The sequence below is a fragment of the Cryptomeria japonica genome, chromosome 3 (genome assembly GCF_030272615.1).
Source record: "Cryptomeria japonica chromosome 3, Sugi_1.0, whole genome shotgun sequence".
In the NCBI taxonomy this organism is placed as follows: Eukaryota; Viridiplantae; Streptophyta; class Pinopsida; order Cupressales; family Cupressaceae; genus Cryptomeria; species Cryptomeria japonica.
The window spans coordinates 407914019-407986107 of record NC_081407.1 but is presented as its reverse complement, the minus strand read 5'-3'; the positions used below and the strand labels follow the sequence as shown (position 1 = coordinate 407986107).

General features: G+C 36.4%; 1 protein-coding gene across 1 annotated transcript; it reads right to left on the bottom strand.

Moving 5' to 3' along the window:
* Positions 1–48854: 48854 nt before the first annotated feature.
* LOC131035068 (SNW/SKI-interacting protein A) lies at positions 48855–51165 on the bottom strand. The gene has a single exon (XM_057966690.2). The coding sequence runs from the start codon at positions 50914–50916 to the stop codon at positions 49093–49095; it is 1824 nt and encodes a 607-aa protein (XP_057822673.2). The 5' UTR covers positions 50917–51165; the 3' UTR covers positions 48855–49092.
* Positions 51166–72089: the final 20924 nt, after the last annotated feature.

The window sequence follows — 72089 nt, the reverse complement described above, 5'->3', positions numbered from 1 at the left end:
TAGGAGGTGTTATCATCGGTGCATTGCATGCATTAGGTACATTCATCGCATCAAATAGAGACGGTGTATGTTCAACATTGTGTGCATTAGGTTCATATGGTAAATCAAATGTTGTTGGTGCATCTTCATCGTTTTTTTGATTATTCATTGTGATCTCTTCTTCAATTGCATTATGTTTGTTTGGTAAATCAAATTGAGATGTTGAGGATGACGTACCTCCTTGTCCCATTGCTCTTATGTCACGTAATTTCTTCATACGCTGCCTTTGTCTTTCCTTATCAGTCTCTCGTTGTTCCACTGTTCCTCGCTTGTTCTTTCCCATCGTTAATACCAATTGTCCTAAATAGAATCATTTTACATATATATGTAAACAAAAGTTCTTAAACAATCAAATAACCATAAAATTAAACAATCACAACTATTAAATAACACATATATGTAAACAAAAGTTCTTAAATCAAAACTACTAAAAATTCACAATAACATTGACCAAACTAATAAGAACAACAATTCAATCATTTGAAATCATGCAAAACAAAAATTTCACTTACTTCTACATATAAAATTGTCATAGAAGCACGGTAACGGTTGAAGTGGGGCCTTCAACGACCTCAAAAACTTCTTTTGAGGCCATTGAGGTTGTTGGGAAACTAAAACTATGTCCAAGAACCTCGTACGCACTATGTTTAGTAACCTTGTGTGTTCTTTTAGTCCCTAAAAATGCTCAGCAGGGCAATGTCCATATTCCCAATACCCTATACGTGCTTTTAACTTATCAAAACCCCATATGCGTTACTTCCAGTAAAGAATATGTGAAGAAAAAGGGAGGGAGATAGAGGGAGAGGGAGAGAGAGGGGGGGGCGAGAGAGAGGAGGGAGAGGGAGAGAGAGAGAGAGAGAGGGGGGGGGGGGGGCGGGGGGGGAGATAGAGGGAGAGGGAGATAAGATTATTATGTTCTAAGTGGTATATAATGAGATGGGTAAACAGAATATAGTGATGAAAGAGGTGGGAGGAGAAAGTATTGTGTTACAGGTTGTGGGTTTCATGGAGAACGAAAGATTAGAAGTGATAGTGGAGGAGGTAGGAGGAGAAAGCTTGAAAGTGTTTATGAATTTTCTCTACACAAGAAAAGTGGGTGATAATGAAATTTTTGCCAATTATAAACAACTTGTGAGGCTTGCAGCCAATTTTCAGATAAAGAAGTTATTTACCAAGTTGAATTTGTGTATGGATGTGGTATGGAGAAAGGGAGAGAGGGGGAACATGTTGATTTGTTATTTTTGTAAGCAATATTGGTACTACTTTTTATATTGTAATAATGGTTCATCCGACCACCTTAGGACACCATATGACCCCTTAGGACATCATATTCTCCTAAAGGGTCATGTGGTGTGCTAAGGGGTCACATGATGTCATTAGGTGTTATGTGGAGTCCTAAGAGAGAGAGAGAGAGTCGGGGAGGATGGAAAAGGGAGAGAGTGAGAGAGAGAGAGAGAAGAGCTCAGATTAAGGACATTCCATTATCTTTTGTTTTATAATATATTGGCAGGTGAACAGGTCAGATGTTTTCCAGGCCATGTTTGAAGGGGATCTGATGGTTCAAAAGAAAGGAGTGATTGTGATAAAGGAGGTGGGAGATAAGATTATTATGTTCCAAGTGGTATATAATGAGATGGGTAAACAGAATATAGTGATGAAAGAGGTGGGAGGATAAAGTATTGTGTTTCAGGTTGCAGGTTTCATGGAGAACAGAAGAGTAGAAGTGATAGTGGAAGAGGTAGGAGGAGAAAGATTGCAAGTGTTTCTAAATTTACTCTACACAAGAAAAGTGGGTGATAAGAGAGAGAGAGAGAGAGAGAGAGATGGGGTATGGAGGAAGGGAGAGAGGGGGAGAGGGGGAGCATGCTGGTTTGTTGTTCTTGTAAGCAGTATTGGTACTGCTTTTTATATTGTAATAATGGTTTATCTTTCCACCTTACGACACCGTAATGCCATCTTGCCATCTTGACCCCTTAGGACATCATATGCTCCTAAAGGGTCATGTGGTGTTATGTGGGGTCCTAAGGGAGAGAGAGAGAGAGAGAGAGAGAGAGAGAGAGAGAGAGAGAGAGAGAGAGGAATAAAAAAGGGAGGGAGGGAGATGGGGGGAGAGGAAGAGATGTCACATGATGTTGTTAAGGGTCACATGGGGTCCTAATTGAGCCACGCATGTGTTACAACACCGTATGACCCCTTAAGACACCATATGAACCCTTAAGATGTCATACATGGTCTGAAGGGGTCATATGGCATCATTGAGGGTCATGTAGGGTCATAATGGGGCCGCACATGTGTTAGAACATCATATAGTCTTAAGGGGTCATGTGTGTGCTAAGGTACCTTACATGATGTCATTAGGTGTTATGTGGGGGAGAGGGAGAGAGAGAGAGGGGTAGGAATACAATGTACAATAAGATATCAAAAGATAATATATATGATTAATACACATGTACATGTACATATAATACACATAAATATCAAAAGATAATACACACGCACACACACACACACACACACATATATAAACATACATATGTGTGTATATATATACACATATTATATAGACATACATTCTACATATATACATATTATACATATACATATATGTATACACACACATTTTAAACATACACATTAATTTCTTTATGGTATAGTATCACAGGACGAACCGCGTACACGACATTTTCTCCTTAGAACTGTGTACGCATTGCTTATTCAAAAAAAAACCCGTACGCGGTTCTTATTCAAAAGAAACCCCGTACGCGCTCTTGTCTGCTTAGGCTTGTGAATAGGCTTGGATGACAAAGTTGTGGTTTGGGAGTTTGATTTCCCTCCATTTCCCTACTTTTTGACGTGTTTTGTTTTATGAAATTGGTTTCTCGACTTTGTCATCATCAGGTTTACACTTCATCAAGTGGGTATTACTAAAATTGATAGCATATTTTCACCCATCTTTTGAGATTTCTAACCATATAATTTTTTTAAAATTTGAACAACAATAACATATTATTATTGAATTTCTTTTACTAGTGTCTCTATAGTTTTCAAAGACATACGTGTACCATTTTTTTAATAACTTTTGATCTACTTATCCAAATTTAAAAAACTATATATTATTGTAGTGCACTTGATTCTTTACAATTTAAAAAAAAAAAATTGCATTTTCAATTGTTTTGGTGCAAGCTATGCTTCGTGCACGAACATGTACCTGATTTTTCAGGATGTGATCGATTGGAAAAATCATAAAAAAAAAATACTCAACAAAAAATTTAAAAAAAATACACAACTTATAGTGCTCACTCTTACCTATCTTTCTGCCAAAGGATTTGTCAAAATACTAAATCTAACTAAGACTATTTTGATGCACACGTCAGACACTATGTTATGTTTTTAAGAAAAAATCAAGGTCTTTTTTTCGTGCACGAAGGATTTGACCCCCTTAATCTTATCCAATTTTGAAAAAAATTAGTAGTTTGGAAACTAAATTCAAAGTACTACAATCTTTGTTCTTTGAGTATCTTCATATCTTGAGTGGATGGCTCTCAACTTTCTCCTGCAAGTTTTGGTTTGCTTGATTTCAAAAAGAAAAGAAAAAAAGTGTCCACTTATACCCCCCTTTTTGCACACCATCTTGGTGCACTTACCCATGGGTATACTCTTGGATTATTAAGTAGAGTCATTTGATATTATACAAATATTTGTCATCTTTCTATATGTATGTGTGGAACCTAGCTTGTTTATGCATTTTGAAAGATATGGTCTTTTGTGATATCTCCATTAAGGTATCACCATTATTTTTAGTAATTACATATTTTATTGAAACTTAGTAACTCTATTGGATAGTTAAATAAAGTAATTAATTTGATACTAGTCCTATCTCTCCACCATTTCAACACACCCAAAAAAAAAAATTAATTAAAATATTTTAATTTATGGTGTAAATAATTTTATTAACTACTATTTCTAGTTGTGTATTAAAACACAAGGGATTTAAATAAAACATATTCATAGACATTCATATTGTAAATTATTTGTTTTAATGATATTCTCAACCCTAAGTATTACAATTCAACATACAGGCATGAAGTGACAACTAGAATAGAAGTGCACTATTGATCAAGTATGGTCTATAGAAAAGTATTTATTTAGTTCCTATGATGATATCTATTATAACACTTTAGGGAAAACCCCTTAGTTTGGAAGAGCCACAATTGAAGGAGGTAATACCCCCCTCAATAATTGTTTTTTAGTTTCCCAATACAAGCATACGTTTTGTGGTCTTCTTCTTCAGTTTGACACTCCTAATACTTGGGAGGTCATTCCCTCTTATGGATTTGGGACCTACATCTTAGATCACCAACACAAGGGAGGTAGTTCATTAATGAGCTACTCCTTTTAACTTTGATTGAAAAATACAAAACCATTCAAACTATCAAAGGGTGTAGATTTCCAAAGAGGGGGTATGAATGATATTTAATGTTGAAGCTCTCAAACTTTGCTAGAAGGAAAAGGGAACAAGGATAGGCTTATACGAGGTTATGTCACATCGATGTAATCATCATAGAGAAAGATATTGGGAAACAACCTGAAAACAATGGCTCCAAACACGTGAGACAAAATAAAACAAACTAAAATTTTAGGTGGAATAAGGATACAAATTAGTTGGATGATAATAAGGAGGGCTTATATAGTGGTATTAATACATACAAAAAAGGAAAACATAAATACATAAGGTCAAACACAGATTTACAAAACTAGACAAAGTGTGAACAAGTGATAAATATGAGATAAAAATAAATGCTAAGAGGGCTGCCTAAAAATTATGCAAAACATAGTAAATTTTATTACTAAAATTTACCCCTTCAATGAGTTGATGACACTAAAGAGAAATAAGTGTACTTAATTAAAAGAGTGTAATAAACACATATAACCATGCAAATGTAGTTAATATACAACAACAAAAAGAAATGCCAATATTTTAATTTTTTCTTCACAATTCTTTTTTCAAGCACACATGTACCTATTACTTCAATGCATCTAAGGAAAGTAATCATTGTATGCATACACATGCAATGTTAAATAATACATATAGACAATTAAAGCATTACAATATACTAAGAATGGAAACAAACATACATGAAAGACATGTGCACAAGAACATAAACATATGGAAACATACATCATGAAAGAGTGCACAATAGATATAAACAAACAAAAACACATTGAACCTAATCTAAGAATGCACATAATGTTAGTTTAATGACACAAGGGTTAAAATAAGGCATTTGATTTTACATGAAGGGATCCGAGGGAATCTAGATTAAAAAAAAAATTTAAAAGAGATTGATTTTATGAATGAAGAGGAACCTTGGGTTTGAGGTTAAATAAAAACTAGATACTAGAAACTAGATAATTCTCATGACAATAAAGGCTATAAGGTTACCACCTAAGATAAGGCTAAGTAAGACCGACAATAAAATGCTAATGATAGTGTCAATATGGTAAAAAATAAATGTTTGTATGTTGACCATGCATGATAGCAACTATGTAGTTACCGCCCTTGAATATGTACTATTGATAATGACTATTTGGTTACCACCCTTAGCTATATGGTGAAAATTGCATAGATTAAACTTTTTTCATACCCTAATTTATTTGTTATCACTAGCTTGTTCATAACCCTAAACCCTAATTTAGTTTGTTTTCATTAGCTTGAAATGTGTAAAATACATTTGACCGTAAACCCTAATTTATAAAAGAAAACCTTATATAATAGAAAAAATAAAATACAGAAGACAACAAAACTATAAAATGTTGAGAAAGGTGAAAAATGGCGTACCTGGGATGGTGGTGGGAGCTGGAAAATTGCTATCAAACACGAGGCCTCGTTTTTGTCTCCTATTCACACTGCAACACTTGACAGAAAAAATGAAAATGGGGAGAAAGAAAACACGAAAAATTCATTTAAGAAACAGGGGAATGGGGCTCGTTATGGTATGGGGCCTCGTTTTGAATTAAACGGGGCCCCATTCCTAGCGGCGTGTTTTCCAACGTGCGGAATTCTCCTTAAGTGAGACTCACCTTTATCCATTTACCCCATTAAATGATCTTACAACTTCTTACACACTTCCCAATGTACCTAACACATGACAAATAATGTCAGAAAGTGGGACATCCCATTTTTCATATGAGATAAAAATCAATAAAGAATGAATACAAAAAATTAATAAATTTGAATATTAAGATGAAAGATTGAAACACATTTCCCAAAATTCTCTCACTTGTTGAGTACATTGCAAAAGAGCAAATGGAAACTTCAACAATCGAATCTAACTTCAAGGTATCATGGGCTTAATCAATGGATTTGTAACATTGACAATAATACCACCTTTTGAAGCATCACCCTCCATCTCTACCTTTTTAAGTTTAGAAATTACAATTCATTTAGTTTTCCAAGTGACGATCGCATGCATAAAACAGCGCCACCTTGACCAAGATTTCAATTTCAAACACGAGAAATGCGTGAGTATGACTTGTTCAAACATGAATTCAACTGACTCCCTGCTACATAACATCTTGGTACTCACAACTCCATGATGTCTATTAAGATACAACGGTCAATAACGACCTACATGGGAAAGTGACATTCAGCACATAATAACTGTTGTCAACTACCCATCCAAGTGAAATGTCTATAGTTTTCCCAACTTTTCAGCTTAACTCAGATATACTTCTAAGGCTTGACTGTAAATACGGTTCTTAGTTTTCTCATTTAACATTTATCACATGCATGCCAAAAGACAGATAAATACTATATACGGTTAATTCTTCTTTCCGCTCCTTTCATCTCCAAGGTTAAAATGATAAAAGGGATCCATGACTCGGATCTTTATTTATAAATGCAATGCACAGACAGAATGCAAGCACTCAGATTTATTTTTCTTGATTGAGACAATAATGATCAATCTCCTATCTTGCTCTGAGATTCCTTCTCGCAGTCAATACTCCAGAGAAAATATACACAAGTATGATGACCCGCAATATGATTCTTATGCACGAATTTAATTAATTGATTAGGATCTAATTCTATTTAAACTATTCCGATGAAAAGATACTTTCTAATAATATTAAAACTCCTTTATCTTTTAATAGCGAGCATTACAATGCATGAGTACTATATGCAATATGCCATGACAGTATTATCTCTGCTATAAACTTTAACCTGTAAGTCGGCAATTTCCAATGATAAAATGCTTCAGCCTATGGTGCAATCCACAGCAACACTCCTTGCCAACCCCCACAAGTATTATGGTGCAGAGTATACTTAATGACTGAGACCAAATGCAATGATCACCTGTGAACTCAAACAAAATGCAATAATATGCTTAGCAGAGTATTGAAAAATGATGATTGCGAATGAGAGCCATGGGGAAGAAGAAGTAGAATCCCCTTCAAGAAAAGGCGACAACCATCTTGAACGATGGTTACATGCAAGAAAGACTCACGAGGTGGTGGGAAGAGAGTAACGCCTCTCACCTCTAACACAATTAATATGCAAGGCTTCGCCCATAAGTTCTTTACTTATTTCTCTTAAATGCATAAAAACGTTTATATTATAATATATAAATATATGTTATCATATATGAGGTATACCTGATACATATAAATATATATGTATTTGTGTGTGCATATATATATATATATGTCATATATCTCTTATATGATTATATATATTTATATATAATTTTAATGAGATTAACTAATTAATGATTATCATGATCTAATTTATATTTTTTTATTAAAATTATTATGTCAAGGTACAACAATACGCAAATAACTTCAAAAGACGATAACAGGAAAAGACCAACAACCTACTAAGTGACAATATGAGACAACCACCCAATATACCAAGGTGGTGATCAACTTCTAAAACAACCTATCACCAAGTTCAAGACTCGATGGCAAGTTTGATTAATTTTGTAATCCACATACCTCTCGTTAATGATGCTCTCCCTCACTTCGAAGGCGTTGCTAATCCTACATCCACTTGGTTACATGAAAATGGTTAAGACTATTTTATCTTCTCATTATTCAAAATTAATATTGTCAGTATTAATCACTTGTGTCCATAATACAATTCATTAAAGATTATACATCCACATATGCAAGCAATAAAATATAGATGATTTAATGATCACAATTGCATGAACCATTAGAAAACATTTATTGAAAAGAGGGGTGTAACACTAATAGCACCACTAAATAAATAAAAAACATAGCCACAAGAAGATATTTTGTTGTCAACATCTCCAACCAAATTTAAATCTACAAATTCATGAATATCAACATGGTGGTCCTTTGTAACATTCTCATAATACCAAATAGATTACTCAAAGGTACCCCACGGATATCTAAAGACCCTCTTAATTGTATCTCAATGATCTTGTTCAAGATTAGCCATGAACTAGCTAAGGACTCCTACTGTGTCTAGTCTTATACAAACCATAGATGCATCAAACTCCCAATATCACTAGCATAAGTTACTTGAGCCATGACCTCCATTTCACAACGTATAAAGAGAAAATAATATTGGATTCACATAATCGGTCTACCCTAACTAAAGCTTTTTATTTGCTTTATCTCTTATGATCTCTATGTTGAGAATATACTTGGCTACTCCCACAACCTTTATGTCAAATTGTGTTGAAAATTAAGACTTCAAATCACAAATCACTTACTATTTACTAAAGAATAACATGTCATCAACATTCAATGTGATAATAAGGAAACAATCACCATCCATCTTGTAAAAAAACACAACAAACTAATTTAAATCTCAAAAAATCCATAACCTAACACAAAAGAGAGTTTCGATATCACTCTTAGGAGATTGCTTGAGACCATACAAAAAAAAATATTTTACACAACATTTTTTGTACTTTTCTCAACATAATACTCTGGTTGTGTCATGTACATCTCTTCCTCCAAGTTCCAATGCAAGAATACTTTCACATCCAGTTGTGTGTCTCTAATGAAAATTTGTTGCTACAAATAGAAAGAACCTAATAAATATCAACTTTGCAACCAGGAGACAAAAATCCATTAAGTTTATCCCCTCAACTTGGTAATAATCTTTCACAACCGATCTTGCTTTTACTTTTCAATATTACTTTCAAAATTTATCTTCCTTTTGAATACTCACATTATATTGGTTTTCTTCCTTTTGGAGAGCATACTAAGAGACGTGTATTTCTTCCTTATATCTATACCTTCTCTTTAGGACTCAAAATAACTCGTATCCATCACCTTATTCATATTTCTAAGTTCATTTGTATTAATAATGAAAACATAAATACATCTCCAATCAAGTGGAGTATGCATATATAGTTGTCTATATCAAGTGAAGCTTCTCAAGGGTTGAAGCGCAATTTCTCCCTCTTGTTCAAAATTTTACGAACTATTTGAACTCTCCTCTTTAAGTCCTTCATGAGCTTGATTGAACTTTCTTGATTTCTAAGAGTAGTTGAAACTGCATCCTAGGAAATTTCTCAATACCCAATGAAGCGAAGCAATGTAATGCAATACACATCCTACATTAAACTTCTAGAGAAGATATGTACAAAAATAATTAATCCTACAATTACAAATAAAAAATAAAGGAAATTATCCCATAGCATAGGTTTACATGGTGAATACCCTTTTAGGAAGAAAAAAAACACACTTCAAAGCACAAACCAATTATATTATCAACAAAAGTTATCATATAATATCCAAAGACATATCCTTACAAGAGTATAACCAACATGTATAATTGAACAAATTCTATTTGTGTAACATTACTTGCAAATCAACCATGCTTAGCTTCAACCCCAAGCACCAATGAATACTCGAATATCTAACTACAACTAAAGAGTGGTTTTCAAAAACCATCAGTCAAAAGAATGACCCAAAATTTTACCATATTTTCCCAAATTTGAATCCAAGTTGGGCATGGCCTGCTAGGCTATTTTTAGAATGTCATCATAGCCTATCATAGATTCTATAATATATATATATATATATATACACACAAATACATACAGATGCATACATATACATACATATGCACACACACGCGCGCGCGCGCGCACTCACTCATCATTCATTGATAATTTCAAGTGTACGTATACATGTATAGGTAGATATATATGTATATATATACATCTTATATGAGTATATATATTCATATATAATTTTAATAAGATTAACTGATTAATGATTATCATGATCTAATTTATATTTTTTTATTAAAATTATTATGCCAAGGTACAACAATACACAAATTAACTCCAAAAGATGATAACAGGAAAAGACCAACAACCTACTAAATGACAAGATGAGACAACCACCCAATATGCCAAGGTCACGACCAACTTCTAAAACAACCTATCACCAAGTTCAAGGCTCGATGGCAAGTGTGGTCAATTTTGCAATCCACGTACCTCTCATTGATGATACTCTCCCTCACTTCAAAGGCATTGCTAATCCTGCATCCACTTGGTTACATGAAAATGGTTAAACTATTCTATCTTCTAATTATTCAAAATTAACATTGTCAATATATTAATCATTCATGTCCATAATACAGTTCATTAAAGATTATGCATCCACATATGCAAGTAATAAAATATAGATGATTTAACGATCACAATTTCATTAACCATTAGAAAACCTTTATTGAAAAGAGGGGTGTAAGCACCACTAAATAAATCAAAAACATAGCCACAAGAAGATATTTTGTTATCAACATCACTAACCAAATTTAAATCCACAAATTCATGAATATCAACAACATGTTGATCCTTGGTAACATTCTCATAATACCAAATAGATTACTCAAAGGTACCTCACAAATATCTAAAGACCCTCTTAATTGTATCTCAATGATCTTGTTCAAGGTTAGCCATGAACTATCTAAGGACTCCTACTATGTTTAGGCTTATAAAATCATAGAATACATCAAACTCCCAATATCACTAGCATAAGTTACTTGAGCCATGACCTCCATTTCACTAGGTATAAAGAGACACTAGTCTACAAATAACTTAGTCCCCATCAAAATGGGAGCACACAAACTCTTGTAAATCAATATGTTGAATCTAACTAACGTTGGATTCACATACCCGGACTACCCTAACTAAAGCTTTTTATTTGCTTTATCTCTTATGATCTCTATGTTGAGAATATACTTGGCTACTCCCACAGCCTTTATGTCAAACTGTGTTGATAATTAAAGACTTCAAATCACAAATCACTTCCTTACTATTTACTAAATAATAGCATTTCATCAACATTCAATGTGATAATAAGGAAACAATCACCATCCATCTTGTAAAAAAACACAACAAACTAATTTGAATCTCAAAAAATCCATATCCTGACACAAAAGAGAAAGTTTTGATATCACATCTTAGGAGATTGCTTGAGACCATACCAAAAAAAAAGTTACAAAGCATTTTTTTTACTTTTCTCAACATAATGCTCTAGTTGTGCCATGTACATCTCTTCCTCCAAGTTCCAATACAAGAATGCTTTCACATCCATCTATCTGTCTCTAACGAAAAGTTGTTGCTACAAATAGAAAGAACCTAATAAATATCAACTTTGCAACTAGGAGAAAAAAATCCACCAAGTTTATCCGTTCAACTTGGTAATAACCTTTCACAACCGACCTTGCTTGTAATTTTGAATATTACTTTCAAAATTGATCTTCCTTTTAAATACTCACATTATATTGGTTTTCTTCCTTTTGGAGAGCGTACTAAGAGACGTGTCTTCTTCCTTATCCATAGCTTCTCTTTAGGACTCAAAATAACTCATATCAATCACCTTATTCATATTTCTAAGTTCATTTGTATTAATAATGAAACCATATATACATCTCCAATCAAGTGGAGTATGCATATATAGTTGTCTTTATCAAGTGAAGCTTCTCAAGAGTTGAAGCGGAGGTTTACCTCTTCTTCAAAATTTTACGAACTATTTGAACTCTCTTCTTCAAGTCCTTCATGACTTCGATTGAACTTTCTTGATTTCTAAGAGTAGTTGAAACTACATCCTCAAAAATTGCTCAATACCCAATGAAGCGAAGCAATGTAATGCAATACGCATCCTACATTAAACTTCTAGAGAAGATATGCACAAAAACAATTAATCATAGAATTACAAGAAAAAATAAAGAAAATTATGCCATAGCATAGGTTTACATAGTGAATACATTTTCAGGAAGAAATAAAAAATGCGCTTCAAAGCACAAACCAATTATATTATCAACAAAATTTATCATATAATATCCAAAGACATGACCTAAAAAGAGTATAACCAATGTGTATAATTGAACAAATTTTACTTGCATAACATTACTTGCAAATCAACCATGCATAGCTTCAACCCCAAGCACCAATGAATACTCAAATATCAAACTACAAATGAAGAATGGTTTTCAAAAACCATCAGTCAAAACAATGACCCAAATTTGAATGCTCGAGTTGGTCATGTCCTACTAGGCTATTTTTAGAATGTCATTACTATTGTCATAGCCTATCATAAATTATATCATGTAACCCTTCAACATGCATGACCCATTTTGGTGGTATTAAACTGCATTCAAATATGTCTTTTGACTTGTCATAATGTTGGTAAGTATTCCAATGTAACTACCCTATAATCATGGCCTTGTGCATCATAAGGATATGTCATAAGTAACTTCCATCTTACAATGTATGTTATATGCTCTTACAACCTCTTACGCACTTCCCAAATTATTTGACATATGACAAGCAATGAATGCAATTTGGAACAATTCATTTATTAGATGAGGCCAAAATAATAAACGTATGCAAATAATTAATAAATGTGAACATTATGATGTAATGTTGGGACATTTTTTCCTCCAGCCTATATCACATAAGGTATACTCAACAGACTTTTTAATCTTGTGTCGTCAAAATCCTTTTTTCAAGATTAAAGTGTTATTTTCATGTACTTTTATCATATAGTTATTTTCAAGTTGTTCTTTGATTGCTTAGGCGCCCTTTCATGTTCTACTTCCAAAACACCTAGCAAACTTCGATCAAGGTCTATGATTAAGTAACTTTCAAGCAAGCGCAAACCTCAAAGAGGTATTCATGAAACTTGGTTCTAATGTACAACAAATGTGATTAGCCAACACAAAAAAGCAAAACAAAACAACAACCTAAAGATGAGTTCCATAGGGATATAAAATCTTCCTTTTTAAACCACCTCAATACATCAAACCAGTCCACTTTCGAAAGAAAGTCTTACCTCCACACCTCCCTTCCCTATAAGACTAGAGAAAAAGAGAGGAATTAAAATTTAAATTTGAATTTGTGGTGGCCCCTTGAAAAATTGGGCAAAAAATTTGTAATTTGTGGCCAATTTTTGATAATATGTTTGCAAGTCCAAAAATGTGTTCTACTAAGAAAACGAGGTCCATAGGGTCAACAAGAATGAATTAAATAATGTTGGTGTTAAAATACCATTATTTCAAGTTGTTAAAGATGTCTTAATTTACATAGACAATTCATGAGTTGTGCTTTGGAAAACCAAGTAGAAAGAAAAGGGATTTAAAAACAATAAAGTGGATGAACACATTGGAAATATTTCTTTTTGCATATTTCATGATTGCTTGAATTCAGATAGTTTAATATTCATCCATCTTTCATCCATCTTGCATCCATTTAGCTTAATATCATGCTCACATAGATTAAATCCTTCGTCTTGGTGTTGTCTAGTCACTGGTATTGCTTATACAAATCTGAGAGCAATCTTATACTCGCATCTTTTAAAAGGCAATTAGTCGATTTGTTATGGTTTTATTATTCATGCTTATATCTGTCTAACCATACATGTAATGACTTAATTGAAGTGTTGTGTCTTACATCTTATAGACTTATTCCACTTTTTCACACACATTTCTGGTGCCCACCGTGGGGCTTGAGAATTTCATTTTCGGCCTCGCAAGATCTTTATTTTATTTTTCGAATTTTTTTCCGTACAGTCTCTGCAAAAGGTCGTATGAGTCTCTGCAACATACAGGACGAGTTTTTGTAACATACTGGATGAGTTCTGGAGTTTTTCGTTCGGCTCTATGGGAGTCATCGTACGAGTAACTGATTTTATTGTTTTCTTCTGGGTTTACTCATTTGGTTCAGTGAGAACTCTCGTATGGTCAGGTGAGAATACTCGTACGAGATACTATTCTGTCATATGAAAAACAGAGAGTTTTTGTTTTGGATTTTGCTTGAAATTAGGCTTGTGGAAGGTCAATATATATGGAATATAACATTTAAGTATAAGTGATATTTTCTTATACTTTAAGTTATATTCCATATATATTGTTAGGATGTTTGAGAGGGGTTTCGGACCTCCAAGAGTTATAATGCAAAATCTAGTTTTTGGAGGATCTTCCAAATTTCAGACTTAGTCAAATTTCAGGGCATTTCAGCATTAGGAGTGAAAACATTGTAACCAAGATTTGAAATTAGGCTTGTGTAAGTCCACCAAGAGATTTGATATTTCACTAACTTTTTCTTCTTGTAGATTTCTAAAAGTTTCTTGCAGGTTGGAGGAGTTAGATTAGGAATTTTTGGAAAACAAATTACTTTTCAAGGTTTTTCTTGAATTTGATTTTGATGATACTAACGCTAACCCTGGCTTGTTGTTCGTCTGTCTGAAAAAATTTCACAGCCTAATCAGTTTTTTGCAAAATGCTTGTCGAAGAATATGCTTGTCAAACAAAGACAATATGACTACTGGTTCATTGTCTTTGCAGGTTGCCTGAGGAGATTCAAGTAAACATTATGTAATCATTAAATTCATTTTTTAGGCACCTAACTTGCTATGTGGTTAATGAACAAATCTGTCTTTCATGTTTTAAGAAAATTCTGAGAGGTAGGAGAGTATGCTCTTGTCTGCATAGATAATCAGAAATCCAGACCCTTGAGGCTTTTTCTAGGTTTGAGATTTGTATAATTTTAGCGGGCCTTCCCTCCCGAGGAGCCTATAAGGCCAAAGCCAATAGGGTCAGTGAGAAGGGAATGACCCAAGTGGGAACGGCTAAACCCCAAACCCACTATAAAATAAACGTGATTTGATGAAAATCAAGTCAACGGCAGTGCTTGGGAATAGCTCTCCTCTATACCTTCGGGTATATTAAACCTTGATTTTCAAGGCTGGGAGACCTCTTAATTGAGTTTATACCCCGACACGTCGAATGGATCCCTTACTAGTTCCAATTAAAATTAGAAGTTACCCAATTCGCCTCCGAAAGGGGGGATAATCTTTGTACAAGAGAGATAGTAACTCTCCCAAGACACTTGGCATATCGTGCCCCCATTAGCGTTTGGAGTCGGCTAATACGGTGTTGAGAATCCATTGCGGGAGACTCAACGGTCGTATTCTGATTAGCTATTGGGTGTGTACCTGAGTCTGCAAGCAAAGGTTTTCTTCTCTCACCAATTTCCATAGGGTTAGCGTGTTGTGATTGGAGTCATTATACATATTGCGTGTTTACTGTGTTTTTATCCCTGAAACTGAAATTGAAATACCAAAACTGGAGAAAAAAATAAACAACTCGGTAGTCAAAACTTTGTCTGTGTCGAAACTAATCTATCCTAGTCAAAACTCTGTTTGTGTCAAAAACTAGTCTATCCTAGTCAAAACTCTGTCTGTGTCGAAACTAGTCTATCCAAGTCAAAACTCTATCCATGTCAAAAACTAGTCTATCTCAGTTGTCCAAAAAAAAAATATCAGTCCATCTCAAAACTGGTCGTCATTAGTCATTAAAAACTCGGTTTGTCAGAAATTTTGTCTTTGTCCAGTAAACTATCGTACGAGTCTTCTAATTTATCGTCCTACTACATATCTTCTGTCGTACAAAATTTCATCAGGTCTAACAGTTTGTCGTCTGAGCCTCAGTTCTGTGTCGTACGAAACCTGATAAATTGTCGTCTTGTTTAGGGAATTATCGTCTGGTCTCTATTTCTGTGTCGTACGAAAAACAATTACATTTATCAGTTTGTCATCTGAGGTATACCCATCTGTCGTACGAACCTAGGCAGCAACTCGTACGAAATATTGTTTTCATCGTCCTGAAGTTATTAAACTGTCGTCTAGTCCTCTAAAACCTGTCGTACGAATCTCTGATTTTGTCAGTCCAGAATAGTCAAACTTGCCTAAAATAGTCTACAGCAAGCATAAAACTGGTTATCATCATTCTGATCAAAACAGTGCACTTCTACCGTAGTGTTGCACGATTTTGTCGATCATCTTTCAACTAGTTCAATCGCCCATTTATCAAACTTCAGTTACTTAGATCACGTCTTACACATGATATATCATTCCTAAAACCAGACTGAGTCTTAGTCACTTCTCTAAAATAAAACTAGGTAACTTAGATAAACGTCTTACACAGGATAGATATTTCCTGAAACCAGACTAAATCTTAGTTGCTTCTCTCAATCAATACGTTAAATGAACAACTAGCTCCAAATTTGATCTTGACTTCTGCATCACAAACAGCTCTAGGTCACATCAGTTAATAAAAATGCCTACTCAAACCAGAAGCTCTTATAAAAATTCTGACAAAAGTAAGAAGCCCATGGCTACCTTGGCACAACAAATTCAAGATCTCAAGAGAGAAATATATGACATTCAAGCTCAACGAAAAGATTCAATGACCCCTCTTGAGATAAAATTTCATGATATCAAGAACACTAGACTTCAAGAAATGCTAAAACAATTACATAAGTTGGAACAGAAAGTAATTGGAAATCAAAATCCAAATCTCATACAAGATCACAAGGCATCTTCACCAAGACAAAAAGACATCTATCCCCTAGATAGACAATTTACACCTTTGGGGCAATCTATTGAGTTAGCTTTGGAAGAGCAGCATAATCTTATCATATTGCCTAAAAAGACCACATGGGGGTGTGAAGTTTTGAGTAATTAATGTGCATATCATAGACATAACAAACATAAGACTTCAATGTGTGTGGAATTAAAACATAAAATTCAAGACCTCCTTGATGATGGTGTTATTCAAATTGAAATTTCTAAAAATTCACCTCAGGAGAAACCAGATGTCATTACCAAGCATGATCAAAATGATGAACTTGTGTCTAGCAATGGATCACATGTCGCCTTCATCTCTTCCGTAATGCCTCCATCTCCTAAGGCTTCTCAACAACAATCCATACCATGTCTCTCAAATAATGAACCTAATGATGAAACTTTTCACGTTGATCCTCAAGGATATCTCAAGGGCCATCCTATCCAATGGTTGAAAAAGATCCTATCTCACTGGAATCCCATGATGATTCCCTTATACCTTTCCATTTATTCCAAGATGATCCATTTCCATCTCAAGAGAAAAGAATACATCTTAAGCAAGATCATGATGCCTCTTCCACCTTTTCAAATGATCCTATTCGAAATGAAGAGTCAAACACCATTCCTACTCTATCCAATGGCTCTCTTCCATGTCAAGATCAAAGTATGCCTTCATCTCCTTGTCATAATCCTCCACGTTCACCTCAAGGATCCATCATGCCTACAAAGACCTTTCATGATCCTACAAGTCAAAATATTTATAAACGTAAAGGGGTAGACCTTCACAAACAAGAACCCGTCCATGTTAAAGAAACTATTAAGGGTCATGTCCTCAGTGACATTCCTCAAGATGGTGGTATCCCTACTAAACCAAAATCCAGGTACATGCCTTCCCCTTCATCTCTTCCATCCATTTTAGGACCCTATATTCCTCCATCCCTTGTGCATGATCAACACAGGCATACATCTTCGTGTACCTTCCATCCATCTAGAAAGACACAAAGGCTCACTAAGCAAAAGAAAGCAAAATCAAAAGCTATATGGGTTCCTAAGGCACTGGTAGAAGCAATGAGTTCCAAGAAACTACAAAAGAATGGAAAATCAAAAACCATGTGGATCCCTAAGTGTCTCCTTAAAGCACAACAGTCTAAAGAAAAATCCAAATCAACAGCCAAGATTGTTGTTCCTCCATCCAAATCTCAAAATCTGAGATCCACTTTTCATCCATTAATCGACCATCCCTCAAGATGTGTGTCAATGATGATGTCGCAAATGTTTCCATTCGCTCATGCACCAAACTTTAAATATCTGATCCATTATCCAACACCTCCTTTTCATCCTTCCATACCCCTTATCCAATCCTTTGCATAAGACTTTACCCTAGTTTCATCGCAAAATCCAAAAAAATAAGGAAATCAACATTGGAGATGTTGGACATGTACACTTAGCTGAGTCCTTCTTGGAAAGACATCTTTATGTTGGACCAATGCACTACCTACACAAAACTCCCTGACCCTATGAACAACATGCACACTAAGGCCTGGATTAGCTCAGGTTTTGCTTTTGTATTGCATATCATTTTATTCAAAGCATTGCATCATATATAGTTTCTTTTTTTAAATGCATCGCATTCACAAAATTCCTACATTTGCATATAGCAGCATCAATAAAACAAGGCAACTATCCAAGTTTATCATTTGTTTTCATTCAAGACAAACAAGGGTCGTCTTCTTTCTTAGATATTCAGACATGAAGTCCTTGAGGTCATAAGGTCATTCATTTTTAACATTACCCTGTGATGACGCTTTACTTATGGTTGGGTAGTGATTTCACTATTTGAGACTTGTTAACCCAAAATCTATCAATTGCTATATCTCAAGCACATTAATAAAATCTCTAATTCATTCTAGACACCTAGTTGATCATATGACTGGTGAAAAATCTAAAATTCTACTTCAGCGCCATTGTAATTGTCACACCCAAGTAGGTTTCATTACTTACAAGTCCAGGCCAAAAAGAGAGAGAGAGAGAGAGAGAGAGAGAGAGAGAGAGAGAGAGAGAGAGAGAGAGAGAGAGAGAGAGAGAGAGAAAACTGCTATGCCAAATAGTCATCTCAAGGAAAAGAGAAATGATATATAACTGAAATATCATGCATACAATTGTGACAAAAAGCTTGACTATGGGACCATGCGAGTAACTCCATTAGGGCTATGAACGCCTACTGGCAATGGAGTAATATTTGAGAAATTACAGTCTATAACCTCATCGGCGCTCTAAAAGGTTGCTGGCAGCGAGGCTCTATTCGAGATACTTTTGAAGTTAGAATAAACCATGTAGCTAGTCATATAGGATGCTAAGGATCTTTAATGAACACAAGAGTGGAAATTAACTCATTTGCACTCACATGGGCAAAAGAAGATCAAAGTTTCAAGAACCAATGGGGAAGTTTTTTGCATCTTCATTTGTAAATCCTAGTCACTAAGTGTGTTAATTTGGATGTTCCAAGGAACCTTATGGATCGATTGATCGCTTATCTATGAAATGTTTTGTACCTCCAATTCAATTGGTGTATTACAAAATGCTAAACAAACATAGTCATCCTTGTCCAAATAGGAAATGCATCTTCATCATGCATATTGCATTAATATAGATCATATTGAAAATCATTGTCCCCATATGCATTCCGCAAATCATCATGTCATATAGGTTTGCATACTGGGGGCATAGCTGAGAAAATCCTTAAAAAAGTCATAAAATGTCCTAAACAAACTCCTAAAAATCATAAAATGTCTTGAACAAAATCCTAAAAATAAAAAAAAACTCACTAAATCAAAAACTAAAAAATCAAAGCAAGAAAGCATAGACTATGCTTCAAACCAAATCAACCATAGACAAACTCTCAAAGTCCGCAATCAAACTTATCTCACGTCTTGTTAATCTATCTATCAAACTCTATCAAACATCAACATGTCTTATACAAGGAAAGGTACACTCGAAACCAAACAGATCGGTCTTATACGGGGTACTTACTCTTTGAAACCAGACATTCCTATCAATGATCACACAAATCAAAACAATGACATAGATCAGTATGTTGTTGGATTTTGTCCAGGTTGGTCTTATCTCTTGTACTGAAATGTTGCATCTTTGTTTTATCTTTTAGTCACTTTTGTGACATCTGGTTCTTTTGGAACCCTCATGGCTTGAAACTGATCAATGTCCTAGTCTTAGGGTAATCGACTGAGCAATTTACATGTCCTAAGCAATATCAACCAAGTCATCATTATGTCAGTGATACCTGGTCATCCAGTCTGAGTCAATCACCTGTCTCCTAACTACTGAAGAGTTTTATCACTGAGTACACAAGCAAAACAACATTACTGAAAAACAATCACTAAACAGTTTGAGATATGCATGAGAAAAAATTTGTGTGTTGTCTTTTATATTGGTTTTCGATTGTTATTCCTTCTGAGTAACTCGAGGAAGTCTATCTTGACTAAGAGGAGAAAGGATTGGGGGCATAATATTTTCTTTGTTTTCTGCTTGTAGGAATGATTCTGATGATCTAGAAACATCTAATCAGCTAGGTGTCTGTGATAAGAGCCTTCACATCAAGCTAAAGTCGCCACACATACCTCGACTCCACTTATTTGTATGTTACAAGGAGGTTCTCATCATTTCTTTGTCTGTTTTAAGGGAAAAAAATTAATGTGCAATCCAAGTCCATGCGTAATCTGTCCAAGGATATGAACAAAAAAAGGGTCATTGCGGACAAGATAATTAATATATCTGTTTGTTGTGCTTTATCCGCTAACTCAGGTATTGCACATGAAAAGGAAGGAACTCTATCATGCCTGCTATGTTTGTAAACGCTCAGTGATGAACATTAAGCATTTCAAATCTAGTGACTAGTTTTTAGTTTGCATTCATTTTGCATTTTGTGCATTTTGAGTGATTTATGCATGATGACAATAATCTCTTTATCTTCTGAATGAGAGTTTGAAGTATCATCATTTCTCAGCTAAGTGGTCTCTATTTTCATCATTTCTCCGATTAAGTACTTGTGTATTGAGATGTTAGCTACATACATGCGCATCTTATATAGATTCATACATTCATTGCATCCACATTATTGCATAGAAAAAATAAACAATTTGCATTACTAGTTACTCATTTTCATCATTTATTTGCATATGAAAAGAAATAAAAACAAACATTCATATTCATTTGCATTACATACATCCATACTAAACAAATATGCATACATATAGAACAAAGCATCTCATAAATCAATCGACACAAGTACAATGAAATCAAATCAAGATCTTGTATATATAATCATCAATATTTTGGAGTACAATTGATATAACTGTCATATACAATCTCCTATCGGAGCAAGAATCGTATGGACTACAAAAAATGGGGTATCTAACAAAATCTAAGAGCTATAAGAAATCTATCTCTATGCCTCTCCCTCATCGCCAGGTGGTGGAGGAGGTGGAGCCTGTTGACCGGCATCCTGTCTCGGTGCCCGAGCTCCCTCAAATCGTGCCATGTACTGAGAGTAGGGGACAATCTGCTATGCTACAGGGACAGCTACGCTATAAGCCGCAACATAATAAGTTGTCTGACTGGTCTGGTGCAAAACCTCCTACTGAAGAGCGTCTCACTTTGCCCTCATCTCTGCAACCTGACAATCGCGCTCTGCCCTGAGCTCCACCAGCTGACGATCATGCTCAGCTCTGACCTCAGCTAACCGATGATCTCTCTCTTCTCTAATGTCCGCCAGCTGTCGATCTCGCTCTACAAGCTGTGTTTGAGCCATTGTCAACTGTGACTACAGACCTGCTAATCGTGCTCTCATCAACCATGCTACATCAGCTGCCCCTTGCTCCCTCATAGGCTCTCTGCCTCTAGCTCCACCTTGCTCATCCCTCCTCTGTCGCACCTATCTAGGAGTTGCTCGCTCCTCCTCTCCTACACCCTCCGCTGTCCTAACACCACTCATCCTCACACCAACAACTCCTAGGGATCCTCTCTCTCCTCTATGCTGTTGTCTCATCCCAGCTGGTGCCCTGTTGCTGCTCGCACTAGGATCACCACCTGCCCACCTCGGAGCCTCTGCTCTACGTCCCTATCCCTGCCTCTCTCCCTGTGCCTATCCTTGTGCCTATGCAGGGGCATCATCCTCAATCTCCTCTATAAGAGGTGCCTGCTCTGCTGGATCTGTAAATCTAGGGAACGGATGTTGTTGGAACCAATCCTTGTACTGAGGCAATACCCCCGCATCTGCAATATCCTCCAGATAATCCCACTGAAGTCATTGTAACCCTGTCAGCGCCTGCATGCTTAAAGCGTAGGACAACCTAGGGACCCATCCTCATCTCTCCTTGTCTGCATAGAAAGCATACGCAGTAAACTCCTATGAAATCCCCTTAGGCCTACCATATTGCCTCATAACTCGAGATACAACAAATCGCTCAATGATTGTCACAGATCTACTAATAAGAGGACGAGTCATGAACAGATCTCTCCGCATAGCTCTCCAGTCATCCCAAAGCTCAAGACCCTTATACGGTCTCCATACGACAACTATCAAGTCATCTAGTCGTCATCTCCAGTACTATGTCTTGCCCAGATGGGGCTGAGTAATGTATCCAGAAAATTTATAAACAATCAGTTGTTGTGGATCTCTGGCGTCATCCACTATAGGTCTGCAAACTGCGATATGCTCCCAGGCCCATATCTGTAAAATCAATACCCCTACAGCCATGCTCTTCCCCTCTCTGTATACAATCTCATGCATCTCACAATACATGTGGGCTAAAACACACGAACCCCATCCTAATCTCTCAGGGTGATCCACAAGCCCCTGCAACATCCTGGCCCAGCCGCATAAGAAACCTTGTTGTCCCCTGTCCAACATAATGAAACAACCAATAAATCTTGCCAAGATGAAAGCCAGTGGAAACTACTCACTGTACCTAGTCATCATATCATCCCAGCTAACAGCCCGCATAAGGATGTCCTCATTGTGAAATACCTGTCTCAAAGCTAGCTAGTAAGTCAGGACGTTGTGTAGAATCATAATCAACCTTATCCCCAGCGAATGGAATCCTAAGAATCATGTAAACATCCTTGGGAGTGATCGTCATCTCCCCAATTGGAAAATGGAATGTGTTATGCTCAGAGTGAAATCTCTCCACAAGTGTTGTGAGCATCCCGTGATTCACACAGATATCTGGCATCTGTAAAAGGTGGGTAAACCCGCACAAGTCAATATGTGCTATGTCTATATCGGATAACTCACGCACTGGCCTCATAGTAGAAGGATAGACGCATCGAAAAAGAATATGTGGTAATCGAACCTGCAAGAATCAAACAATAGAGCATCAGAGAATCATCTGAATCATGTTATAAGACAGCTTAAACATCACACACATCCAAATACATCAATTGCCAAAACAAATTTTCATGTTTGTGCCCTTAAAAATGTTCACTGTTTTCTATACAACATTTCATACTGAAGGCAGAAACTCGTACGAGTCAAGACTAGCTACAGGACGACAAAAGACTCTAATACGACATAAAACATGCATTCGCATGACAACATGGTTTATCAAGTAAACTTTCGTACGACACAAGGGGGGTGTCCCGAACGACAAAACTAATGGCCTGAAACGACGAAACACTAGAGGATAGTTTGTCGTACGAGACAGAATGTCGTCTCGCACGACAAATCGAAAACGGCAGACTTTTAAACGCCATTAAAAAAAAATTCAACAAAAAAATTCAAAATTGATGAAATGAAAGGGCTAAAAATTAGACTCTTGCTGCTAGCTCGTAGTTTCGAAGTCGATTATGACGTCTCTGGCGCTCAAATCGGTGCTTCTGGATCGGAATGACCATTTTTCTTCGCAAAAGGTTTTTTGAATTTTCAAACTTGGAAGGTTAAAATGAATTGAAAATGACACTGGACCCCTTATATAGCCAAAACCCTAATTTTTCAACTTGCTCCGATGGACATGAAAATTGTACCCTTAGCTAATTTGTCTATCATGATTCCATTTTCAGGATCAAAATCGAAATCTGAGATCATTCTCCAAGTCAATTTCAATACAATTTGGACCACTTAGCGCTTTCATCACATTCTCATTATTTTCTTCAATTTGCGCTCAATTTCACATCTATCAACACTAAATCTTCACAAATATTCCTCCGACTCAATTTTTGTGCTCAAGTCATTATCATCGCCAACAATTGCCTATAATAATCATGTACCCTCACTATCTTTCGATTTCACTCTCGAGGGGGCATACTCGTGACCTCATGACCTAACATCTTCAAAGTCGAGAAAATTTTCAAATCTTCATCAAAAGACGAGCAAAAATCTTTTCAACTAAAAAAAATCAAACAAATTCTTATTGCTAAGGGGCATCTCAGCTTCATTGCTTCATATCAAGTTGAGATTTCTCGATCATCTGAATCAAATCAATCGTTAGAGACATATCAGTTTCATCGCTTCAAATCAAGCTAATATTTATCTTCATCTAAATCAGTCTCTTAACGTTAATCAGTTTCATCGCTTTTTATCAAGCCGATTATTCATTTAAACTCAATCAAAAGTTTAAAGAGTATCTTTGATCACACGATCAATCTAAGCAGGTGTTTAGTTTCATCGCATCAAATCAAGCTGGACAGTTTATCTTCACTCATCGTTTCTTGATCCATCAAGTTCAAGATCGATTTTATCTTCGCTCACTGTGTCTAGTTCAATCAAGTTCTAGATCAGTAAGATCCGCTTCTTGATCAATCAAGTTCAAGTTCGAGATCGGTTTCGCTTTAATCAACTCTGTTCAGCTTTATCGCTTCAAATCAAGCTAAACACTTTGTTCTTCATCTGGTTCATGATCAATCAAGTTCAAAACTGGTATCTCCTAGACATCAACTATTCTTTGAACCAACACGTTGCTTGCACATTAATTCAAAGAGGAGCAAATGTAATACCCTAAAATTGGTCACCTAAACCATGCACCCCTAATTTCAACATCAAGGTCCTAACCAAAGGCAATTAAATCAACTTTGAACACAATTAATTAATTCTTCAATCATTAAATGTCACATGGCAAGTGAATTATTCTATATTAATTAAATATTTATTTATTTAATTAAATCATTCCAAGAAAATCATTTTGATCAATTATCATATTTAATTTATTAAATATCTTATAGCATATTTGATTAATTAATAAATTTGTCATTTAATCATAAAAAAAGAATTAATTTATTACAAAAGAGGAATCAATATGCAAAGCAAGAGTTAAATTGATAATAAAATAAAAGAATTGAATTGACAAAGAAATCAAACTTGAGATATTATTTATTTCTTCTAAGTTGAGAACTTGGAATCAGCAAAGCAATTTATTGGATTATTAATCATTCTCTAAAATTGAAACTCACAGCTTTTGAGAAAATAAGTTCAGTTGCATTGAAAAGACTCTTTTCTTGAATAAATCAAAGAATTAACTATTTTCATCTCAAGTGCATAGAATTAACTGAATTATATTTATAATGCAAATTTGTACTTATAATCTGAATGCATTTCAATTAAACTATAATTGGAATCTATCTCAAGGTTAACTGAATCTGATTTCTCAATTATTTCAATTATCCTAAATTGTGTTTTTTCTTGATCTCTCTTGTGATTCTCTATAAATTCAGTCTTCATCTCTCATTCAAAACACCCTGGAGATTTATTGTTATTATACAGTTTTTTGCTCTGGAGTCACTGAAGATTTTGTGCTTGCTTTTTGAGATTATTGCATCTTAGTTTAATTTTTTTTTGCATATTTCATGATTGCTTGAATTCATATAGTTTAATATGCATCCATCTATTCATCCATCTTGCTTAATATCATGCTCATATAGATTAAATCCTTAGTCTTGATGTAGTCTAATCACCGGTATTGCTTATACAAATCTGAGAGCAATCTTATACTTGCATCTTTTAGAAGGCAATTAGTCGATTTGTTATGGTTTTATTATTCATGCTTATATCTGTCTAACCATACATGTAATGACTTAATTGAAGTGTTGTGTCTTACAGCTTACAGACTTATTCCACTTTTTCACACACACAGTCCCCATAATTTATAATGTTGGAATTCATATTTCTTTTACATTGATAAAAACAAGATGGAAACCTTGAACCCTTGTACAATAGAAATGTCAACCGAGAAACAAAACAAGTAACATGAGATACAGGGCAAACCAAACTACCTATCAAGATGAATCATAGTGAGACTCAAATGCAACCACGTTGTCACATCCAATATCAACCAAAAAAGAATGTAACCCCAAGACCCCAATTAGACAATATCAAACCCAGCCCTATTCAATCTCACCCAATATAAATTTCTCACATTAATAAATCATTTAGTTCCAACATCTTTGACCCACTTTTGCAACTCTCTAGATCCACTACTAATCAATTAGACTATTGGCAAATGTGGTTATCTTGTCTTGTAAGTAGATTTGTGGGAGTATCTAATTAACACTGGTCATTTGAGGGTTTAGAGCCCATTAAATTTTATGTGTTCTTTATCTGCAAAACCTTTGAAACTTGCCCTCTCCTTCCCAAATAAGTCTACCTTCATAAGAAAACTTAACCCTAATGGATATGGTGCAATTTTAACCCTAATGGATTTAAACTCCACCTTGACCCCCTCTTTGTTGATGGTTTTGGCCCTTCATAAATGTGTCCAAGGTCCTCCCCTAAGGAGGTGGAGGAATAGTGGTTTGTGGCTGTAAGGAGGCAGAAAAGAAGTAACTTTCAAAAGTGTTGAAGGTAACTTAGAGACTTGTGTCCCATTAGAGATGGGTGATATTAAACCGTGATCGATTTGAACCCTTGTCTATGGGTCCCTGATGATATCTGGTTTGACTCAGATTAGAAAGTAAGAGACCATGTAATGATAGAAGTTTGTGGATGCAATCCTAGATGTAGTTAAAATGTTTTCAGAAATGAAAGTGGATTCAGCTTCATTAAGGTTGTTGATCCCTTCTGGTGCCCTCCTGTTGGCTAAGATTAAATTAAGTTTTGACATGGTTACTTAATGTATTTTTCAGAATATTTAAAGGCAACCACTCCTTTATATGGCTATGGACTTTGGTTTTGAAATCAATTATTTGGCTGAGGCTTTAGCCCTTGATATGGCTATGGACTTTGGTTTTGAAATCAATTATTTGGCTGAGGCTTTAGCCCTTGTGTCTAGTTCGACATAGGTAGAGGAGCGAGGATAAAGAAAACTTGCAGTTGAAGGAGATTCCAAATTAGTCATTAAATTTATGAATGATGAGCATTATAATTCATGAATTCTGGAAAATGTCCTTTTTAAAGCTCAAGATTTATGGAGTGAAATTATTTGTTTCGGAGAAAGGTTAACTCTGTAGCAGATTGAGCAACCAATGGAGGAGTGGATCTTGTTCATAAGAAGAATATACAAGGGCAAGTTTTGAGAAAAAAATTTCCCTAATGTGGTTCAAGATTTATTGGTGAAAGATGTTCAGGGCACTGGTAAAGTCTGATGAGGGGGGTCTGATGGGGGCCTTATGTGGCCAGCAGCATACATAGGTAGATTGGCTTGCTGAGTCAGAATGATAGTTGAATTTCCCTTACATCATCTGTATTATTCAATGTTTATATGTCTAAATGATGTAAGATATATGTTCTTTGTTTGGATTTGGTTAACTACTAGTTACCAGAATCCGGTACCTTGACGCCCCTTTTCTTGATGCCTAACCCAAATTACTGTCAGCTAAACAAAAATTGAAATAAATTGGAAAGTTATAACTAGAGAGATTTTGATTTCACTAAACTGTGTCACCCAGTTCTCTCTTTCTTACGTGGTTATGCCAAAATTGAGCAATTATTCAAATGTCAATATTCTACCAGATTTTAACTGATTTAAGAGAAGCCTTTATTACTGTGAGAAAAAGAGCCCTTTATTAAGGAATGAGATTCTATGTGCTAGGCTTGTTCCATTGGAAAAATTACACCCTTGATACAGTCTTTCTTGTCACTAGTATATCCTTTCCAGTTCCCATTCGATAGAAAAGATAATAATAAATTATGATCAACCATCAAAAGAATAATATTCTAAACATGAGGATATTCACCGAACACGTAACACAAAACATATCGGCAGAATATAATTATAAATTAGACGTAAGATTTTTGAAAATGATATTTTTTTAGAACTTCTGTAATGTACGATATATCTGGAAAACATAGCATTACAATACAGGGAGAATGCCAGAGAGAGCTCTCAACTATACATAGAATCAAGCTTCCCACATATTCTGAACAGTTAAAATAAATTTATTTATTTAAACATAGTGTGTCAACTAGTTACGAATTGGAAACATAATGTCATGTCTTACTCATATCTATTTAGTATGCAATAACCAAATGTGAAATTTTATGCCTTGACATTTATGCCTGCCTTTGTAAACTTTAAGGCAAGGACGACGTTTCAGAATTTTTTATTCCCTTTCAGCACGCTGAAGTTTGGAAAAATTTCAAGCCAAGGCCTCCTCTAGCTATTCCAAATGAACATAATAGTTTGTCATGTTTGGTCTATGCATTTTCATTTTGTAATGAAGAAATGGAAATGCTAGTTGTAGTTAAACCAATTATTTGTTATGTTTTACTCTCCTATTGGAGTCGCCAATAATTTTGTCTAAAGTGTACTTAATCATGTCATAGTTTGCGTGGCTCAGTACAAAGATGGTTCTGACCTAACTGATTTGACCCTCTTGGTTGACCAACCTACATGTAGGAAGATCTCGGTCAGGAAATGAAGCTCCCATACATTGTCATACTCTCCCTACAGTACAGTTGTTGATGTACATATATATAAATAAAGTTGCGGTTATATTGAGTTGTGTATTGTGTGAAATACCTGATAGTTTTGGATTGCACAGTTCCACGGAAGCTTGTCCCCAGGGTTCCAGACAAAGTCCTTACATCCCAAAAACTCGGGGCGTTGAGGGGATGTCCACGTTTTTCAGAGCTGAATATAGGTTCTTTTTCTGGATTTCTAAAAATCCCTGAAATTTTCTGTGATTGTCATTGCAAATTCAACAGATTGCATTTACCTTCAATGTCTTCGCCCATTGTAGTTCGTCCAAGTTATACAAATAGTTGTCATTTCAGTTTGTTTGAGTTATACAAAAAGCCGTTCCCTTGCCTTACCTGAAATTTGGCAAAAATGTTGCCATCCCTGAAACTGCATCCGTGCATCCCAGAATTTGGTGGAAACACTCAAATAACACCATTTTCTGCTCAGATAGTTTGGGTTTATAGAAGCTATAAACATAGGAAGGCTAATTTTGAAAGATACAATATGATAATTTAGAATTCCACACTCTAGGCATTAATAGAACTCTGGTGAGCAGACAATGGTTAAACATAATAAGTGCCGGAAGAGAAGCACCGGAAAAATACATACTGAAACAATGAACTTGGTTGCTAGTAACTATAGGCTGAAAATCGTTACTCTGACTTGCTTAGGCTACCGTAGAATTCTGGTTCACTAATTTTTTAAGAAGGCTCTGCAAGTAAATCAGATAAAGACAGCTCTGGTTTTCAGTAGCAAATTTAATTTAGCGTAGACCTCAAAATTGAACATCCTACGATTGACCATGCAAGTCCCATAGAAGGTACAACTGGAGGCACATCAAAACTAAAACAAAAACATGTAGTGTTTTGAACAGAAGAAACACAAAAAGGACTTCAAAGAAAAGAATTAAGGTCAGTGAAATCCTAGAGCTGAAAGAAACAATCTCTATAAAAAGAAGCAAAAGTGAAGAGCAGAGACACACATAAAAATGAAAGTAATAAATAAATTCTACCAGCAGTTGCACCACTAAGTTCAACGTTTTCACCAACTGATATTGTATATAGTATTGTTGATGAGATTTAATATTTAAATTTTTGCTGTATCATTTAGTTATATTTTCGTATGTATCCTCAAATGCTAATTTGATTATCCTGCATTCCACTGATATAATATTTCAAAACAACACAAAAGTTCAATATAATGCAACATAAGAAATTATTTGTCAACGCTAAAAGGGCTTGAGAATGTAGAATCTATTTAATATTTATAATGAACACAAAAAAATGGAGCCATTTTCACTATCCAAAACAATAGTCCAGACAACAAAAATAATTACAAAAAACCAAGAAACTATTACTTTCTTCTGAACAACAAAGCTATCTAATAGCTCCATAAACTTAATTTTATAAATGAGAAATGTAACATTCTGAAAAGATAGCTCATGCATTAGGAAAAAATATATGATTTCCAGGCTGCTGCTCTTTTTTAACTTCACATTATTACAAAATTTGTTATTGCATAATACTCAACATAGTTGCATGAGCCTCGGAACATGTGGATGAGGGGGTTGGGAGATGGACTTTTGGGGTAAGAGGGCAATGATGCAAATATATATAATACTTAGAAATTTAGTTATAAAAAAAATGTATAAGGAATAATAAATGAACATTTGATTTACTAAAACACATTGCAATGAACAATGAAAAAGTTGAATATGAAATATCAATATATTACGATTCCTAGTCTCAAAACAATGGGATGAGGGAACCATAAACCTAGATTTGGTGACAAAGGGAATGGGGGACCAAAGACCTAGATTTGGGAGGGCAAGGGAACAATTGTTGGCAGGGGCCTATTAGACTATTAGGGTTAGGGTTAGTGGCTCAAATTTCACAAAATGCCTACTTTTCTATGAAATCGCTTTGTAGAATTGTTTGATGCAAAGGAGATTGGGGCATTCGAACGACATTGACAAGTCCCTTGCGTGTCCTAGGGATGTCCTAACATTTCCTTTAAGTCTCCAAATCAAGTGGAGGCCCAAGAAATGACTCCTCTTAGCGAGACATCCACTATCTGCTAGCAATGCTAGTGGAAAAATAGCAGGGCATTTCCCCAAAATCTCTGTGTCTCAAGGATGTCTCTGTACCAAAAATAACAGAATTTTTTTCAAGTGAGGGGCATCCACACAAAACACTGATGAATTATATTCATAATTCAAATACAATTGGCCAATGGTACATTGCCTCTAATCATACCCAAAGTCCATGCCAAATTCATCACTTGAATTCCAATACCAACCAAACCTATCTATCCTACATCATCATCTAATTCCTCTCACTCTACATCTGATTAGGTTGTTGGACTCTCCTCCTATGTAAACATGTTGTAGTCTATGAGACACAACGCACCGTGTACAACTGCATGCTTCCCAACCCTCCTAGAGGTAGGCTTGTTCCTCTTAATAGTATGAATGAAGCTATAAGTAGGATCACGTCCTCTCAATGACAAAAGTACTAGAAGTTTGGAATAATAGACAAATGGCTAGCATGGTTGCAAAGAAAGAGACCAATGCATAATCCACCACAAAATTCGATCCTCGTGTGCCATACTCTCCTTATCTATCTTGGCCCTTTTCCAAATAGACCCTAAGAGTGGCAAATTTGTCACTCACTCAAAATAGTCATAGCATCCTCAACATTGTACATCTTTAGACAAGCCTTCATGAACCCTAATTCACCTTAGCATCTTCCATAATTATGATTCTACCCAGACTTTGCTTATACCACTTTGGGTTCAATGCATATGAAGCCATGTACAAGGGAGCATTGAGCTTCTCCCACCTATACAACCTTCATTTGTCAAGCATAATGTCAATGCACTCATACACATCTTCAAGGCTAGGTGTATTAGCAACCCTACATCTGATGAATGTGAAGACTAGAGCAATGGTAAAAACAACGTATCTTGCATCAGCCCAAAAATGTCACACTTTACCACCTTCTTCACCATCTTCCCCTACTTTGACTTAGTACTAACTCACCAATTTACACTCTATTTCCATGACCATTAGTTGTATTGTTTCTTGCAACTTAAGCATCTTCTCCAAGAGAACATGGTATGATGTGTATCTAGTCTCTACAGATTTCAATTATTCCTTCTTGGTGAAGGCCCTAAATAATGCATGTAAAGTGTAGTGATTACAAATATAAATAGCTACACATCTCTAGCATCATCAACAACATGTTTGAGCCAACCAATTGTGTCAATGTTCTCGAGTGCATCATTAATGGCATGCATGTGAGTCCACCAAATCTGCTTATATGTCACCTCAATCAACTTCCCTATAGCTCTACACACATAGGCCACATCTATCACTACTTGCAACACATTTTTTAGCCCAACCTTCTCAATAGCATCTCTAAGGATTTGGAACTAATAATTAGCATCCTTGTGGTGTCCTAAGCAATCAACAACCTAAAGAAAATTAGGGCCTTTTGTATATGTGACCATGATGATGGTGAGTGGACAATCTCTAATATCCTTCGACTCATCCATTACTATGTGACATCTACTATTGACCCAAGTAGCCTTCATTTTCTCCATTAAACTATTAATCTTAAAATAGTTCTTATGCAAGATTGTTGTCCTCAATTTTGTCACCCCTAGTGGCACATATGAAGGGCGTGATCTTATTATCTTTGCCACAACCTCCCTATAATGAGTGCAAGCTACATGAAATGGAATGCCCTTGGCAAAGAAGAATTTACCAACGGCCTCATTTGCCCATCCCTGTTTTGCACATTGAATAAATCTACCATCCTGTTTGGAGTATCATTAATCACCCTTAAGCTCTATTGCTCTTAGAAAGTTCTCGTACTAGTAATGGTAGGACCCTTTACTGACATAGAAGCAACTATAGGTGTTTATTCATCAGTCATCACCCAAACCACACAATTGATTTATTTCAGTCCTTTGTTTGAGTGACAAGGCACCACATACCTCTACACCTGTGCCTGGAAGTGAAGGAGGTGTGCATTAACTCAAGTAATGTTGCCTTGAAATTCAAAGGACAAAATTGACATTTCTACAAACAAAGGCGCCATATACCTCTACACTTGTGCCTGGAAGTGAAGAAAGTGTGCGTTAACTCAAGTAATGTTGCCTTAAAATTCAAAGGACAAAATTGACATTTCCACAACCTAGTGCCCCATTATAGCCCAAGCTTTGCTTATAGTTTGGCTACAAATTGCCTTAAAGGGACTTCTTATTTAAGGTACACTTCGCAAATGTTTCCAACGCTAAAAAAAGGTCAACTAAAATGTGCACTAATTGCCTCACCCCCTAGCACATCTCTACTTAGGGTCTCAAATTCAAGCCCTGTAAGCTGTCTTAGATTAAAGGTGTCCTTGGCTGATGTTTCCAACACTACGAAAGGGTAATTCTTAATTAACATACGCACCACATCTCAACTTAGAGTCTCAGATTCAACCTCCACAGGCTGACTCTCTCTCTCACTCTCACTCATGTTGTGAGAATTTGTAATAACACTAAAAAAAAAAATTTAAAGTTTAAATGATAAAGCATACGTCTGTCATAACACAAGGGTTCAAGACACAAGGATTTTCTTTGTGTTCTTTAAAAATGAAATACAAAATTAGAGGATTCACAAAAGATCAAATCCTAATTTGACTTTTCATCAGATATTTATGCAAATTTGAAAAAAAAAGACCGTAAATGTCATTTCTAGGGTTGTCTAACTGCAGTTCTACAAACCTAAAAGCAGCATTTTATAACCATATCTGATTCTATGAACGATATATTGTATATCTAAATTGGAAACAAAAACAAAAATGTCATATCACAGTTAATTTCATATTTACAAATGAAAATTGAAAAATAAAAAATGTCAATCCCAAAATATGAAGAGTCAACACTTAGTTTGAACTTTGAACCACTGAAGGCTTGATGAATGCATCGAACAATGGAAATTGAATGGTTGACCAATGAAGATTTGGCACTTGCTCTTCCTCTTGCTGATTGATGTTCTCACTCAACCAATGAAGACTCAACACTTACTCTTCCTCTGATATTGCTCTCACTCAAGCAATGAAACCTTCCTTGGCTAATGCTCTCACTTACTATTGTTGCTCACTGTTCCTATCCTAATGATCCCCCTCTAGCAGCTTGTTATTGTAACTTGCAGCCTTGCTCAATGCTGTTGAAATTAATGATTTGGAGTAAGACTGGAATCTTAATTTATAGTTTTTGTGAGTGCTTAAAGTGTGGGTACAACCCATATACCATTAAAGCTAAGGTTAGCGTCCTAAATATTTAAAATGTCTCATTTAGTAAAAAAAAACTTTTTGAGCTATTTGATGTAGGGGACAGCTGAGCCTTTCTAGTGCATTTAAGGGACACCAACAAGTATCTTAAGGGTCCCAGGACATCTCAGCATTTCCTTGAAGTCTGCAAATTAGGAGAATTCCCCAAAAATGTCCTCTCTAAGGAAAATATCCTGTCTATTGGTGACACAGTGGTTTGATGTTGCTCTGAGGTCGTCACACCTTGTGGATGTCCTCATCACAGAAATGCCAAGAATTTGAAAGGAGAAAGGGGATCAAGATGCATCCGCATGGAACTAATTAGAACAACTTTTACCTTGCAAGGCTACAGTAAGATCTGCACTTTATCCCATAATCCAAATTTTAGTCCTCTTAACCACTCTATCCCAAAAAAAAAGGTATATGTTAAGTCTAATTTAAGCCAAAGAATATAGATCTTGCTTCTAGCGGCTTTTGAAGGAGTGGGAATACCATGGCCATCCCAGCCCCGAGGAGAGTTAAACTGCAAAGTCATGTTTACAATCTTAAAGTTACCAATGGTTTCACAACCCTTTGGGAAAAACCTTATGCTCATCAATTCCCTATTACACAGAGACTTGGAAACATCATGGCACTTTCACATTCATCTTTCCAATGCCTAGGAGTGGGGCAAGTCCATGATCAGGGAAGGTCTTCTATTTATCAAATTGCATGGAGAAAAACTATCTCTAACATGGTTACCACTGCACAAGGAATTATAGCTCTTTCTAGCTTCTCCATCATAATGATCTGGATGTATCTCTGATGTACATAGTCTGTGCTGGATTTCTGTCATGCTCTCAGGGTATTCTAAACAGCACTTTTATTATAGACAGTTGTTTCAACTAAAATATACTGTACAAATAAGCTGAAAAAGAGCAAAGTCTCAATCAGCTGTTCGTAGCTCTTATGAAGATGGTTAGATCTTAAGTCTGCACCCCTTCATTGCAACTATTAACATATATTAATTAAAAAAAAAATCTTTTATTTAAACAAAATAAAAAGATTGAAAACAAATGTGATTTTCTATGACTTTCTATGGCCTCTATCTCGATCTATGCTTTTGAGTAAAATTTATTAAACCTCCACATTGCACATTAGCAATTTATCAAACCTCCACTGGAAGAAAGTGATTTTCTGTGGCATTCTATAGATTCTTGCTCAACACACTAAAACCAACCCTGCATCTACACAAAAAACTGCATATCTACTTGCAACAGACAGTCACATCAATGTTATTGCACAAATCAGAAAGTCACAAACTGTAAAAATCATTAATATTGTAAGCAATGCAATTAACATTTTTTATTATCTTTTATTATTTATCTTGATTGTCATTCGTGAAACAAAAAATATTTGAAATAAAATTAAAATGCAAGCCTCATTTAAATGCATGCATCCTGGCCCAAATTACTGCTCACAAGTGACCAAAGTAGTCCAATGGGATTTTAAAATGCATCCAATTACAATACAAAAGCAATATGGTAAAAAGAGGCCTCGAGCTGAAACAGTAACTAAAATGTTCAAGAAAAGGGGAATTTAAAAATAAGTAGATAAAGAAACATTAAGTGTATAATCACTAACCATGCTTTTAAAGTTCAATTACAAAATCTGGTGAATGAGGGATTGGTCACGGGAAACAAGAGCAGAATAAGGTCAGAGAAATGAACTGAGGCTAAAGACCAATGCAGTCACATGTCTGCAGAGAAACCACTGTTGCGTTAACTTAGAATGACCTATTCCTTAGAAATTCCTTTTTGGCACGTCAAAATCCAATAATAATAGTGTCAATGGAAGAGGGAATTGTGTTTTGCAATTTTCTATTAGTTAGAACACAACTTGAACAGGCTTGTAGACATGCCTTATAGTTATTACTTATTTGCAATCGTGCAATTGAATGTTAACTTTCTGATGATCATGATTTTTTGTTTGATGGGTTTTTCTTACAGAAAAGGAGCGGTGTACCAATCATATTTTGGTATCAAGTACTTCTAGCTGGATAGCAATATACACACCTCGTTCATATGGATTCATCAGGAACAAAAAAAGCTTGTTTGTCTTGATGTGATCGTGACATCCAAAAATGACAAACAATTTGCTGTAAGAGACATAATTATGAAAAAAATTCATCGATAACATTTCCCATTGTGCTTATGTTTTAAGCCCTGGTTGTGAAATCAGATTTTGAAATGATGCAAATCATAGGCAATGCATTAAATGACACTGAGATGAGTAAGTTATTGATGTCCTCAATTTATATGGCTGAGGCAGAACTAAAAGGTTTCCCAAAAAGGAATAAAGTTTGGTAAATATTAACAACCAGCTCAAGAAATGCACTCCCAAACAATCAAAATGCTGAAGAGGCCCTCAATGCATACCTTTCTCCACGTATGGTGGTATGTGTTGTGACCTTTTCACACACCGCCCCATTGAAAATGCAGACCCACCCCCCCCCTCTTTTTTGCCAGTAATTTTAGGTCTCAGGCAGTCTAGCAGCAGTCAGATCTCTCTTTAGGTTAGAATGAAGTCATTGTAGCTCTCAGTGCTAAAGTGATGAATGGAGATCAAAGATAATCATTGGGCGATGCCTCATAGGGTAGCCCAGGTTGTGATGTCTAAGTGTTTTGAGGAGTTGAGCAAGCAAGTGGATGCCCTTAGGTCAGAACATAGAAGCCATGAGCAATCAATGGAGATAAAGTGCTTGATGAGATCAATCAAAGTCTAAGTGGCGAGGAAAGGAAATAGACACAAAATCAACCTTGTGAGTAGATTACTTTACAATTGACGAAATTGTTGAAGGGCCCAGGAAGGAATACTTTCCTCACTACCCCAAATCCACGGCCAGGAGGGGGGATGATAATTTTCCATGCCTTGTGGAGATCACATACTTGAAAAGTTTTGAAATGCCGATGAAGTTACCTTAATGAATGAGGACGAAAATGTTTTGAAAGTGAGTTGAGTGAAGAGATCTTGGTGCTGAAGGTGAACAATATGACTTGCAATCTTTCCTTTACCCCCTTTAATCAACGGCCAAGGTGACATCAATTCGTAAGTTGCAAGGTGAGCGCCCTTGGTCTTTGTGCAGCACAAGCAGTGGGTTTGCGACATGGCTTAACCGCCTCCCGTGGATTTTATGTGTCTGGTGGTTGTAGCAGGCATTGACAAGTCGACATTTTGGTGCAACAGCAACCGTACCCAACAAATGGTATCAGAGTTGGGTCGCGGGTTCAAACCCCGCTTGCACTGAGGGGGGGATTGTTGCAAGGCATGCGCCCTTGGTCACTGTGCAGCACAAGTGGTGGGTTTGCGACATGGCTAACCGCCTCCCGTGGATTCTATGTGTCTAGTGGTTGTAGCGGGCATTGACAGGTCGACCTTTTGGTGCAACAACAACCGTACCCAACACTTACACCCTCAAAACCCTAGCCATAATCATCATCTGGCCTTACCTCCCAAAATCCCCAACTACATTCTGCCTTCACCTTCCAAAAACCCCGGCCATCCATCCTCCACCCATTTCCTTGCCCATCATTAAGCCTGGTCATTCATCCATAACCTAGCCGCAACCCCTAAAATCCTTGGCCACTTTTCATTCACATCCCTTATTCCTCCAAATCCCCAGCCATCCTTTGCAATCCGTCGAGACACCTCTAAAAACCCGGCCACATCGTGGCCGCACCCCTCCAAAACCCCCGCCAAGGATGGTGAAGCATGTGTTTGGCATCCAAAGGAGAAGGAAGTCGACATTAAGCATAAGCGTTACAATTTAAACTTGAATTCAAATTCAATAAAGACACAAAAGTAAGTTGGCCCTTGCATTGGAAATGAAAGATTGCAAATAATTAAATGAAAAGGTATGAAATAGAAAGTTGGCTTTATTGGGAAATAGAACGCCAAGAGACACACCTCTAGGAGACAATGCCTATATATGATGGTTGATCATTTCATTTGATCAACCATCACAAACGATTTGTTTCCTCCAACAGCAGAGATTCTCCTCCAAACATGTAATGTCCCCTTGTTGAAATGGGATAAATTAATAAATAATAATAATAATAAATTAAAATATAAAAGAATAAATATAAAAATTAATATAATTAAACTTTAGTTAAGTTTAATGGATGGTCAAAAGGCATGAAATGAAAAGTTGTGACTCGCTCAAACATGAGATATAAAAGGGAGAGAAGAGAACTTCATTTGGGGATAAAAGGGAAAAAAGGAAGAAAGAAGGAAGCATTAATGGGAAGATGATAAGGAAGTGACTATTTCAAAGGGGCTGTAATGCCCCCTTCTAAATTCTGACCTATGAATCATAAATTACATAGTTAAGGTTAGAGATAATACCTTGTCAACTTCGAAACATAAGATTAAATGTAGATTCTTGCACATAACAATAAAACCATATGCAAATAGATACATTCCTTTGATAAATAAGCATATAAGATCTACATTATGATATGAATTCCAATTTATATAAACATGATGTTTGGGAAGAAGGATATTATAAGGGCTGCTTTAGAGTCTCTCTACCCAAGCCCAAGAGAGGTTGTTTCCTTCAATCTTCTTGCTCCACTTGGTGACTCTAACTGATCTCCTCATATATCAACCTTCTTCATGGCTTACTTGCCTTGTGAGTTTGGGAAGAGACTGTAACCAGGTTGCTAGACTCCTCAAGTTAAGTGCTCTCAAGGTCCTAGATGCCTCTGGGATTGTTATAGGACAGCCAACTTACGAGTCTCTCCTGACCTCTCCATTACACCTTCATTCCCTCCCTCACAAGCAAGTGCTGTAATTCTGATTTAAATACTTTATATTTTTATCAGCATGTTCTTAATGATTTTAGCATAATTGTGTAAGTTACCATTAATTGTAAATCAGTATTCAGTATATTCACCTGCCTATGTTATTTGTGCCAGTTGTCTTATGATTGATGAAGTTATTTAATATTGCTCCTCTATGACTGTAATTCTGTGATTGTGGATCATAACAGCATACAGATATGATACTAGTAAGTAACCAGAATGATGTTACCATGGCAGAGTTGGTGGAGTATTTCTTTGTCTAAATCCCGAACTTGCTTGCTTGTGCGATCTATCTTCTTCGATGCTTATTGAATTCCTTTTTCTTTTCTCATCCTTGATGATCCCCTTTTTCTCCAGTGGAAGACTCTCCTATTATATCCCTTAAGGGACACGTAGGGGTATGACCCTTACCAAGAGTCTCTCATTTATAAAAGGAAGCGTCTCTTATTAGTATGGTTTGTTTCTTCTCTTAATCGCAGTGTTTATTAGACACTATTCTTTTAGCAATTGTCTTTATCTAATATACAGATCAGAGTATTTATGCTTCCCAACATAATCCTTGTTTTATTGATGCAATCGTTGGCCCACTGTATACAATACTTTGCTGCTATCCTAAAGTAATCATTATTGTTTTGATCGTTGTTTAATATTAAGTCAGATAATTACCACTTTATCGCTGCCTGTAGTAATAAAATCGCTGCTCCATAAATTAATCTCTTACCATAAGCCAATTTAATTAACCAGAAATTGTTTATTAAATTATGGTGGCTTCAGACGAAAATGAGAAAGTCTTATAGCGGGGACATGACAGGGGCAGCAATGATGAAAGTTTGTGACCCTCTCAAAGGGTGGTACTTGTGAAAGGTTATAACCATTAAGAAGAGGTGTGACTCTCCCTCACATTGGAGGATATAAAGTGGAGAAGTTTTCATTTGAGAAAGAAGGATCCATGGAATAGAACAAAATATCTGAAGCATTAAAAGCAGATTTAGGAGCAGACCTAAATCAGAATTATGAGAATATCTGGAAGAATGATCTGAACATTTATCAAAGAGATCAGAACACAAATACAAATCTGCAAACAATAATAAAGCAGGCATCGAAGGAAAAGAAGAGGAAACATTAAATCAATAACCAGAGAATCAGACCTGATGGAACAGAAAGGCTTCTCATACACACACATATATATATCTGAGTATACAGGCAGCAAATCAGATTGATATAAACAGCAGACTTGTGCATTTAAAGAGGGAAACAACATCTAATTGAATCTGTCCAAATTACCACAGCAGATGAAAATACATAACCTGCAATTATCCTACAAGTATATTGGGCAAAACTTAGTGTCCTCCCAAAAGGGACATTACAAAACAGAAGCGATTTTGATCTACAATCAAAGCAAGTTCCACCAAATTTCTTCCTTAAAGCAGAGATCTTGAATAAGATTGAAGAAAAATCAGCTAGGATAAGGCAAAGATCAGCAAATTTTACCCTGTTCATCAGCATTCAAGCAAATTTTGCAACCTTAAACGACAGATTTTAAATATCACCATCATATAGGCATTCATTAACAATCATACCAGGTCTGATCCTACAAATTTTGAAGCATTTTTATCAGAATCAGGTCTAATAGTGAGTAGTGCAGTCCTAAATCAGGGTTGTATGAGGGTTTTAGATTATACAATTTCATTGAACGTCATTTATTTCATACTCTTGATCACTGATTTTTTTGTTCCTAATTGAAATTCTTAGCATTTTATGATCAATCTCAAGATGAATTTCAGTCAATAGGGTTTAAATTGAGATTGATAGGATACTAACTCAATTGAGTTTTCATTGATTTCTCAGGCTTTCTAAAGAGCTAAATTGCTATCTTCCTTAATAATCCTCAATCCTCTACATTTCAACATCCTTTCAAAGCCCTAACTAAAACAATTCTCACAAGTGAAATATGGCAGCCCCGAAGGCAGGAGGAGTTTCAAGGCCAGCTCTCATCAAAGAAGATTCAAAGGGAGTGCTACCTAAGTCAAGGATCACATCACTATGGGCTAACATTGGAGACACCAACTTAGGCCAGATCGACATGAGGAAGTTCCAAGGACACCTCTATACAAGAGCAAACCCTCTAGAGTATCATAGAAGATGGAGAGCGGAATTGTGCAAGCAGCTGGCTTTGCCCCAGCCATCCAATGCAATGAGCTGATAGTCAAAAGTTCTAAAACTCGGACTCGCCACGGACTCGGCAAACCAAAAATTTGGACTCGGACTCGGACTTGTGAAAGACTCGGCAAGGACTTGGCAAAAAAAAAAAACCGTAGTTTTACAAAAAAACATAGAGAAATTAATGCATTTAGAGAGCATAGGAGCCATAATTGAAACATTACACATGTCATATGATCTACAAACGCATAATATTTGAAATTTGAAATACTAAATCTAAATACCCAGATTTCTTCAATGCTAATTATGTTGTTATATGGAACTTAATTAGACTCGGAGGTTGAATTTTCACTACTTCCATCAGCGCAGTTTCCCCCTATATTTTTTGACGGGGGTTTGGGGGCAGCACCCCCAATTTGGGATCAAGGGGCATTGCTTTTATTATTTTATATAGGCGTCGGGTGTTATTTCTCTATTGGCAAAAAAATAAAAATAAAACTCACTTTTAAAGGTTGCATGACGTTTTTTCTGGGTCGCACGAGTCCATCTGAAAGACTCGCGAGTCTTTCAGATGGACTTGCCAGGACTCGCCTCGCGAGTCCTTGGCGAGTCGACTCGTGGCTCCCAAGGGCTCGCGAGTCCGCGATTTTTTGAACTATGAGTCAAATGATCCAAACACTACAATGTCAACACAAGACAAATAGTAGCACCTGACGGCAAGGTCCACATTCCTATCGGAAGCCACCATCAGCGAGGCATTCAACATACCTGAGCATGGAGACATGATATACAAGAACAAGGAAGGAGCACAAGCAATCTTTGATGACGACCCTGACAAATGCTTGGGAATCATCAATAAATACTAGTTGTCCAAAGCTAGGGCTACCCCCTCCAAATTGCAAAATAGGCTTTTCACCGAGTCGACTTCAAGGAGGACTTTAGTGACTTAATCACCTTGCTCAACTGGATCATGGTAAGTCCTCAAGCCTCCCTGTTTGAGAATTGGATGTTCTATTAAATGGAAGCAGTGGCAATAGGTGGAAAAAAGATCGATTGGGCAAGGATCATAAGCAATAACATCAATCTATAGTTAAAGAGACTAGAGCACACCAAGCAGTTTTACATGAGTTCTTACATCATCTACTCACTTGCAAGGGCTTATGAATACAAAGGATTGACATATAGAGGCCCAATTGGAAACAAAGAAGCATAAGACTAGAATTTCCTTTCCTATCTTAGTCAAACAATCAATGGAAGTATGTCTATCCATACAAGTAGCCGAGAAGTCGGAAGAGGAAACGAGATTCTATCCTCTTGTTGAATATCACTCACGAACTAATTTCAATCCATATGGCAACATAAGGAGGATCAATGGTAGCAAACACAAGCACAGGCCGCATATAGAAGACTACTGGATGAACACCAAGGATGACTTTGAGATTACAAGGAAGATGTTCTCTAGGCTATCAATAGACATCATCAAGATTTGCATAGTATTCCCCATCCCCAATTAGGTGCAAGATGATGGAAGGCACCTCTAGCGCACTTATGAGCAAGAAAAGGATAAGGAGATAGAAGTTGATTGGGTCGACATTGAGATCACCGAGTTAGATGAGCTGACAAGGCCTATCATGGCCTACACACGAAGATGGGTAAATGTCCAAACCAACAAGTTGAAGAACCAAAATGCCCAACTAACATTTGATATGATAGGAAACCCGAATTCATCCGATGAGGAATCGGAGAGCATAAGCATGAGTGAAAATGCAATTCAATCATCTCAACCTAAGAGTTCCAAGAGGAGAGGAAGTCACAAAGAAGGATCAAGACAAATTCAAAACATCTTCCACCAGCACCTCATCCCTACAAGAAGTCACAATGAATAGGGTATCCATCAATGAAGGACAATCGTTCAAGAAAGACATGGATCAAAGCATGAATGATTCCTTGGAATCTACAATATAGAACAATCGAGGTGAAAGGACGGATAAGGGAAAGTAGCCCCACGTACAAGATCCTCCAACAATGCAAGAACAAGTTGTAAACAAGAAGGTCATAGAGGATGTGTATGTGGAGATAATAGATGAGGATGACTTCTCCACCCTAAGTAGAGCAGCAATTCAAGGAATTACAAGTAGAGAAGGAGCGATCTCCTATCTCGGCATGGCTCAAAGAAAAAATGACTACGGAAGTGATAGTAGCAAAAGAGGAGACAACATATAATTTGGATAGCTTCTTGGAGAGGATTAGCCAGACAGATGAGAAGAAGAAAGCTACTAACCTTTCCAAGATCACAAGAGATAATATAGGGTCCCAAATTATACAGATAGCTACCCCAAGAGTACACAACCCAGAAGATGAAATCACGGCTGATAACTATGACTTGGAAACAATTGAGTTGGGTCTTGCCACCACTGAACAGGAGATGGAAGATTTGAGTGATTCAGTGAAGACGGTCAAAGATAGATTGAGGATTGAACTAGAAAACAAGAAGTTGGAAAGAGAATTGAATACATCAAGGAATTATATGGAGCAACTTTGGAATCCGATAAGACAAATTGACCCAAGCATGCCTCCATCATTGCTTCCACCGGATTCAATTAATGATTTGGAAGAGATGAGGAATAACTCTCACGTGGTGAAGAGTTGGATTGACAATTCCTTCACCAAGGCAAATGAGTTTGTGGGAGAATTAGCACATGTATTTGATACAATTTCAGCTTTCCTTGATAGGACTCAGGTCCTCATGACTTCCTATGATGTATTTGCTTACATTAGAAATTTCACCATTCCGAGGCTGCAAGTATTGATGGATATTCCCAAGTGAGTAGTGAAGGTAGGGCAGTCATATGACTTTTGTAGATGGTAAAGCACACTCAGGTTGAGAAGAGATATATTCAAAGGTATCAACAATGAGTGAAGCCAAGTAGAAGAGATGACCAAGGTGATACGTGATAAAATTGTAGCAGCAGCTGAAACAATACTTGGGATGGAGATGAAGGAAGAAGTAGACATAGCTCTTGACAAGATGACAAAAAGAGTAATAAGTATCTTCTTCGAGACAGTCGGATCACTTTCAAAGAGGCAACTGGAGGACATTCAGTCATTTATGACACTTGTAGGCAAAATCAACGACTTGGGGCCTAAGTGGGAGAAGATTTTGATCTCATCCTCAGCTTAGTTAGAGTACAGGGAGGATCAATTGAAAATCATGCCAAGTGTCCCAATGGATGAGATTGACTACATCATGTCCACATTCATTGATTATGGTTGAGAGAAAGAGATAAGGGGAACAAACTTCTTGATGAAAGTTTGTTATGATCCCACGTGGCATTGTTTTTTCTCATTGGAGGATTTATCCTCATAGTTTGTGCCAAAACGTTATTACTTTCTCATTGGTTGACATTTAGTGGTATGCAATAATTAGGTATTTTGTTGCAACAAACCCTAATTAGGGTTTAGGTGGCATAATATTGGCCCTTGATCTTGGCCACTCGTTCGTATTGAGAGCTCTATATAAGCTCAACCCATTTCATTTGCAAAAGATCATTAGAAGAGATTTTAAAGAATTGTTGCTTTGATGCTACCAGAGATAATAAAATCATTTAAGTGTTGGTGACTTATTGTGTTTGGAGTATTTCCATGTTTCTTCATCCTTTTAAAAGAGAAAATTAAAAAAAAAAGATATAATAGATTTGCTTAAGCGTTTTAGATGAATAAAAAAATCTTTGTGCATGATTGATGGTGAAATTCGTACGTTCATACTACTAGTATTTTGTTGATTGTGAAGTACTTTGTGTAGTCAACCGAACTCCTTTGTCCAAGCTTAACTTTGATTGCTACTTGCCCATTGATATGCATCTCATTGATGGTGTCTATGTTATTGGTGGTGATTTGAATATTACATGCTTACCTTAGAAGATTGCACTAGCTTTGTGGAGTTGTTCCTTGCATGTCAAAGCAAAGCTTAGTTGAAATTCACTAAAGATCATCTATTGTCCTTGCATTCCTAGCTTTAGTTTAGCTTTCCTCAACCCTTAATCCTTTTGCTTTTTTGTATCAAGCCATCATTAGTAGTAGTAAATATAGAGCCTCGTTGCATATCATTCGAAAGTATAAAGTAGACTCATAAAGCCTTCCTTGTGTTTGAGATTCATCTCCTAAGAACTACGTAAGTCCCCTTGGATTACCAGCAATCACATCGACCATGGAGCTTATCCACACATCAAGACCTAACATTTGGAACCTTGGAGTCACCTCAAATGATCACTTAGTTCAGCAATTGAGAGGATTTTGTTCAAGAGAGGATAAGATACCTTGGTACTTTATTCCTGTGTATGAAGCGCATAAAAACACATCAATAGGATGTAAGCAAAAAGCAATGTTATTGTTATTTGGACATAAACCTTGTGATTTAAACAATATTTTGTCAGAAAAAATCAATCAACAAATGCTGACCCACCTATGCAAAAATAACAAAGCCAAATCCATCCTATCAAGAATAACAACAACATTCACATATGATGAAGCAATTTAATACTTGCAGTCATGTTAAGTAGCTTATCTTATTAGTAATAATGAGGCAAACTGACCATTAAAAGCTGTTTGTTCATGTGATCTGATAATTCGAAGCATTTTAATTGAAGTCAAAGAATTTGGAAAGAGTTAATTTATCTAACTAATATGTACAAAATTTGGTTTAAACCCATGCACAGTTAATTCTGATCATAAACATTGGTTTAATCCCATTCACAAACTTGTATATGAACATAAGCATATATTAATCAAAAGGAGAATAGACTATATTAAGATGTATATTTTGCAAATAGGAGCAGATATAAAATTGGTTAAATAAGAAGGGAATTTCTTTGCAGCTTGAAACATTCAATACACACTTTCAAAAGCTAGTAAACAAAATCATTCCATATTTAATTTGTACATAAAAGATTAAATTCAGTTATTTTTGTAGAATTGGTCATTATGCCCCTTCAGAAAGACTTTGTGTGGACACATTGCATGTCAGTCTTGGATGAGACCAAAGTCGAACACAATTTTTGTTTGAATGATGTTAATGGAGACATATATCATTTCTAGTAGCCTTTGGCAAAAGAAATGACACCGCTACTTGCCCAAACTGCCCCTCAGAACATGTCTAGGCAAAATAGGCTCTTCAAGCCATTTCTAATGGTAAGACAAAAAAGACAACTGAAACAAAAGTGGTTTCTAATTATATAGATGCTAGGGCAATCCACTAGATGAGACAGTGCACAAGAGTCTTTTAAAGAGTCTAAATTGACACCTACTTCAACAAGTGGCCCAAACATAAGGAATCATTAATTCTTCGTTTGCACCTCATACTATACCAAAATAATAGACCACTTTGGGGAGCACCAGATGGAGGAAGAACATGCATGAACAAACAAAGAGATTGTAAATTTCAAATTCTACTCTTGCCTCTCATTCCCTGTTGTCAAGTTTCCATACTTGCAAGATATGGTGGGTGCTTGCAATTGTAGGTTCAAGTTCAAAGCCCCAGCTTATAAGACATTTAGGGTTGGTGTGCTCAATAACACAGTATAAGATATTGAGGATGTTATTAAAAAACATCAATTGGAGTGGGCAAAGATTTAATGCACCATAGTGTTAGATGAGTGGACAGAAAAAAGGAACTAAACTCTCATCAACTTCTCTCTCTCTTGTAATATTGATACAATCCTTTTGAAATACATGGATGCATTAGATAAAAGCAAATTTACAATTACACTATTCAATTTGTTTAATAAGGTGGTCATAGATGTAGGGCCATCAAACGAGGTTCAATTTATTACAAACAATATTGTTGCTTCTATTGCTATTGAGAGATTCTTGATGGACAACCTTTATGTTTTTTAGCCCGTGCATGGCACACTGCCCTAATATAACCATAGCGGACATTCAAAAACTTGAATGGGTTAAAAAGATATTGCAAAAAGCTCACACAATTACCAAATTCATCTGCAATCACATGAGGATGTTGTGTATGATGTGCTCCTTTGCAAAGGGCAAGAAGTTAGTACAACCAAGGGTGACAAGATTTGTTGTACACTTCCTTGCATTGCAAACTCTTGACACTCAACAAATGAATTTGAAGCAAATGTTTCTTTCAAATGAGCGGATGTAGTCTAGCTGCACAAATTAAACGAATGGCAAAATGGTGGCAGCATACATTTTTTGTACATGTTTTTGAGATGCAATTGAATAGGTTGTGGTATTTTCAAAGCCTCTATAAAAAATTTGATGCCTATCAAAGGTGAGAAATCCCCCATGGGCTATTTTTGTGAACATAGATAGGTACAAGGTCATGAGGGGTGGATTGAAAAATAACAAGGACAAATACATGCCATTGTAGGACATAATCAATGGGAGATAGGATCAACAAAGTTTTAGATACGATCTGAACCAAACATTGTTCTATAGCCCCCCATTCAAAGAAGTCGTTGAGGTCACACGAGACCTAATCAAGTGCACGGAAAAAATATTCCCTAACCCAAAAAAGTTGCATAGACTTATAGTAGAACTACCAATATTTAAGCAAACAAAGGGGTTTTTCTCAAGTGTAGTTGTCATGAAAAGGAAGAAGACCTTCAAACCAAGAACACTCCATAAACTTTTGATAGTCTCATCTATCATAGACATGTACATGAAGCTGTTAAACTTTTAATATATCTTACATGACATTGTCTCAAAATTATGTGTTTTTCAATGCAATGGTGCAATTTTTGTGGCCAAGAAACAAAAAAAAAATTCAATGGATGGCAATGGCACATTTAAGCCAATCAAATAATTCATCTGCTTGTGGGCGTACTTGAATGTATTTTAACAAATACATTCCAAAAAACGCAACTATCTAATACAAGAGCAAATAAATATTCTGTTTGTTCGCCATAAACTCCTCCCTAAAGCTAAAGAAAGCTCTAAGTTAGAGTTTTGAATACTTGCAATAATAATAATAAATTGTAATCATTTTTTTCACTTTTGATTACCAAAACTAATTTTTATATGAGCAAAATCAGGTATCGCTGAGGAAAACTAATTTATATTGGCCTAGATGAAATTCATCCAAATTTTGAGTGAATTGCAAATAATAATCTCCTCGATGATGGCGATGATTATGATCTCCTTAAGGAGTGCAATAGTGATGTGGTTGAACGACTCAACATAGGCCCTGACCCAAGAGTTTTATCATCGAGACATGTGGCCCATTAAGCTAGTTGCCTTCATTGGCTCCCCTCTAGCATAGCTCTCTTCATAGCAGCAAAGAATCACTGGCTACGTTTAATATTTTGGCACTTTGTACTTAGGTTGTAAAATGAATATATACAAAGTAGATAAATTGTATTTGAAATTTTGAAAACTAGCACCATGAAGTATGCATTGTACAATGCAAAGTGATTGGCAATATGAACATAAATAACAAAACCCAATATACACAATACATGACCTAAACTCTCAATTACATTTGCTTTCAATTTCTCTATGCTATTGAAATGCCTTTAAATTTGAAAATGTGAATTTTTCTCCCATTTTCCTTTTTTTTAACCTTTGTTTTTCTTCAATTTTTTCTTGACTAAATCTTTTTTTTAAATTTTATTCTTTTGGTTAGCTGATTTTTTCCCAAAAAATTTTTGATGCTATGACTCAAACCATAGAACACAAAATGATTTTTGCACCGTCATTATTATGCAGAAAGTGATCATAAAACAAATCTCATAAATATACAAGATCCAAATACTTGTCAAACCTTATCAAAAGAAAAGTAGAGAAGTTATTTTTGGTGATTTTCCAGCTTAAGAATCCACCAAAAATTGATTTTATGTACAACATAATTATCAAATTAAACAACAGACCTCTTTGAAAATTAGAATCCTTCATTTCAATTTCTTATCAAAGTTGAACTCAACGACTCCTCTGAAAGTCAATCCGAGTCCTGCTGGACCCTCCTTCATAGCTTTCCTTCATTCCAGATCCAGCACTTGCCTTCATGGTTCCTCCACCTCCAATTTTGTCCATTGCTTTCTTCCCTTTCTTCACCTCTGTCAAGAATTGATCCAAACCAAATGGATCTGCTTCCTCGGCATCCTTCTCAAACTCCACAGGCCTGTCCCTTGGCCCACCTCTCTCAGTGGCACCAGCAAATCCTTTATCAGGCCTAAACCGATCAGTCTTAAGCACTTTATCAAGCTGCTCATCCGCCCCTCCATACGTTTCAGAATCCGCATCCTTCTTCGGCCTATACAAAGTCGAGAGAGTATTATGAGCCGTAAAAAGACCCTTGTCATATACATTGTATTGATCATCTGTTGCAAAACCAGACTCCATCCCCTTCTCCTGGTTGAAGAGCCTTTGATCATACATAACTTCACCGCCATTTGCAGCATTTCCTCCTGTGTTGGCCATTCCAAGTGCAATCTTCTCACTGACATCTCGGTCCCTGTCCCTCGTAATCTTACTTTTCTTCGACAGATGACCATCTTTAGCCTCCAGCCTTCTCTCCCTCTCCCTCTCCTTCCTCCTCTCTTCCCTCAGAGCCTCCCTCTTGAGCCGCTCTTCTCTCTCCTCTTTACTTTCCTTAATTGACCTATCCCGGTCAGGCTCCACTACCTCCTTCAATGGTGCTCCTTCACCGACTTTACCAGAAACAACACCAATACCTTTGTCACCAACAACACCAGCAGTTGCAACAGTACCAGCACCGCTTCGCTCCATCCTAGCCCTCTGCGCGAGGGCCCTCAGTTCCTGCTCCTTCTTCTCCTTCTCCTTCAACATCAACTCCCTTTGAATCTTGGACCTCATCTCTACCGCTTCTCTAGCCTTCTGCTCCGCCACATACAGAGCCTCACACAATTTGGCAAAATTGTCATTGATCTGAACCTCCTGAAGGCCTCTGCCATCGGCAGCAAGGCGCTTGTCGAGCGGAATAGTATAACCCTTAGGGTTCTTCCAATTGGAAATACAAGGTGGAATTTTCCAGTCTTGCTGATCCTTGACAGTCACTGGGCGGGGTGGCGAATGCATAACGGGCACTGGAGGGGACCCCGATGCCTTGGGAACCCTCTTATGCTTAAACTTCGGCGGCTCCAATGGATCCTTGGGCATCTCCACCATTTTAATTACCCTTTCCTTTGCACCAGAATTAAACGCAGCCGACTGCTGCGAAGGAGTGTATTTTATATGCGTAGCAGTAGACGACTGTTGCTGAACATTCTTCGGCTGAGCCGCGCTGAGGCGTACGTTCACAATTTTCTCAAGCGCCGCCTTCGTTCTTAGGGTTGTTTCTTCTATTTCCTTTTCTTCATCATCTTTGCTTTCTGCCTCCGCATTTTCGCTCTCGATCTTCGGCACCAGATCCCTGTGCTGAGAATACACGATTTTGGAAGCATTTTCGTTCTGTTTGACTATCGCATCAAAGGCAATGTTTCCCTGCGCGTCCACTGAGACCGGGAGAATCTTGGTGTCCGTCTTTTCCTCCTTCCGTCCCATGTCGAGAGGGTACTGCGCGACGTGGATTTCAGGAAACGCGCCGCCATCGCCAAAATCCTCGGCTTTGCGAGGCACAAATCCAGACCTTTTTCCATAAGGAGGGATTTGTTTGGTTTTGGTGTTTACAGCGGGCTTAGGCTCTTCTAGCCGGCTTTTAAACCATGAATCTGATGAAAAGTCATACTTCGTCGCACCAGAGGATTTTGGGGCCGGAAGGCTCCCTAACAGAGTTACTTCCATCACCTCCACACTATGCACTGCTCTGCAAATAAGAATTTCAGGGTTTTGTACAAGATGTTATCTTCAAATAGTATCCAGCCAACAATTTCTCTGCAAATACTATAGAAGCTGAGCAATTTTGAAAGTCTTGTTGCAGAGGAAATGTGAACATGAGCAAAGTACAAACCCTTCAAACCCTCGCGCCGTGTGACGCCTCCGGATGTCTTCCACGTAGATTGGTATTGACTAATTGGTAAAAGCAGATAAAGTATAGCGATTTCTGTAATGGGTGTTATGTAGATATATGTAGATATTTATAATTTTGTTGAAAAAGCGTTAATTAAATATATCTAGACTTTATTATTTGGTCAAAAGGAATTATAAATATTTCTATTTATTATTAATCTGTTTTTATTGTTTATAGTATTTTAAGAATTTTCAAATTAAGAGATTTTATATTTAAGAATTTAGTTTCAATTATCTAGTAGATATATGTGTCAGATATAGATTTAAGCTATTGGTTTGTGATAGAAAGATGTCCATGAAGAGTTACCAGTTCGTCATAAAAAGATATTCATGAAGATCTGATAGCTTTGATGAATGAGCTTCTTGTGATAGCAAGTTATAAGTGTTGTTGGTGGTTCCCAAACCTTTAATATCTATTTGTTTTGGTTCATTTTGTTGTCATTTACAACTTCGCACAAATTTTAAAATAAAAAAGCGGGTTGTGATCAAAAATTTGAAAAATTGTGTAGAGGAGAGGAGGATGTCTCAATGGGCAAAAAAAGGCGAGAGTTCAGAGGTAGATCACAAGGGACGGTGACCTCCACCCTCAATGGCAATTAGGGAAAATTACATTTTGTTGAGCATATGGGAGGCATTCAAAGCATATTATCCAAAGGCGAAGAATTCATATCCTTCAAGGCAAAAGGGAGATTGGAGAAAGGGCAATCAATATTCTAATAATAATAGGTTATGGATCCTGACAAAAAGGTCAAGGAACGCGATTGTTGAGAAAGAGGGGTAACAAAGGACAAAACCCTTCAACAGTAAGGTTGTGGTAAATGGATGTGGTAGGTCTACCACAAATTAACTCAAAGATAGTGCTTTCTTTGATAAATGGATGGGTTTCACGACCACAAAGACAAGAACCAACAAATGGTGGGAAGAAAGTTGGGGATAAGAGGTGCATTTCAAATCACTACCCAATGGTTTCTTTTGGGTATAATGTAGTTCGAATGAAAAGGGAATATTTAATACTAAATCAAAGATCATTAATGATGGATACATATGGATTTTACATAATCAATTGGATGCCCGATTTTAGCCCCCTTAAGCATGAAATCGATAAAGCACCAATGTGGGTAAGATTGTATAATTTACCTTGGAAGTATTGGAATGAGCAATCTCTTATTTAGATCAAGGATGCATTGGGTTCCTACATCAAAACAAAGGATAACTTCACAAAAGGAGAATTTGGAGTGTATGTTAGAATCTATGGATATAAATTTAAATTCAATCCTTTGGGACAAATTGGATAATATCATGGAGGTCAAAATGTGGAAGCATGGGATTGAAATTAGATAATTCCCTATATGTAAATGGAAAAAGTTATATCAAAAGCCCTTGGGAAAGAGAATATAACTTTGCAAACAAGTCAAAATGGATATAATAAAAGGAGAAGAGACAACTAGTTTTGGAACCACTAATATAAGAAAAAGGGTTTTGTAAGAGAATTAATGGATTTCAAAAATAGCACAAGAATCTAAGAGCCCTCCTCTCAATATAGTCCAAAAGGATGAATGTGATCACAATAGAGATGAACATGAGCTCAAACAAGAAATAGCCTATGATTTTTTTGGCATCATGAACATACACATATTTGAGAGAAGAGATAAGCATAAAGGAGGTAGTAGGCACCCATACAAAAAAAATTAGGAATGATTTACAAGAGGTGGAGGAAGGAGAGATTGATGATAAAGAAAAAGAATTTGAATTGGATGTAGACGGTAAGAATGAGCATAAAGAGGTCATTATTGCTACTAAGGTAGAGATCAAAATCAAACAAAAAAAAAATCACAAAAAAGTCATCTATGGACTATAGGGAAGGGAAAAGGAAAGCTAGGAAGACAACTTTTGAAAAATTAAGTCAAGATGGAGATGTTGAAGTTCAACTCAAAATAACAAGAATGGTGAGATCTGGGAGGGGAATAACCCTTCCCAAAGAGCCATGAAGATCACCTCATGGAATGTTTGAGGCTTAAGAGCCCCTAACAAGAAGTGCTTGCTAAAGCACCAATTGGAAATTTCAAGGGTTTATATCTTCATCATACAAGAAACAAAGTTATCAAGAAGATGGAGTTAACGAAAACAAAAGTGAAATTTTGGAATGTTGATATGATGCTTGCAGATGGTGCCTTCGAGGGTTTATAATTTTTTTGGAAACCTCATAACATCTCAATGAAAAGGATGGCAGACAACAAAAATTGGTCGAGATGTAAGGTTAAAAGCCTCATGGATGATTTCAATTCACACTAATAAAAAAATTTAGCCCCACCTCTCCTCAAAGTAAGAAACAAACCTGGCAAGAAATATAACATTTCATAATTTATTTCTTGGGGGATTTTTTCCTGATTATAGGAGATTTCAATACAATCCTACACAATCAAGATAAAATGAGGGGTTCAAAGGAGATTGTAGTCTCAAATGGATTTTGAGGATTTTCTATGAAAAAACATTTAGTAAAACTTCCAATGAAAAATGGCACATACACCTAGACCAACAAAAGATTAGGATTCAACAATATAGCAGAAAAACTAGAAAAAAAAAAATTAAGAAAATTTAAGTGACCTTCCCTGCTTGTTGGAGTCTACTTAGTTTCATATTCAACTTCAGCCCATTTTCCAATCCAACTATGTATAATAGGAGAAAAGAGACCAGAGAGAAACCCTTTTAAATTTGAAAACAAGTGGATGAAGGATGAAGGTTTTGAGCCAAAAAAAAAAGAGAGAATAGAAGAAAAATTCAAATCTCAATGAAGAGGTTTTCTTATTTAGCATGGACCAAGGAAGATTCCTCACTAAGAACAAACTTATAAGAAAGACTATTCAAATGTGCTTGCTAGGATAGAGGTAGTTTGGATATAAAAATCAAGAGAGATTTTGGTACATCCACAATGCCACGAAGATAATAAGGGTTCATAATAGAATAAGTATACTAAGATCAGAATATGGCTCTATCACCAAGGATTTAATAATCATTGGGCAATGGTAGAATACTTTCAAAACTTACTTAACAATTAAGAAGGCTCAAATTTGTTTCTCATAATCATATCTTAGATTTTATCCCCAAATTGGTGTCAGGAGATCACAATAGGATGTTGATGGGGACATTTATAGAGTTTTAAATCAAAAAGGCATATTAGCAACTCCATCCAAACAAAGCCCTAGGCTCAGACAATTTCCCTACCAACTTCTATCACAAGTGTTAGCATATTAGAAGGAAGGACATATTTGAAGCTCTAGAAGACTCTCACAAGAAGGGTACACTCTTAAAGAATGTAAAACATACATGTATTGCTTTAATACCAAAAAAGGATCAATATATGTCATTGGATGAATACCACCCCATATCCTTGTGTAATACAATCTACAAAATCTTGGCAAAGGCAATAGCCAATGGACTGAAAACAATCATTCCAAAAGTAATAAGAGATGAGCAAACAAAATTTATCTTAGGGAGATCATTAATGGATGCATTCATTATACTTTTAAGAAGCTATCCACTTAGCACAACAAATCGAAAAGCAACAATGCTAGTAAAACTAGACATAAAGAAAGCACGTGATAGAGTGTAATGGATATTTCTCTTCAAAGTGTTAGAGGCCTTCAATTTTAATGCCAGGTGGATGGATCCAAGTTTCAATTGTGTAGCTAGCCTAAGGTACTACATCCTAGTCAATGGCTCTCCTGAAGACTTCTTTGAAGCCTCGACAAATTTGACGAAAGGGGACATCCTCTCCCTTTTATTTTTTTCATAATAGCATATGCATAAGGAAGGTTGATGAATAAAGAAAGGATGGAGAGAAAATTCGAGGGAATTTATATCACCATTAATTTTCCAGTAGTGACACGCTAGCAATTTGTTGATGACATAATGTTGTTTAGTGTTTCAAAAAGAGAAGAAGTTAAGCAATGAAAGGACATACGGAAAACCTACACTTTGGCCTCATTATAGGAGGTTAATGCTACAAAATTTAAAATATTATGTGTGAAGCCCTCTTAGGAAGCAATAGGAGATAGTTAGAGTCCTAAATTTCAAGCAAGGGAAATTTCCTAATACATATCTAGGACTCCCTTTAGCTCTAGTATTGAGAACAAAAGATGGTGGGATCCCCTAATTTGAAAAGTCTCCAATAAAGTGGTAGCCTAGAAGGGACGATGGTTATATTGGGCTAGAAGAATTTTTTTGCTTAAGACAACCATTTTAGCCCTCCCTATATTATTAGATGCCATGTTTGGCACTACCAAGTGGAATGAATGGAAAACTGAATTTGATTATGAGAGTTTTTATTTGGCACAAACCATTAGAAAATGATAAGATGACACTGATAGGATGGGATAAAATATGTAGAACTAAGAAGGCAGGAGGAGTGGGCCTCAAAAGATAGATGAGTTAGAATAGAGCTCTTAGGGCTAAGATATTTTGGAAGATGGTTGATCAATCAAATTTGAGATAGATCGAGATATTATAAAATAAATAAATGGATGATTTGAACCCCACAATAATACTAACATCAAATAGGCTTCTCCATGATTCTAGAATATGGAATTTCATGGCTAACTATGGGTCAATAATCACTAACCACCTCACATAGAACATCCATGATGGACTATCAACCCTCTTTTGGGAAGACTCGTGGGGTGGTTAACCCCCTTTGGATATATTGGTAGAAATAGAATAGACCTAAAGGCTCCTAATTCAAAACCAAGGCCAAAAAATCAGAGATAATATGGATATCAAGTTTATATAATGTTTCACTCTTTGGGTTGTAAGAAACTAGACATTTTGATCTTCTAATAAGAGAAGTTTTGGCCTTGGAAAATATCTTAAAGAAGAGAAATATCACAATTAGAAGAGGGAAAAATATACTAGTATGGAATGGGGCCAAGAATGGTCAATATAATTCAAGGGACAATCATAGATTAGCGAAAAATGACAATGAGGAAATAAATATCTCAATCCATTTATTTTGGAATAATGTATGCCTCCCTAAAGCGAGGGTCTTCTCATGGGCTTCTCTGTAAAGAAGAATCCTAAGAATAGATATATTCATAAAATTAGGATAAAATGATGCTTTGATTTTTTCTCTTTGTAAGTGTTGGGAATAATATGTAGATCATTTATTTTTAAGATGCAAACTCTTGTAAGAATGTTGGAAGTGGTTGTGTGTTAACTTGGGTTAGTTGAGTGCGCTTCCAAGCTATTTTATAAGTCTTTTCAAGTCTTCACAAACTATAAATAGGAGAAAAATATTCCCTTCAATATGGATTATTTGTCCCTCATCATTGGTATCAAAAATATGGAAGGAAAAGAATGAGAGGTTATTTATGGAGAAAGATGTATATTCCATACTCTTTGAATAGAGTGGAAGCAACAATAGTGAAGGTAGTCAATAACAAGACTTCCAACCAAAAAAGAACAAATTATGGGTGTTCTAGGATAACAAGATGATGATGAATTGGTTTGATAGTCATCCATATTTGTGTAGTGTCGTAAATTGTATCCCTATAAAATTTCATCCTCACCTTGGCATTTTAGCCTTCAGTGATCAGTGCTCGCTTTAATTCTGCTCACACCCTCTTGAATTTTGTATCTTCAATTCCTTATCCAATCTTTGTCCAATTTTGAGTCCTGATTGATATGACCAAGATGCCCCGGGCACCCCAATCCTAGCTCAGGACCAAGACACGCTGACTACCCCGGTCCTCCCAATTAAGACCCAAAATAGGACCCCTCAATGATCACCTCTTGTGGGCAGGAAATTTGGCTCCATGTTGGCCTACTCCAAAAACTCAAATAATTTATTCACGATTAGGTATAAAAGGAAGCCTACCCCCCTCCCCCCCATTTGATAACTTTTGAGAACAAGAACTAGACGGGATCTCTCAATTTGGAAATCAATTGCACTCTAGAAAGTTCAAGCTCGAGTGAGCAAGAAATCAAGCATTCATTAAGCATTGAAGGAGAAGTCAAGTCAAATTCAAACATTCATTATCAACATTCTACATGACATCCTAAACCCTTGTGCGAGGACTCAAGCAAGATTCATCAAGGTGTCAAGTTTAATTTCAAGAATTTCCATATCAATTCTAGCCTTTCCCTCAAAAGGAAACCATTATGCTTCAATTCCATTTTAATTATCATTTTAATTTCAAGGTTACTTCTTAAATTGAGGTTTGACCTAAGGCAAACCATTATCAACAAACTTATCTTCGTTAATCTTTGTGCAGGAAATTATCTCAGGAGCTGTGAGTGAGGAATCTGATAGAGTAGACAGTGACAATCAAATAGATTTTGAAGGCATGAAAAGTGAAGGACTAGGACAGCCAGTCGCCCTCAGTCCTGGGAACTTCTAACAATATTTTGACTGTAGATTTTGTGCGTCATCCCAATCTGGAACACATCGAGTTTTTCTACCTATGATATTAGAAGGACCAGGACGATCCACCCCCCTTAATCCCAAAAATTTTGCCTGAACTTTCTATCACAAGTTCTAATCTATTTTGCATTCTCAAATCTAAGTTTACAACTCTACATGATGTCTAGAATATTATATTACTATTATTTTATGTCAGTTTCTCATTGTTTATCCTAAATCTACCATTGCAATTTAATTATAATTCAAATACAATTTCAGCACAACTCTCAAAAGGGAAAACCAAATCTAATCAGCATCTAAACCTCTTCTCTAAAGAATTGAAGGTGGATCTATTGGGTTTACTTTCCTTTTGAATGTAATGGTATGTGAAATAGGTGTTTTCCTAGTTTACATCACTAAGCTTGTGTAACCTTATTTCCATTTCCCCCCTTTACATTTTAGTGAACCCAACAATCTTACATTTGCAATATTTTTAATTTTTATTCTCAAATCTGATTTGTGTGCATTTAATCACTCATATTTGCACTCATGTATCATATATGCACATAAATTTAGGGGTTTAATTCATAAAAATACCAATTCATTCTCCTAAAAATGACTTGTGGGTTGCATAATTTTATAATTATATTCTTATATCTTATTGTTATGGCATGTTATTTTCAAATTTAGAAGCATTTAGTGTTCAATTTCATAATTCACATTGCTTAATCCATTGGTTAATCAATCATTTTACAAAAAAATTGCATTGTTCAGTCATACATATTGCGATTTTAAATCTTCACATTCAATATTTCCTCTTTTTGCATGATTTTTTTACTCTTAGTCCTACATCTAATATTCCAATGAGAAGAAGTTATAGACTTAGGGCTTCCTAAAGTTTACATACCAAGGATATGGAACCCTAGTTGAATAACATATTCCATGTGAGTATTGGTACTTCCTCTAATCCAACACATGACATACCTAACATCATGGAGCCCCATTCACCTCACGTTTCTCATGATGAGGATGATTCTTCTCTAACTAGCGTTACTACTAATCAATTTGGGAAGCTTCACCATGATTTGGATATGCTTCAATGATGGATGGGTCAAGAAAACCCGAATAGTGAGATAATCTCCTTGATTGAAGGATTGAAGAGCGGCTTAAAGTAATGTGTTAGGTATGGAAGTGTTGTATGGCATTGCTCGTATTGTGGATACCAATATTATGCCTATAAAAAGTTGTGACTAAACTCTTGTTTATTCTCATCCTAGTGTAGTGTACCCAACCGTACAGTTCCCAAATTTCTACTGCACATCACGTACCATTGTGATTTACTAGCGCTCTCTTGTGACATAGTTACTGAGGGCAAAGTACCTGAGGAAAGTACCTAAGGGAAGTACCTGAGGGAATTATCAGAGGGCAAAGTACTCGAGGGAAGTTTACCCGAGGGCAAAGTACCCGAGGGCAATTATCGAGGGAAGTACCCGAGGACAAATACCCGAGGGAAGCACTCGAGGGCAAAGTGCCTTCGACACCTTCGACCCTCAATCAATGACATTCAACACCCTTCAACTCCGGATTTAAAGTTCCACTCGTACAAAAAAGTAGGCCGCACACTTCCAAACACTTCGTACGACAATGTTAATTCCATTGAAGGATTCAATCGTAGATAATTCCTCTGTCGATAAGATTATTGCAAATACGAGAATAAATTATCAACACAGAGTATACACCAACAACATTGAATGGCTAAGAACTAGATATTTGTTATTATATTTCAACATAATAGAGATAGATCAGACAATGAAGTACAAAGTGAAATATCAGAAATGATATCTCCAACGGTAGACTAGGGTGGTTGCTAACCATCGAAACTGGGACTACAGAATAGGGAGGATCTTGCACCTCTGAAACTACAACAGTGCCAAACTCCAACTATAATTTACAGATACAAAGAAAATATAAAATGCACCATACCTACAACTATGCCAAACTCGACCTTATAAATGGGCTCTGAAAAGTTTCCCAAAGGGTTACAAACGGGCCGACACCAAAAAAATTATAACTAACTAATTAACAAAAAAGGGCCCAAAAGATATTATTAAGTATGGGGTCGTACAATAATTTATTTAAATTGAACTATTTAATTATATATGGGACATTGTAGTCCTCCCGACCCAAGAATTGATTGCCCTCAAGCAATTGTAGACTCAGATGTTCCAAGATTTGTTTGCTCTCCCATGTGGCATCCCCAATCAATAGGTCCTTCCATCGGACAAGGTACTCCTTGATGGTGCGTGACCTCAACTTTTTATCTTTGACGTTGATGATCTATGTGGGCTCCAATATAAGTTTTCATTCATCATAAATGGCTGGGAGTTCCTCAAAAACTGTGACACATTGTCCAACGACCTTTTTAAGGCATGGGACATGAAAAATATTGTGAATCAAACTTCCCTCGGGAAGTTCCAACTCATAGGCAAATTCACCCACCCTCTGAACCACCCTGTAAGGTCCATAGAAGCGTGTCTTCAACTTCTCGACACCCCATCTCTTTAAGGAAGATTGTCTATATGGTTGCAGTCGGAGGTAAAATAAATCTCCTACCTCAAAACTCCGCTCTACCCTGTGTCGATCGACATACATCTTCTATTGATTCTAAGACCTCTCTCCAGATTTTCCTTGAGAGACCTCAAGATATCCAAGCTCTCCTACAACCAATATTTGACCCTCGATGCACAATGATCACCTAAGGTCAAATCAACAAATGGTGAAGGCTCATACCCATAGATTACCTTGAATGATGACATACCTATTGACATGTGATAGGTAGTGTTGTAATAGCGCTCTCCTAAATGAAGCCAGCGGACCCACGCTTTATGTTGTGTTGAAACATAGTTCTTGAGACAGCCCTCCAACCACTCATTCACAATCTTTGTCTGACCATCCATCTATGGGTGGTAGCTGGTACTCGGTGACAACTTCATTCTTGCCAAGCAAAACAGTTCCATCCATAAAGTGTCAAGGAAATGGCTATCCCTATCATTGACTATGTTCCACAGAAGGTCGTGCAAGTGAAACACCTCTCGAAAAAACAACTCGGCCACTTGAGCTGGTTGACATCCCGTCGGAATGGCAAAGAAATGTGCATATTTGGTATAACTATCCACCACCACATAAATACAATCCTTCCCTTGCACTTTGGGAAGTCCTGTAATGAAATCCATCGAGATGCTTTCCCATTTATGATCGGGTATTGTCAAAGGCTAAAGTAGCCTCGTTGGTAAGGTGTTCTTGGATTTGTTTTGTTGGCAATTAGAACATTTCCGCATGTACTGCAGTACATCATCCTTGAGGCCCTTCCATGTGAACTTTTCCCAAATTTTCCTATATGTCTTGAGGTACCCAAGGTGTCCTGCAAGGGGCGAGATATGGACTTCCTTCAAAATCTTCTCCTTCATCTTTGATTCGGGTACCAAGTAGATTTGATCCTTGTAGTAAATGATATTGTTCACCACCTTGTAACTATCATCTTGTATTTGGCCATCCATCGATTGGCACACAAATGAATTCTTGGAGTATTCAACCAGCAAGTGTGCCTTCCAATTGACCGAGATCTATGATAGAGAACACATGGCAGACCTCCTTGACAGGGCATCAACCACTACATTATTCTTGCCCTTCACGTATTCAATGTCAAAATCATATGCTTGAATTTTGCTCACCCATTTTTGTTGTCGCTCGTTCAAGTCCTTTTGCACCAGAAATATCTCAAACTGTTGTGGTCTGTCCGCACAACAAATTTTGCTCCGACGAGGTACTGCCGAAACTTGGCCAGTGCATGCATAATGGTGAGCATCTCCTTATCATAGATTGAGTACAATCATTTATCTCCTAAGAGTTTCTGACTCTCAAATGTGATGGGGTGATGGTCTTGCATTAGTATGACTCCAATGCCTTCACCAGACGCATCGCACTCAAGGATGAAGGGTCGAGTGAAGTCTGGTAGTGCCAATACCTGACATGTACTCATAACTTCCTTCAACTTGTCGAAGGTGTATTGCACCTGCTCATCCAAATAGAAGGCCCCCTTCTTCATCAGGTATGTCAATGGTGATCCAAGCTGTGAAAATCCTTTCACAAATCTTTTGTAATAACTGCACAGTTCAAAGAATCCATGCAGCTCTAAAAGTGTCCTGGGTGGGGGCTAGTCAAGAATTGCCTGAATCTTTTCCTGGTGCACCTGAACTCCTTGGGCATTGATGATGTGACCTAAGTACAAGATCTCAGTCATCCCAAACTCACATTTGGACCTTTTTGCAAACAATGAATGTGACTCCATGATTCCTAATACTTCATCCAAATTTCCTAGATGTTCCTCCCACATCTTGTTGTAAATGAGTATGTCATCAAAGAATAGCAACAAAAACTTGTGCAGATGCTTGTTGAAAATGTGGTTCATGCAGGACTGGAAAGTGGTCGGAGCATTGGTCAATCCAAATGGTATGACCAAGAACTTGTAGTGTCCGTAGTGGCAACAAAAAGTTGTCTTCTCGACATCTTGATCCCTCATGCAGATCTGGTGGTAGCCAGAGCGAAGATCAATTTTGGAGAAGTAAATTGTGTCATGTAGTTCGTCCAAGAGCTCATTGATCTTGGGGATGGGGTATCTGTTTTAGATAGTCTTTTTGTTCAATGCACGATAGTTGACACACATATTGAGGGACCCATCCTTCTTCTTTACCAACACTCCCGAGGATGCAATGGGACTAGCACTGAGCCTGATCCATCCTTTGTCGAGGAGTTCATGGATCATCCTCTCTATCTCATCTTTAAACTTCTTAGGGTGGCGATAGGGTGTGGTGATAATAGGCTTGGCTCCTTCCTCCAGCTCAATGGTGTGCTTAAAACCTCGGTGTGGGGGAATACCAGGTGGAATATCTACGGAAACCAAATTGTGCTTGCCCAACACTGCTTGAAGCTCGTCATCATGGTAGTATGCATGTTGCCCACATAATGGTTTGGTCGAGACCAAGCACTGTGTTGCCTAGACGATGTCATCTTGTCTTAAAATTGCTTCCATCTATCTGGCCAAAATTTCCCTCGTGCCACCATTGGACGTTCCTCTTAGTACCACCTTCTTACCATCCACTTTGAATGAGAATTCCATCCTCTTGAATCTCTATGTGTCCTGGTCGAGGGTCTCCATCCATTGAATTCCCAATATGACATCTATATCATCCAGAGCTACTAGAAAGAAATCATCGGGTCATTGTATACTTTCTCATGGTGATGCTCGGTTGCAAAACCAGATGGGTACATGACAAGAGATTTCCTCTCGCCTCCTTGACTTCAAACCCCTTGTGTTCCTCCGTACGCAAACCCCTTTGGGTGATGAGTGATGAGTTGATGAAGTTGAGTGTGGCCCCACTATCAAGCATGACTACAACCCATTGTCCTTGGAGTGTACCACGTTCTCAAAATATACTACACCTTGGAGTGTTGGTTAGTGTCGCGATAACGCCTCTCCTCCGTACCAGTGTGGAAATTCTCCATGCATAATTTATGTTTTCTTTAGCCTCATATGTTCCTTGTTGACCATCATCCTCATTCTCCTCTTCACTATCGAACACCACTTAAATGTAGTGGATCTTTCCCTTGCCTAAGCATCAGTGCCCTAGTTCCCACGACTACTTGCAAGTAAAGCAAATTTTCCTTCTCCTGAGTTCCTACCTTGTGGCCTCATCCAATGATGGCTTCTTCGGGTAGGGTTTGTTTTCTTTCTCCTTTGGATATAGGGGTGGTTTGTCACACAAGTAACTCTTGAAGGAAGAATATGAGGTAGCCATGTCACGAGCCTTCTTAATCACTTCAATGAGTATGTTGGGGTTGAAACCCTTGACCCAACCCTTCAGGGGTTCCATCAGCCCATCCATGAACAACACAACTAGTCTCCTTTCCAAGATGTGTGTTACCAACACTAACAATCTCTTAAACTCTATGATGTAACTGTCTATTGACCTAGACTACTTCAGCTGAGCCAACTCCTTGAAGTTGAACTCTGGATCCTTTCCATCAAAGCGGTCTATAAGTCTCTCCATGAAATCGGCCTATGAAGTTACTTGATCGTGACCAAGGGTGAACATCCTATTATGCCACCATTCATGAGCGACTCCCTCTAGGCGAAGCACTACAAACTTGATTTCCTCATCCTTAGGCATTGAGTTGAGCTGGAAGTAGGTATCTTCTTTTTGTACCCATGCTCGTGCAGACGTTGATCCGGTCCCATCAAAGGATGATTGATGTATCTTACCAATTTTTTGTTTGATGTCATTGTTGTAGTAGCCATGACTACTGCCATCCAAATATTTCATTCGTAGGTCTACATAATCATTGAAGGATATATCCCCCTCAAGATATGCATCTCTCCAATCTTGTCTTAGCTGCCTCTACATCTCCTGAAAAGTGGGCTCTCGTTCCTTGTGAGGAGCTTCTATTCTTTGGGGAAATGTCGACATCAAAGGTCAAGAATATGAGCATTGTGTGTTAGACCTTCCCATGACGGAATTATCACCATGTCCATTGTGTTCTCCATTTGTTCTACTTTCTGCCAATTTTTGCAATGTCTCTTGCATGAGTTTTTATCGTTGTTCCCCTTTGACCATAGCTTCGTTGAGCTCAACTTGGCTACTGGCTAGCTCCCTCAACAAACTCGTGAATTCAACATCAGAATCCCCCATTCTATCTATAGACCGGTATCTCCTTCTGGTGTATACTTTGAGCTTGTTCTACATCCACTACCCGACGGGCTAGTAGAATCACCAGCTCTGATACCACTGTAGTGTACCCAACCATATGATACCCAAATTTCCATCGCACATCACGTACCATTGTGATGTATCAACACTCTCTTATGACATAGTACCCGAGGGCAAATACCTGAGGGAAGTAGTCGAGGGAAAATTACCCGAGGACAAAGTACCCGAGGGAAGTAGTCGAGGGGATTACCCGAGGGAAAAGTACCTGAGGGAAGTTTACATGAGGGAAAATACCTAAGGGAAGCACTCGAGGGAAAAGTACCTTCGGCCCTCAATCAATGACACTTGGCATCCTTCGGCTCCGAACGTAAAGTTCCACTCGTACGAAAAAGTAGTCCACACACTTCCAAACACTCTGTATGACAATGTTACTTCCAGTGTGGGATCCAATCATAGATAATTCCTTTGTCGATAAGATTATTGCAGATACGGGAATAAATTATCAACACAGAGTATACACCAACAACATTGAATGGTTAAGAACTAGATATTTGTAATTATATTTTCACATGGTAGAGATAGATCCGACAATGAAGTACAAAGTGAAATATTAGAAATGATATCTCTAACGACAGACAAGGGTGGCTACTAATGACCAAAACTGCGACTATAGAATAGGGAGGATCTTGCACCTCCAAAACTGCAACAGTGCCAAACTCCAACTGGAATTCGCAGATACAAAGAAAATATAAAATTCACCATACCTACAACTATGCTAAGCTCGGCCTTAAAAATGGGCTCCAGAAAGTTTCATGAAGGGTTACAAACGGGTCGACACCAAAAAGTTTATAACCAACTAATTAACAAAAAGGGCCCAAAAGATATTATTAAGTACGGGGCCGTACAATAATTTATTTAAATTGAACTATTTAATTATATTGGGGACATTACATACTAGTCAAGTTGATCATTCCATTACTATGCCTACATCCTTGCCTAATGTGCCTACATATACATCTCTTATCATGGATACCTCTACACAAAGTGTTAATCCTATACATGTTAGTCATGGGGTAATCCTACTAATCAATATTCTTACATACCTCCTTTCACAAGTCTTCCATTTGTTTCCCAACCATCTCCTATACCAACACATCATAATGTTCCCCCTCCTTATTCTCAACCTCCAACTACCTATAATAACACTCCTCCATCACAATCCAATATTTCCAATTCCAATCCATCCACTGAAGCCACTATCAATAACCTAGCTCAAAGTGTTTCATCCTTACAACAAAAATTGACTTTTTTAACCCAATCCAAATTCAATGTTTCCACATATGATGTAGCAAGCCCACCATCCGATGAGATTATTTGCGTGATTGTTCCTAACAATGCGTAAATCCCACAATTAGATTTATACAATGTAAAAGGTGACCTCTTTACTCATGTGAAGATATTTCAAGCCCTATGTAGTGATTTCTCTCATGATCAAAGACTCGTGGAAAGAATATTTTCTCGAACCTTTATAGATAAAGCTTTGCAATGGTACTGTTATTTGCCTCCTTATTCGATCACTTATTTTTAATAACTGGGTAATGCTTTCATTCAATGGTTTCAAAATAACATTGGTCCTAAAATTACCTTGACTGATCTAATTCATTGTAAGCAAGGATTAAAAAAAAAGTGTTCAATTTTATTGGTAGATATAAACATTTGCATTCACTAATTGCTTAACATGTGCTTGTTCATGATGTTCAAAGAATTTTCATTACTAATTTCCAAAAGGATATTAGAGACAAGCTTCTATTTTTTGAACTTACCTCTTTCACGCAATTGTGTGCGATGCTTCATAAATACCAATTTCAAGTGAGCCAATTTGAATCATCCTCTTCAATGGCTCTGATTGATAAGAATGATAGTACTTGTAGACACCTAAAAATGTCTCATTGATCATGTACTAATTATTCGTCTAATTAGTTAAATAATTATTTAATTAAGTTAATTAATCTTATTCTTCTATTTCATATTTCCTCATAATCTTACTAATTATTCTATTTCTTATTCCATCTTCATTTACCATTTTCTAAATGTTAATTAAATATTTGTTATTTAATTAATTATAGTTTATTCCCCAATTTAAATTCTCAATTTCTATTTCCTATTCTATCATCATTTAATCATTTTAGCCATTTTCTAAATGTTAATTAAATATTTATTATTTAATTAATTCTGATTAATTCCCCAATTTAAATAATCTTTATTATTTAAATAAATTAATTCTCAATTTCTATCTCTAATCATATAATCATTCAACCCTTTTCTAAATATTAATTAAATATTTATTATTTAATTAATTATGATTTAATTCCTTTAATTTAAATAATCTTTATTATTTAATTAAATTCCATTTCTGCATAATTAAATAGTTTCTTTAAATTATTTAATTAACTAATTAATTCTTTCATTTTCAAATCCTCAAATTCTAATTTCATTTAATTTCATATTTTTCTAATTTCTTCCAAATTCAATTACATGTGCATGATTTCAAAAACCAAATTGAAAATCAAAGTCAAGTTCTAAATATATTCAAATGCTAAATTGAATTAAAATAAATTCAATTATTTGAATAAATATCATGCAAAGATTAAATTGAAAATCTAAGTCAAAGTGCAAGCACACGCTAAATTAATTAATTAAATCATTTATCTCTTCAACTTCTATTTCCATCTTTCAGTTAACTTTTTCTAAATTAAGCTTTCTTTGTCATCCTCTTTATTTCCTCCAATCATTTTTTTTCTTCCTTCAGTCAGTTTTTTCTCAATCAGTTGACTCAATTAATCTATTCAACCTATTGAGTTTCACTCCTACGATCAGCAGCTATCAATTTTCATGTGAGCTCAACTGAGTTCCACCTCTTGATCAATCTGTTCCACCTTTCAATCAATCTCATCCAAAAATCTATAAATTGAGCATTCAATCTTCATTCTCAACAATCACGAACTTCGAATCTTTGTGTCACTTGCAGGTTACCAGCGCAATATCTGAGAGCCATCATACCACAGAGAAGAGAAGAGCAATAGAAGCGATATGCAATCTTGGAATAGGGAGTTTTTGATTGAATTATTATAATTCCTATTTGTTTGATATTGCATTATTTCATTGTCTTGTTTGTTAGATTTTTTTATTAGATAGGGATTGGTGATTTCCCTGTGATTCTAATTGATACATTGTTATTAAGATGAATTTCACATGCATATAGTACTCAACAATTATTTCAAAAATTCAACGAATACAACAAAGGTTTCATCGAGATAAATGATAACTCTTCCAACAACAGCAACACATAAGTGGTAACCACAACATTTGGTGTGGCCCCTTTATCCAAATATTTAGAAAATAATTAACTCTTCTTTCTGAGCCTTTGCATAGTATAATGTTGAGGTTTATTAATGCTAATATGTTTCAACTTCCTCCCATCAAGCCTATAGATACCTTTAAGCCTCTAGAACCTTCCTTTGACCACAAAGCCTTTTGTCAATGCCATCATCAAGCAGGTAATCATATTGAGAAGTATAAGATTCAAGACCTTATTGATAATAATATTATATCTATAGATGGTGTGTGAATGATAAAGGAAACAAATTTGTAGCACATACTAATCAAAAACTCCAAATCTTCACTAATCCTTTGCATTGTCACTCTACCAATGTTATTGAGTCTAAGCCATTTGCATGCTTTCCCAATGACTTTGGTGTATAGTCTAATAATATTGTGAACCTTATTGAAAAACCTAAACCAAAACCAAAATTATGCATCACCTTTGATCCTAGTAAGACTATCATCGCACTTGATGGACCATTATACATTATACATTATAGCAAAGACTAAAGATGAATTCTCATGAGGCGTTCTCATTGATCCATTATGTAAGGTGAATGTTGTTACTAAAGAACGTCTTTTTTCTCAACACTTGCATCTGTATACACTAAAATTCGGTTTGAAGATAATTTAATTAAATACAAAGTTATTTAATTAATAAAAGCTTTTTATTCTTCTACTATGTAAATGAATTTAATAATTTGTTTTTATAGTTCATTATTCTAATTCATCCCACCTTAATTCATTTCTTCTATTTTCCTAAATAAATGGGCAAATTTGATTAATTTGTTTATTTAATTATTTATTCTCATCAAATTTAAATTTTTAATTCAAATTTGGACACGTGTCCTAACCCTTAACCACCTCCTAACCTAACCTCTTTCTAATCCCTACCCTTAATCTAACCATGGGTTAATCAACCATATCTTCTCCAACCTCCTTATCCTAAGCTCTTGTGGGTTGTTCATCCTCCCTTGAGGACACATGGCATCTTTGCCACATGTCCTCCATCTCCTTTCCACTTGCCTCTTTGTTGGCATATGAGGGAGATTCCTTAACACTTGTCCCTCTGGGGATGACAAGTGTCCTTTCCTTCAACCTCCTCCCTATCTTCTTCATTTTCGGTTGTTAATATCTCCATAATGAATCTCCATCGTTGATTCATGCCACCTCAGCCTTGGACTTGGAAAATCTATAAATAGCTCTCTTTTCAGCCATGAGAGCCCCCTTAGCATTTCTTAGCATTTTTTTTAGCAATCTCATCCTCATTATTAGTAGCATTCTCATTACCTTTATCATCATAATTAGCATATCAATTATATCACTTTGCATAATTGCTTTCCTTGCATATTTCATGATAATTTAGGATTTGCATATCGTTTAGATCTTAAAATTGCATTGTATCACTCTTGTTTCTTGAGTTGTCATATTGTGATCACGCATATGAGAGCCAACCCATAAATACACAAGGTCCTCAAGAATAGAGAACAATGAAGCGATTTGAGGGAGTTGTTTAAATTTCTTTACTTATTTTTACTCTTTCATATAATGCTTCATTGAATGTTTTGTAATTGATGATTAAAAGATTGACACAAATTTTACACTACAACATCAAGTTATATATGATAAATATGATGTTATGATCAAGGTGTATGATGGTTTCTCTTTCCCTATTATTGGTTCTATTACTCTTCCTAATGAGGTTGGTACTAAGTGCTTAGATGTTACCTTTGCTAGTATTCCTACATCATATTAATTTTGTGTGAAGTTGGGACATCCTTGGGTCTCTTCTATTAAAGCTATTCCCTCTACAACTCATAAATGGTTGAAGTTGCCTCATAATGGCCATATTATCACTATTAATCATAGCCTTTACCATCCCGCAATGAAGCGTGGAAATTTCACCCTTGATTACTTTTGGCCTAAACAGTCAAAACCCTTAAATCCTTAAAATGGTATTATTTTTTTATCTTATCAAAAATAGAAAAATGAGATAATATCAACTCTAGGTAAACCTAGAGACCCTTCACCCATGGATATTCCTCCTCCTCATCTTGGACCGGGTCTTCTTCCTACACCTTCTATTCCTCCTGTATATTTCATGGTCCCACCTCCCACATATTATAAGGAAAACACCCAACATCTTGTGTCTCTCAACCTAATGAGGATTCTTTTGTTCCTCCCCCTACAAGGGAAGAAAAACAACCTATGTTGATTGATCCTCAACTTTCTCATGTCTCAAGTAAAACTGAAATAAATCATTGTGCGAGAGAATGCCAACAAAGACATTGTGCCAAAACCTGTGAACTTATTTCCCAAACCATTTCCTCCTTGAAGACACCAAATATTGACTTGGTCCCATTTGTCTAACCTTCGCCTAACCGTAGGAGAAAGTTCAACTTGAATCACCAAAGTTAAATATGCTTAATAAATGATGGTTCGAGTCCTTTTGTGTTAAGGATGATTAATTTAGATGATGATAATAATATTGTTCATGCTAACAATGTTGATTCTAATGATTCTAATGACATGTATGAGATTATTGAGATTGATCATGAACTATCTTCACACTTTTCTAAAGCATTAATCCTAACTCTTAGTGACAAACAAAGTGACACATCATTAGAGCATGGTCCTTGTTTGGAACTTGTAATAGCTCCATCTATTGTGCTCATTGATGCTCCTCTTGCATCTTGTTCACCATCACTAAATGATGTTAAGTTGATTAGCTTCATTTGTGTCGTAGATTCTTATGTTTGTTTCCTTGTATGTATTGTGTTTCCCCCACGATTTGTTGCTTGATGTGTTTTAATGTTATGTTAGGATCTCTTTGGATGACCTTTGTTACTTTGTTGGTGCAAGGTAATAAATAGTTTGAATCTATTGTGACATTCTTCTATTTGTATCTCAATTCTTATATATGTCATATCAATATTATATCATACATGTGCTATTGTTCATAAATGTGCCTCTGTGTTGTCTACTTGAGGATGATGCAAGTGTTGAGATCTCTTTTTTGGTCTCTTCCATGTTGAATCAAAAAGAAATTTGTTTTGCTCATCTTATGTGCTCTTCTTCCATTGTTTCTGTACTTCCACTGCCTTTGGGGGATGAGGTAAATTCATTGTAATTATTCTTGATATACATTATTAATAAAAAGTGCATATTGATCCTAGCTAGTGGATGGACATTATATGCTTTTTCCTATATGTTTTGTGACCATTGCTCTTTGACTTGTCCTTTCTTGGCGACATCTCATTGTGGCAACATGCTTGTCTTTTGGATGCATGTATGCTACCTTAAAGGTATTTCTCTTGGTAAGGTGTATGCAATTGCTTTAATGTGGGGCATACACTCCCCTCAATGTTACACTCGATGCACACACCACGAGACTTGGTTTGTACACTTTATTCACACACTATGACATGTTTGGTGCATGTTTTCGTAACCCATTTTGCAGTCAATTCAATTCAATGTTCAAGTTACTTTGCAAACAGAGCCTTTTGCTTTGTAATCTTTTGCACTGATTTTAATTTTAATTTTTTTCAATATAACATGACTCATAGTTAGCTCAAGCCTTACCATGCCAAGTAAAATCATGCTCTTTCCATCCTCTTCATGTGTTGCTCCTTTTATCCTAATATTATATTGATAAGATCCTAAATCCTTGGGGGCTTGGTGTGTCTTGTCTCTTTGGTATCTTGGTGAAAGTTTTTCATTATAACTTTGTACTTTACCATGACTATGGGCATAGGCTCATACTCCCACTAAAGTGGGGGCTAAATGTGGCATTGTAAATTATACCCCTTTACAATTTTGCCTCACCTAGCCCTCACCTTGGCATTTCGATCTTCAATGCTCATTTCTCGATTTGATTCTACTCACACCCCTTGAATTCTGCATATTCAACTCCTTATCCAAACTCTGTCCAATTTTAAGTCTTGATTGACATGACTAGGATGCCTTGATCGCCCTGGTCCTCCCAATCAAGACTCAAAATAAGACCCCTCGATGGGAACCTCTTGTGGGTGGGAAATCTGGCTCGATGTCATCTTGCTCCAAAGATTTAAGCATTTAATGCATGGTTAGGTATAAAAGGAAGCCTACCCCCCTTTATTTGGTAACTTTTGAAATACGAGAACTAGATGAGATGTCTTAATTTGAAAATCAATTTCACTCTAGCAAATTCAAGCCTAAGTGAGCAAGCAATCAAGCATTCATTGAGCATTGAAGGAGAAGTCAAGTCAAGTTCAAACATTCATGATCGACATTATAGGAAGACATTCTACAAGATGTCTTAAACCCTTGTGTGAGGATTCAAGCATTTTTATCAAGGTATCAAGTTCAATTTCAAGCATTTTTAAATCAGATCTAGCATTTCCCTAAAGAAAAGCATTCTACTTCAATTC

What these genes read in the sequence shown, in the direction of transcription:
- LOC131035068 (XM_057966690.2), bottom strand. Translation starts at nt 50,916, where the DNA reads ATGGAAGTAACTCTGTTAGGGAGCCTTCCGGCCCCAAAATCCTCTGGT.